A 52,984-nucleotide genomic window follows, 5' to 3' on the forward strand; every position below is an offset into this window, starting at 1 on the left:
AACTCATGGTAACAATTTTTTTTTTTTTTTAATGAATACAGCATCAGTGAATGATAGCACAAGTTTAAGACATCTAATAGACAGGTTAAAGGAGTCCTCCAGGCAGAAGGAAACTGACACCGGATGACAATCTGGATGTACACAAAAAAAAGAACACTAGAAGTGACATCTACATAGGCAAATATATAATTTTAACATCTGACTCTTTAGCCGGGTGTGGTGGCTCACACCTGTAATCCTAGCACTTTGGGAGGCCGAGGCGGGCAGATCACTTGAGGTCAGGAGTTCAAGACCAGCCTGGCCAATATGGTGACCGCCCCCACCTTCCGCCCCTCTACTAAAAATACAAAAATTAGTCCCGCGTGTTGGCCCATGCCTGTAATCCCTGCTACTCAGGAGTCTGAGTCAGAAGAATCGCTTGAACCGGGGAAGCAGAGGTTGCAGTGAGCTAAGATTGTGCCACTGCACTCCAGCCTGCCCGATAGAGCGAGACTCATCTTAATAACAACAACAAAAACAAACAAAAACACATCTGACTCCTTAAACAAAAGTAATAAAGATGGATTGTAACGTTTATAACACGTGTAAAGTAAAATGCATGACAATAGCATAAAGGCAGGGAGAGGAGTAATGTGAAGAGGTACGATACCACTTGAAGGCAGACTGTGATGGGTTAATTTTTGTGGAACGCAAGGCAGAATTTTTGAAGTTTCTTTCTTCATATACTTTCAGGTTCCCATACAAACAACCTAGTTTATTCTTGAAGGGATCTTATTTTCTAGGAGGCTCGGAGAGGGACCTTCTGCTTTGTGTCCTCGTGGGATGCACAAGACACAAGGATAAGGGAAGAGCCTTTCACTTTTAAATATAGTGATAGGCCTGAGGAGAAACAACTGCAATTTGGTTTTGTTTTGTTTTTTAATGAGACGGGATTCTCACTGGTCTTGAACTTCTGAGCTCAAGCGAGGCTTCCCCTACGTTGGCCACTTTTAATAGGCGTGAGCCACCGCGCCTGGCCACAACTACCAACGTTTAAAATCACGTCCCTGGGTGGGCTCGAACCACCAACTTTCCAGTTAACAGCCGAACGCGCTAACCAATTGCGCCACAGAGACAACCTCAGTTGGTCGCTTTCATCTCAACATAGATTAAGCAATCATTAAACTCTAGGGGTTGCCATTCGCTTTCTGCAGGACAAGTGTGCAGACTACAAAGCTTCGGAAAACCGGAGAGGCTGAGTAGACTAATCGTGTTGGTGCACGTTAGAAACGTGTGCATTACCTGACTCTGAAACCAGAAGGGCGGCCGAATGGCCTTCACCCTGCGTTGACCCTCGCCTGTTTCAGAAGTCAGTGCCTCTGGAAATGCCTGGATCTGCGACCCCAGCCTGAGCCTAGTAGGGCCCAAAGGAAGCCGAACGGCCCGACGGCTCTCATGGTAGCTCTTTCTGTTTTTTTGAGCCGCCTTCAGACAATCATCTGCTCCACTTGCTCTCCCCTCACTCAGCTCGGCTTCAGTAGATGGGGTCGGTGGGGCGGGAGCGGGAAAGAGGCAGGGGAGTCAAAAGGGAAAATGTGAAAAGGAGGAAGGAGAAGCAGGGGAGACCAGGACGAGACAATGGGACTGCCCAGGATGCCCGTGCAGAGGGCACCGGCTGGATGCAGAGAAGATGGGATACGTATCAGAATGGAGAGGGGAAACGGGGAGAAGACGTGAGAGAAAATCACAAGAACCTGTAGCTGTCCAAGAATAAAGAAGTAAAAATCGCATAAATGTTTTTACATTAAAAAATAATAATCGGAGGATCGGGCGCGGTGGCTCACGCCTGTAATACCAGCACTTTGGGAGGCCGAGGTGGGTAGATCACTCACCTGAAGTCAGAAGTTCGAGACCAGCTGGGCCAACATGGTGAAAGCTGTCTCTACTAAAAATACAAAAATTAGCTGGGCGTGGAGGCGCAAGCTTGTAGTCCCAGCTACTCAGGAGGCTGAGGCAGGAGAATCGCTTGAGGAGGAGGTAGCAGTAAGCCGAGAAGGCGCCACTGCCCTCCAGCCTGAGCGACATAGCGAAATTCTGTCTCTCAAAAAATATATACAAATAAACAAAAGAGGGGTGGGGAATCAAAACAATGGCAGTAAGTGTGGGGTGCGTTGGGATTCTATAGTGGTTAGTACTCTGTGTTGTGCCTGCAGCAACCTCTGAATGGAAAAGGGGGAGCGTGCCTAAGTGCTTGGTAGAGTGTAGACATTGTGGGATTTGACTGTGGTACCATCGCTTCGACGTCCTAGTGCTGATTTTTACACCTGCCTTTTCTGCTTAGGGCACCGGCCAGTTTTCCATTTGTGCCCACTCCACCTGCTGTCTTTGTTGGGTCAGCGAACATCGCCTCCCTCTACCGCTCAATCAGCAAACCAGATCACCCTCGAGGACCTCACCCGCCGTTCACCCTCCTCCCAACTTCGCGGGCATAGCCTCCGGTCGCCTCTTCCGAAGACCTAACGAGCATATTAGCTGCGAACGAAGGTTAGGAGGCTCCGCTGACTGGCAGGTGCCCGTGTCCAGGGCATGCCCAAATGCCACGACTTGGCTTGGCCTCTCTCTTAGTTATTCGCAGCTCAGCCTGATAGGCGCCTCCGGGGCAGCGACGGCAAAGAGGGTGGGCTTATTAGGTGCTGCTCCACGGGGGCTGGCATCTCTGCACGGCTGTGTACACCTGAGCGAGACGCTCAGTCGCTCTCTAAAGCCGCTTCTGCGGACGACGGACACGGAGATAAATAGGAGCGGTGTCGGCGACTTGCCCTCCTTCGCCCCGGGTTTGCCCCTGTCTGTGGAGACCGTTCTGCATCTGGCCCTTGGAGCAGGCCGGCTGACAGCGTTGTAAAGGGAGATTCCTGTGGGAGGGCGGCCAGTGCAAAACGTTCCCTAACCGGGAATCGAACCCGGGTTACGGTGGTCAAAGCGCCAAATCCTAACCACCAGACCACTGGGAAGATAGAATGAATTACTTTCTCTCCCTTCTTCAGTCTGAATCGACAGTTTCCCTGTGCTCTGGGAGTACTTGGGCCTTGTGAGGGTCGCTCTTTGCTCCTGGAGTCGTCTCACAAGGCCGTTCCCTCCCTGCTTTCTTCAAAAAAAGAGCCTGCAGGCGACACACCGAGGGCTTCGCGAGGGACACCAAGGCCACGAGTCCCGAGTCCTGGAGCGAGTTGCAGCGACCCAGCCGCAGCTCACCACTGGCCTAAAGATGCGCCTATGCGAGGCGGCAGCAACTGACAAGACGGTCGCGGGTCGCCAGGTCGGGAGCCGCGCACCAGGTTGCCAGAAGGAGGCGGGAGCCGGGAGGCGCCCGGGGTGAAATGGAGGCACCCTCTACATCATAAAGGAACCAGACCCTGGCACCCTCAACATCATAAGGAGTCAGACGGATGCGGAATCCGAGAAGGGCTGGATGGGAAACTCTTTCCAGGAAGGCTCCGGGCCGCTCAACTGGTCTCCGACCTTCCCCTGCAACCTGTGACACCTGCCATTTTCCCATCTTAGGCGATGGCAACGCCACCCTTCCGCTTGCTCCGGGCAAAACTTGGAGAGTTCCCTCTGATGCTGGAGTTTTTTCCTCAGATCCAAGATCCAATTGGTCACCAGTTCGTGATTTCCCATCGGCCAAGTGCGTGGGCATTGATCTACACGCGAGTTTCTCTACCTCTGCGGAATGGCTACTTCGGGGTGAGGGAGGAGCCCTCCCGCGGTGGACTGTAAGGTGTTTAGCAGCATCCGTCGCCTCCGCTGACTAAATACATGCCAGGGGTTTAACATTCTCCCTCCCTGCTTCCCCCATTGGTGGCCTAGTGTCCCAGCGAGGATGGGAGAGGCGTGTGAGGGCGAAGTTGCCGCCTGTTGAGAACCATTGCTGCAAGTAGTCCTGCCCTCTGAATTTGTGCTCCAGGTGAAGGCTCAAGGGTGGATCCAGCTCGAGACACCCTCGCTCCCCCTCACAGTCGGACCTTAAGATTTGAGGCTATTAGCATCTCCACATCATGAGATTCGAAACCTTTAGGTCTTTTCTTCCGTTCTGTTCTCCAAATCCGCCTCTTACGAGCCTGTTGACCAGGGCCAGCCAGGCAGAGGGCTGGACTCGCTCAACGAGGCTCCTCTCGCCCCTCCTGGAGCTTCAGGCTTCTTTCGGTTGCAGAAAAGCTTTACGGGCCAATTCGTTCGGCATCCCCGGGGGCAGGTGCGCGGTGCACGGGGAAGAAGAGGGTTTGACTGCGGTTCTCCACCCCCGGCGCCCAACCTCCACCCTGGTGCGCGCGCTCTTCCAGGCTCCTGCTGGTCCCACTCGCCGGGAGTTAGGTCTCGGGTCAGCCTGAGCTGCCGAGACGCCCAGGCCCGGAAGGACACGTAGGGGAAACCAGCTGTTCACTTCTGTCCTGTCCGGAAGGGATCCCTTTCTGACGGGAAAGAAGGGCGGTGAGAACAGACTTCTTACCGTAGTAAGACACTATATTATAAACAAGACCTAAGGCCATGCCAGGCAAGGTTAAGTCATGCACCCCTCAACTTACAAAATAAATTATGTTCTAATTGCCCTTTTTTTTCTTCTTCTTCCTTTTTCTCTCTAGCTAAACAAGCACTGGCCTTGAGATAAGCAATGGTGAAGTACTTGCAGCTCACCCATTTACCATAAACTTACTGAGCCCTCCCTACACAAGCCACAACTACCTCTTTGATTGGACAAGAGACTGATTTCAGTAACTTTCTCTTGATAAGAGACCGCTGGCTCTGGACTGCTTCTGGACAGTTTACAGAGGCTATGCACTTGATTGCCTTTGTGTCCCTGCTTCACCTTTTGAAGCATAGGGCCTAATTATAATGTATTTAAATGTTGTCTCCACCCCAAAGTGAACATGGATTGCATGTAACAGGCATGTTTGCTCAGCATGCATGCAGCAGGATCCCTTCACAAATATTCAGAGCTCCCGTTATTCCCTGTTGAATATGTATATGTGGCCAACCAGATCAACATAAATCCCTGTTCCCCCCACCGCTCCCTGGAAACCTACTTTTCGGGTTTCAGCAGGAGGGTATGCCTCCCAGTCTGTCAGAATGGCCAGCTTGTAGGCTGTAACCCTTTATAAAAAATAAAGTCTCCTTTCTAAATTTACAAATTGTGTGATTTTTCAGTTGACAGCTTTCAGCTGTCAGTCAAGTCACTGACTGGGAAAAGTTATTTGCAATATATTTATTTAAAAAATGACTCAATTCCTGAATATATAAGAGAACTTTCATAAATCAGTAATATAGAACTAAGCCAAATAAAATCAGGCAAAATATTCGAACAGGCCTTTGCAAAGGAGAATTTCTTATATGCTGGAAGCCATAAGAAAATATGCTTCATAGTATTGCTCGTTAGGCAAGTACAAATTAATTCCACACTGAGACACCACTAATCACTCACCAGTGTATGGCTATTTTTTTTTTTTTTTCTGAGACAGGGTCTCATTCTGTCACCGGAGCTGGAGTGCAATGGTGCGATCTTGACTCACTGCAACCTCCCCCTCCTGAGTAGCTGGGACTATAGGTGCATGCCACCATGCCTGGCTAATTTTTGTATTTTCTACAGATGGGGTTTTGCTATGTTGGCCAGACTGGTCTGAGAGCATAGCTACATTTCACAAAGTTAGTACACCAAATGCTAACAAGAATTTGGTGCCACTTCAACTGTCATTGCTGGTGAAAAACATTCTAGATGACTGGCAATTTATACTAATGTTAAACTTATACTCAGGTCATGACCCAGCAATTGAAGTACTTCCATGAATCTCAAGTGCACAAAAAGACTTGTAGAAGAATATTCATCACAAGAATTCAATAACACCAAAATTGAGAAGTGACCTATGAAACTACGTGGATATATCTCATGAGTATAATGAACATAACTGCAGAAAAAAGGCCAGATCCAAAAGATATGTCCATTCACTCATGTGAACTTTAAGAACAGGCAATTGTAACCTATGGGAATAGACATCAGAATAGTGATTAACTAAGAGGACACAGGGTGGGAATTGCCTGGAAAGGGGCTCTAACAGGCCTTTCTCAGATGATGGCAATTTTCTATAACTTGAGCTGGGTGGTGATTATATTTATCAAAATTAAACAAATTGCACTAAAGATTTGTGCACTTTATGTGAACTGTAGTTTATTTACTGTTCTCATTGCTTGAACCTGGGAGACGGAGGTTGCAGTGAGCCTAGACTGAGCCATGGCACTCCAGCCTGGGTGACAGAACAAGACTATATCTCAAAAACAATAATAATAGTAATAATTTACTGTTCTCATAAAAATTAACGGATGGGGAATGGAGGCAAGCTGGTGTAGAGCATGACAACTAGTTTAGATTTTATTATAAACTCATTAAAAGCTCATTCTCCTTTTGTGTTTTTTAAAAATCCAACTGATATAGCCGTTTTCTCTACCAGAAAAGACTATAACCACATTATTTCATCAGTGGAAGCTACAGACAAAGGGCCCTTGAGAGGCGGCATCTTCACCTATGGAAATTTCTTCTGCTCCATTGTGAGACAAAGAGCATGTCCAAGTTTTCCTTTTGGCCAGGCCGCCCCCTAGTTTTTGCACTGTGGGCTGAACTCCAGAAGCTGGCCCCCTTCTGGGCCAGCGGTTTACTCTGCTCTCTGGAGGCTGCTAGGATTAAAGGCAAAGCAAACGACAGGTCTTGTAGCTACAATCGCAGGATAGAAAACACTACTGTGACTCAGATTAGAACCCAGGTTGCGGCAACCACAACTACAAGTATTAACCACTACACGACCACAAAGCCTGCTGACAACCATTGCACTTCTTATTTTTTTTTTTAATGTAAAAACACTCACACTATTTTCTCTGCTTCATCCTTGGATGTCTGCAGATTTTCGTGCTTTTCTCTCTTTCATGTGCTTCTCCTTTTTTCTCTCCTCATTCTGCTACATAATTTTAAAAAATCTCATCTCTCAGGATCCAGCCACTGCCTCTACAACAAGCCTCCTGGGAGGTCTGGTTGTCCCATCAACACTGCCTTCTTTTGCTCCTTTTTTTTTTTTTTTTTTGACTGAGTATCACTCTGTCACCCAGGCTGGAGTGCACTAGCCTGATCTTGGCTCACTGCAACCTCTGCCTCCCGGGTTCAAGCGATTCTCCTGCCTCAGCCTTCCATCAATACTTCTAGTAGCTGGAATAGCAGATGCATGCCACCACATTCGGCTAATTTTTGTATTTTTAGTAGAGACGGGATTTCTCCATGTTAGCCAGGCTGGTCTTGAACTCTTGACCTCAAGCGATCCATCCGCCTCGGCCTCACAAAGTGCTGGGATTACAGGCGTGAGCCACCGTGCCCGGCCAAATTTCAAGCCAACACCTGTTGACACACATTGCCAGACACACGGAATCCCTCGCGGAACACCGATGGGCCCACAAAACACGCAGAGGCTGCGGTGGCTGACGATGCTAGCAAATTCGGTTCACAGTGTTTGGGGTACAGCCCCGAGGGTCCACTGGCCACATCTGCGCAAAGACCAGTCTCCGCCGCTCCCCTCATCTCCACGCAGATTCTTCCCCACACATCTCCCTTTTCTTTGGGCCTCTGAGGCCTCTTGGATCTCTGAGGTGACTGCCCCGTCCCCAGCTTCTCTCCTTCCAGGAGCTTCATTTCTTGATCCTCTCCATAGTTGGTCAGCGGTAAGCTAAAGGTCCAGAACGCAAATCAGAAACCTGACGGTTCTTTGGGTTTGCAGGGACCCGCCCAGAGAATAGATGAGAGTTAGCAGGTACCAATATCAAAACCGCAGTGACTCACCAGAAACACTTCGCGCTTGCCACTTTGCTGAGTCCAACAACTGCACGAGTCCTGGTTTAGTCTCCTGAATGTCTTTTGCTACTACTTTGGTGAGTGTTGTTGTCACTTTACCTTGTGGTAGCCAAGCCCTTAAGTGCACTATTAGCTTACGCAGTATAATTTTGCAGGGAAGACGGGTAAAGAGCCATAGTGAAGTGAAAAAGTCCTATTGTATTGGCTGGGAATTGAACCCAGCTCTCCCGCATGGGAGGTGAGAATTCTACCACTGAACCACCAATGCTTCTCCCTAGCAACTGGCTGGAGGATTACTGAAAAGAGTATCCAGAAAGACTTAGAAAGTTCCAAGCGGGATTTTCAAGTGTCGACTAAAGGCTAACAAAGACATCCAAGCCAAATGCTTTTATAGGAAACTTTTACTAAACAAAGTTATAAATATCAAAATAGCTCATTTGTCGGATCAAACTCTTAACTCTGAAAAAGGTCTTTCTACCTGCATTGCAAACCCCTATAATAAAGCATCAGAAATTCATTCATTTTTTTTTTTTTCTAATTCTAAATCTTCAATTGTCAACCTCAAACTGCTGCCTTAGTTGTTCTGAGAAGGTAACCTAACTGGTAGTTTAGGTAAGTAAAGTTCAAATCCAGGGAGGAAATAAGCAGAAGCAGAATTAGAAGAAAGAGGAAATAAAAGGACAGAATCAAGGTAGAGATAATGAAGAAACAAAAGTTGGTCCACTGAGTTAGTCTTTTGTCGCTGGTTTTTTTGGCAAAAGAGTAATGATCGGTCTTGTAATCATTATAATACTATTATTTGTCTGCTTGAAGATATATAAAGCATTTGAAGGAAATGTGATATAAAAAGATTAATAATGCCTGCAGTCAATATTTCATTGTTAGGGAGAATCCAATTTCCTAAGTTAATATGCTTTGATGTATTAGCTATGTAAGGAGTAGACTAATTTAAGGAAGTATTGATGGTCAAAATATTAACATATTAGTCTTTTGATGAAGTTCAAATAGTAGAGAGATTTCCTTCCTCAGTTCCCTGGAGAGATTAAACTGAAGAGAAAAATCCAGAGTTTGCCCTACGTGTTGGGACTGGGAGTCATTACGACTTTTTCAAAGACAGGAGCTGTGTGTGACACGGAATCATGCTTTTTCTCTAGCTAAGAAGCCAAGCTAGGTCCAGGCTGAGTCATAAACTTGAGCCCAACAAGGAAATCACCCTTCACACTGACCTTGCAGCACAGCATCTCCCAAAGAGTAGTGCACTGTCCTGGGTGTTTCAACCATCACTAAAACCTGTTTCTAGCCCTGCCTAGCACACTTAGGCTTGAAGACAGCTACCTTCTCCTTCTGTCCTCGCATGGTGGAGAGAGAGAGAGAGCACTTTGGTCTTTCTTCCATTTCTTATAATGATACTGATCTCATCATGGAGATCCCATGGTCATGACCTCATCTAACTGGCGAGGACCACCATCCATCCTATTTGCCAAGGCAGATCCTTCTTTGGATAAACTCTCTCGTTTTCACAATATGACAATTTCAGTTCAATTCAAAAAATAGTGTTTAAGTTTATTGGATACTCCACCAGCTTATTGCCAGTTTATTACCACACTTTTCCATCTATCAGCTCTTGTGTCCACTAACATAAACAGACAAAAAACTGGACTCCCGGCCAGGTGCGGTGGTTCCCGCCTGTAATCCCAGCACTTTGGGAGGCCGAGGCAGGTGGATCACAAGGTCAGGAGATTGAGATCATCCTGACTAACACGGTGAAACCCCATCTCTACTAAGACTACAAAAAAAAAAAAAAATCACCTGTGGAACTTAAGTAAAATATGGATTCATACGCCTTAGCTCTACAGCTTTTTAAACAAGCACCTTATGGGATTCTGCTGTTGGTGTTTCTCAGGTCTGCAGCTAGTACAGCAGGGATTGAATGACTTCCCTGTTAGACCCTGAGCTAACCTTACCATATATGCGATTTCATTTAAGCATCTGCTAACTCCACTAGGTAAATGTTATCATCCTTATTTTATATAAAAGGAAACTGAGGCTCAAAGAAGTTAAGTGAATAGACTTGTTACAGCCATGTTTGCTTCCACTCAACACTGGTATGAGTTTGTTGTTGTGGAAAGAATTTATCTGCAATGTCTTGGTGAAAATTAGTTGTTTGGTCAATTTTATTTCTTCAATAAATATGAATGATTTATGTGGCAGGCACTTGTGTAGGCACTGGGGATATGGGGTGAATAGGATAAACACAGTCCTGCTCTCAAGAAGGTTATCTCTATTATGTGAGCCAGACATAAAGCAAACAATTATCTAAGTACATTTTGATTGTATTAATAGTTCTGATTAGTGTTATTTATTTATTCTGTGTTCCTAAGTCCCAATGGTTTGAAACGACTTATGATAAATAATAGAACTGCAAAATTTATAACAATAAATTTGTTATAGAAAAGATCTTATTTTTTAACAGTGTAAGTACTCTTGTTTATTCCAGAGGCCACTAAAAATTAGAACATATGAGGCTGTGTGGCACAAGTAAAGAAAATTAGCCTGCATGTCTTGAGACCAAGGTTTCTAGTGATGGTGCTGCCACCAAGAAGCTGTGGAAGTTTCGGCAAGTCTCTTACTCTTCCTGAGCCTTGGCTTTCTTGTATATAAAATTAGGGAGCTGTTGTAGGCCTCAGGTTGCTTCATGCTCTGGGGTATGTCTGAGTTTATCATGGGCTGAGATGTGGGTAAGAGGTACTATTAGGAACTGTTGTCAGGACCAGACCTAGCCCTCAATTATGTGTTTCCTGCAGGAACACCACGCTGAGCCTTTGCCTTGAGAATGCAGAGCTGAAAGAGCAGATGGGAGAAGCAATGTCTGATGGATGGGAGATCGAGGAAGACAAGGAGAAGGGCGAGGAGATGGTTGATACTGTGGTAGCCAAAGATGGTCTGAGTGAGAGTAGCCTTCAGGCTGAGTTCAGAAAGCACCAGGGAAAACTGAAGAATGCCCACAATATCATCAAGCTCCTCCAAGAACAACTTGTGCTGAGTAGCAAGGAAGGGAATAGTAAACTTACTCCAGAGCTCCTTGTGCATCTGACCAGCACCATCGACAGAATAAACACAGAACTGGTTGGTTCTCCTGGGAAGCACCAACACCAAGAGGAGGGGAATGTGACTGTGAGGGCTTGCCCCAGACCCCAGAGCCATGACCTTGGGGCTACCTTCACAGTGGTTGCCCACCAAGTAAGTGTGGGCTTAGATGGAATGAAAAACAACTGGAGAAGGGCTCAATATGACAGTGTTTACCATAAAAGGTTCTCCCATGTGAATCAGGAGGTACCAAGAGAAAGGTCTCTTTGTACCACAAACAATAGTAATAATATTCTGCCTACATTCAGCTTTTAGAAAGGCTTTTATAACATAAATATTTCTTGAGTACTGAATTTTTCAGATAACACACTAGGCATTGGCATGGGGCAATAAAACCAATGGCTGCCCTTGAGATACTTAATATGGTAAGGAAAGATGGCACACAAACAGGTAATTTTAACAGGATGTTGTAACTGCTGTAACATAGGGATGCATCAGTTTATGAGGCAGCCCAGACAAATGGCATGTAATAACATCCCTTCCTTATCACTGCCATTTTCTTGTCAAAGCTCATCACAAGTGTCTGTTCCTGGGCCTCAGATGGATTATTGGGATCCTCTTTAGGGAAGGAGCCATGCTGAAGATTCAGTAAAATGGAGAATACAGGGATTCTGAGAGAATCAATGGGACACAATGCGAGGGGAGATGAGTGGAGGGTTCCACCCCTTCTCTTTTTGACCACTGAGAAAACATTTCCTGAGAGTTCCTCTGTAGACTTGATTGGCGCTGTGCCGTGTGCTGTGGATACAGATATGAAGAAACATTATCCCAGCGCTCCAGGAGCTCCATCTGGAAAGCAAGTCACTGCCAAATGGCATGAGAAGTGTTGTGACAGACTTGAGCAAAGTACACAGGGTTCAGAAGGGGCAGTGGTCTTCACTGCATGGGGGTGACCTCAGACTGTCCTGATCGCTTTCACAGTTGGATAACCGGTCCCAGCCTCATGACCCTGGGTCTCAGTCAGCGTTTAGCCTACCAGGGTCTACCCAGCACCTGCGCTCCCAGCTGTCACAATGCAAACAATGCTATCAAGATCTCCAGAAGAAGCTGTTGCTATCAGAAGCCACTGTCTTTGCTCAGGCTAACGAGCTGGAGAAATACAGAGTTATATTTAGTAAGTAACTATGACTTACTAGTAAAGAACTAGCCTGTGTGTCTTATAAGTTCTGTATGTTCTATACCGACATAACGTGGTTATTGAGCACAGGAAGTGTGGCTAGTGCAACTTGGACATTTGGTTTTATTTAATTTTAGTTAATTTAATATAAAGTGGCCATATGTGGCTACTAAGTACCTTATTGGACAGTACAGGTCTAGGGTCTTGGGACTCTAAATTAGTTCAGCTCCATTCAACATTTATTGAACCCCTGTGGATAAAGCACTTGCCAGCTTCAATGGAGCTGCTAGAGATGATAGTACACAATCCCTGACTTACAGATACCTGGTCCCAACTAAAGCCTGGGTTATCAGAAGGGGAGATTATCAAGGACAAATGGAGGCTCCTCCTGTGGAAAGAAATTCTGCTTCCTGGAGCTGGTGGTCTCTTCTCCCACCAGTTCAGAGAAGCTTCTCTCCCACTGTGGATCTGCCATCCCTTCCCCAAAAGGTTAGGGTATGTGCCATTGAGGCTGAGGGCATACGTGGGAAATTCAGACATTCTCTAACACCTGCTCTCTCTTCCCAAGCAGGTAAATCCTTGGTGAAGCAGGACAGCAAGCAGGTCCAGGTGGACCTCCAGGACCTGGGCTATGAGACTTGTGGCTGAAGCAAGAATGAGGCTGAACAGGAGGAAACCACCAGTCCCAGTAAGAGCACAGGATGTGGGGTTCACCCCTCCCTGGAGTCAGCTGTCACATTTGGGTGCTGTTGGCCAATTCCACGCCTGACAAATAGCGGGGAAGAGGAGGACAGGAGGTTAATAGGAGAACTCTTACCCAAAATGAGGCTGAGTATAAGCTTGAATTTCTACAATTAGTTTTTGGCATACTGCTAATAACAATAATAATAATAATAATATAAAGTTCTATCCAACTGATTATTATAGAAATACTAAGGCCTACTTAGAGACCAGATGAGGTTTTGGAAACATGCAAACCCTAAGTAAAAAATAATTTTGTTTTGCATTATAAAAAGACTACAACTATAGGGCCACCCACCACATTGAAAACCAGAAGAGAAGAAAAACACAATCTCTCTCATTCTTGAGGCAGTGTAGTGTGGCATTTAAGAGAAAAGATCCCGGGGCCAGACTAGTTGGTTCAAATCCCAATTTGTAAACTTTCCTATGCCCCAGTTTCTTCATATGTTAAAATAGTAATAAAGGAACTACCTACCCCATCAGGTACTAATGTCAATTAAATGAGTAAATTCATATAAAATGCTTTAGAACAGTGCCTGGCATCTGGTAAAATGCCATGGATTAGTTCTCATTCTGACTACCACTGCCCTAATACACTGATGTTAACATGCTGATATATTTATTCAAAGTCTTATTTTCCTATGCCTATTTTTCACACAGTTGTAACCCAATACACTTTTAAATTATAGTAAAATTTAGAGAGCATTTAACTTTCAGCATGCAGGAATAGCTTTTCCTACATACTTGTGGCATGACTGTCTTAAGAAACATCAGTGTGTGTGGAAGGAACACAGGACCTTGGAGGATTTGAATTCTGGCTTTGCCATGTGCTAGTTTGAGTGATCTAGAACAAGCTAGTTTACCACCTCCCTTTAAGTTTTGATTTCCCCAGTCAGTAAAATACAAAGTGATGAAACCTAACTTGTAGGTATAAGGAGGATAAGAAAATTTGTATTTGAATGCCTAGTACAGTGTCAGGGTTGAATAAAGTACTACTTCAACTTTTCCCTAGTGATTATTGTCCGCATGACCAAACCTGCCTCTTCTCAAAGGCAGTGGCCACAACAGCACATCCAACTTTTATTTAGGAAGACATCTGTGTCTCTTTTCGGAGTGTGAGGAGCACTCTGAAATGGAAATGGTCCTGATGGAGGGGCTGTGCTCTGAGCAGGGGCGCCAGGGCTTAACGCTGGCTAATTCCTCTGAGAGGAAGCCCTTGGAGAACCAGCTAAGGAAGCAGGAAGACTTCTGGGTATATGGAAAGTCAGAAAACATCTCGGTCCTATGAAAGGACATCAAAGGTCTGAAGGTCCAGCTACAGAATGCCAACAAGGTCATTCAAAACCTCAAGGGCCGGGTCCGGTGCCTCTCGGTTACAAGTGATTATTCATCTAGTCTGGAAAGACCTCAGAAGCTGAGAGCTGTTGGCACCCTGGAGGGGTCTTCACTTCATAGTGTCCCTGATGAAGATGAGGTGTGGCTGTCTGATGGCACTGGGGCTTTCTACTCACCAGGGCTTCAGGCCAAAAAGGACCTGGAGAATCTCATCCAGAGAGTATCCCAGCTGTAGGCCCAGCTCCCAAAAAATGGACTAGAAGGGAAGCTGGCTGAGAAGCTGAGATCAGCCTCATGGCCTGGGTAAGGATGGCACTGTTTGGGCACTTTCTTGATTGAAAATGTGTAAGTTCGTGCTTGGCGTAGGGTAGCTCAGGCAGTTGGAAGAAAGAACATGTCTGGGTATTCACAAGAACACTGATTTAAATGGTAGATATAGGTCTGCAGAAAAGACAGTTAGGCAACCAGGAGGGCATATGATGATGTCCCAGTATCTGGGAGATACCGGGTCTCAGGGATTTCCTCTTAGGGATATATTAGTAAAGTAATAGTATATATGGTATAGTATAGTAGTGATACTGGAATCAGACTGCCTAGCTCTCTTGCTTACTATCCAGGCAAACTTCTTAACCTTTCTGAGCCTTTGTCCTTACCTATTAAATGAGGATGATAAGAGAACCCATCTCAAAGGGTGGATATTAGGTTTACATGAATTAATACAAGTGCTGGCCAGGCGTGGTGGCTCATGCCTGTAATCCCAGCACTTTGGGAGGCCGAGGCCAGAAGAATGCCTGAGGTCAGGAGTTTAAGACCAGCATACCCAACACGGTGAAACACTGTCTCTACTAAAAACACAAAAATTAGCTGGGAATGGAGGTGCATGCCTGTAATCCCAGCCACTCAGGAGGCTGAGGTAGGAGAATCTCTTGAACCTGGGAGGTGAAAGTTGCAGTGAGCTGAGATGGCACCACTGCATTTCAGCCTGGGTGACAGAGCAAGACTCTGTCTCAAAAAAAAAAAAAATACTTAATACAAGTGCTTAGAATAGTGCCTAGCATATATTAAGCTCTCAATGCTATTTGCCATAGTTACAAGTGTTATTGATAATTTGTGTTGAAAACAGACATTCATCTTGGTGTGTCCTGGTTATCTATTGCTATGTAATAACCACTCTAAAACTTAGTGACTTCAAACAACAGTTTATTATGCTTCATGGTTCTGTGGTTTGACTGGGCTCAGCTGGGTGGTTCTCACTTAGGGTCTCTTGTTTCGGGTTCCATCAGTTGATGGTATGAGAGTTTATGTGATGGCCATTATTGCAAAATACAGTCAACCACAGTATCATAACATAGAAGAAATCCAGGCATCAGGTGGTGGTTAAAACAGAAGACATGAAAGGTTCTATCTCGACTTAGAATGAAATGATTCTAATTATTCATTGAGTAACAGCTGTGAATCTATGTGATACGGGTGCTGCAAGGGATGTAAAATGAAGAACTATCTTTAGTCTCGCAGAATTTATGATTTATCTAGGGACACATAATTAATATATATTATTAATATATATAATATATGTTATAATTAATTAACATATATATAAAGTATGTCCCTAGATAAATCATAACAGTTGAAGAACAGTGGCATGGTAAATTTTTTTGTTGTTGTTTTGTTTTGTTTTGATACAGAGTCTCACTCTGTCACCCGGGCTGGAGTGCAGTGGCGCCATCTCAGCTTACTACAAATTCTACCTCCCAGGTTCAAGCAATTCTCCTGCCTCAGCCTCCCCAGTAGCCGGAATTACAGGCATGCTCCACCATGCCCAGCTAATTTTTTGTGTGTTTTCAGTAGAGCAGGGGTTTCACCATATTGGCCAGTCTGGTCTCGAACTTCTGACCTTGAGATCTGCCTGCCTCAGCCTCTCAAAGTGCTGGGATTACAGGCATGAGCCACCCATACTAAGTATGAGCCACCTGGCCCATACTAAGTTTTTTAATGCAATACTTTATCAAGGTAGAATTTACTCTTAAATATCTCCTATGGCTTATGTGCCAGAATTCAGCTTGGGGGAGTTCCTTAGAGAGGTTCTCATAGAAATCTCTGCAGAAGCCCCCATAACTCCATAACTTAGCATCCACTCTTTCCATACTTACTCTTTCCTCTTCTGTCCTGCATTAGGAAATATGATTCCGTGATTCAGGATCAGGCCTGGGAACTGTCTCACCTATGGCAAAAAATACAAGAAGGGAGAGGTATTTGTTATCAGCTGGCATGCAAAAGATGCAGTAAAATCTTCTGAGGATCTCCTAAGGAGCAATGACATTGACTACTACTTGGGACAGAGCTTCCGGGAGCAACTCGCCCAGGGAAGCCAGCTGACAGAGAGGCTCACCAGCAAACTCGGCACTGGTAAGTTGGCCATAGGGCTTTGGAATACTCTCAGTCACCCCCACAGTTCCAGCCCCTGGTGGCCACCACATCTCCACTGCAACTTTTTAACCTAGGGTCCTGTTTCTATTTCATTTCCTGGGGCTAATACAGGATCAAGACAGCTCAGTGGGGAGCATAGAGAGGAACACACAGGGCTGGAGATGCCGTGGTTACAACTGTAGAAACTTCACCACTCATGGAATGTGACCTGTGGGGCAGGGGCAGCATCTATCTGATGCTAAGAGGGAGTAGGGCACATGAGATGGAAGGGCCTTGTTATCGGAGGAAGAGCCCTGAACTAAGAATTGCAAGACCCAAGCTCTAGCCTGGATGCTGCCACCAACTCGCTAAATGCCTTATCCTTGTGGTGTCTCCATTTATGGCATGGCAATGTACGTGAAGGTACTCCACATATGGATAAAGCACCATGCTCTTTTATACATGGTTTAGGCACTGGCTGCAGTAGTTCAAGGGCTACATTGGTTATTATTGGGGTCCTCTACTCAGAATTTCCAGAGAATATCCAAGGGAGTAAAGTAGGATCACACTTGGGATCCACCTAGCCCACCTCCTGGTGGCAGATGCAGAGGTGGGGCAGGGCTTCTTGTCATCTCCTCAGAGACCAGTGCAGGTTCTGCATGAAAGCTGTGGTGGGGCATATGCACTGGGGAGCTAGTCTGCACCAGGACATGGAGGCTGGAGTGTCCCACAGGGCAGCTGGGCAAGGGCCTCATGATGAATGGAACAAAAGATGTTTTAAATGTTTTACCCTGATTTAGGGCAGAGGAAGTCATGATGGTGACCAGCAGGTCAGGGACAGTGGGGTCACTTCTCTAGAGACACAAGCTGAGGTCTCCCAGAATAACTGTTCTGGATGCACACATGAAATGCTCACTACTCTGTCTCCAGATAGGCTCCTGCATTTGTAATGTGGGAAGTGGGACCAGCCTAATTTCTTATTGTTTCTTTCTAAATTTGGTTTGCAGAGGATCATAAAAGTGAGAAAGATCAAGCTGGACTTGAGCCACTGGCCCTCAGGTAATTCAGAGGGGAATCTGGTAAAGAGATTGGGACTGAGGCCCAAAGGGTCAAGGGTGGCAGCAACTCTACAAATCGAGGGGAATAAAGGAAAGTGTTGAATGTATTGAATTCATGCATTCAGTGAACACCTCACTGTTGTTTTTAACGAAATTCTTTCTTCCCTTTTGGTTTAATCACACTGGCACGTTAATTCTCCAGGCTTAGTAACCTAGAAACAGTCTGAGCTAAAAGTGAACTAACTAGGTTTCAAGAGTCTTCTGCCCCACTAAGGGTCCCGCTTTCCTGCTGTATGTTTAATAAGTAGGATGAGCTTTTTGCAAAGTTGGCCTGCCCCAAGTTGGGTTGACAGCTAGTTTAATAGTCACTCAATTGCCCTGGGGGAAAAAAGGAATCATATAACAGGACCTGGTGAAAGAGGCCTAGATGGTGTCGATCACCAGGATGCTGCAGTGCCTCAGGACCCAGTTCTCAGTGAGTTGCTTCATATAATGATCAATGAAATACGGGCTCAGAGTCCGTTGTAGCCACTAGTTGGGGTTCTTTGTGTCATGCTTGTGTCTCAGACTACATAAATGCTTCTGAAAATATCTGTAGTGAAGGACACAGTGTTGTGTTTCGTTTTGTTTTGTTTTTATTTCTAATCCATCATAGAAACATACATGGTCTGAATTCAGTTAACTACATGATTCCATTTATCATGCTCTTGGATGTTGGAACAATGGTTTGCTCTGCGTTTCTCAATGCTTGCTTTCAATTTTTATAATTGTGTTGTTGGAGATGGTAACAAACAGCTCACAGGCTGCAATTGTTCCAGGGATCATACTTTAAGCAGCAGTGCCTTAAAAGGAGGGCTAGCTATGTCTTTGCTTGTCTTCAGCATATTATGTGGCCAGAGCACTGGGTAGCTATTCTTTCTCCATCTACACCCCACCTATGCTCCATCACTAAGCAGAGGTGGGTTATTTCCATTATTCTCTGCAGGCATGGTCCCCTTGGCTTACTTGGCTTTTCCTATGAGCCACAGTCAGGACAGGTTGGTTTGGGTGAACTTGGTTTTACCTGTTGTCCCTCTTCTCCCCACCAGGCTCAGCAGGGAGCTGCAGGAGAAGGAGAAAGTGATTGAAGTCCTTCAGGCCAAGGTGGATGCTCGGTCCCTCACATCCTCCAGCAGCCATGCTTTATCTGACTCTCACTGCTCTCCCAGCAGCACCTTTTTCCTGTCTGATGAGCTGGAAGCCTGCTATGACATGGACATAGCCAGTGAGTACACACACTATGAAGAGAAGAAAGCTTCTCCCAGTCACTCAGGTAGCCTCCACTTTCTGGGTGGTACCCTCTTTGTCTAGACTGAGTGGAGACCTCAGAAAACAGGGCTTATAGCTCCACCATGGTGTGTATCAGGCTGAACATGGCTGTGGGGCCAAGTGCCATGCACAAGCACCAGTGGATCAGGATCTTTGCTCTGCTCCTGACTCTACAAGTTACCTCTGTCACCCTGGCCTCCATGGGCATGTACATGCTGTTGGGCACAAGGTGAGCCATTGTGGGGAGAGTGAGAAGATCACAGCCGACTCTTCTTCCTCAGTGACTCTGTCAGATAGATCTTCTTTAAGATGGAAAACCTCCTTCATCTCTCCTACAATGATCTTGCTACTTATTCCTGAGCAGTGTTCCCTAAATATATGTGGGTGTCCACAGATGCTGCTAGTCTTGCCTGATAATTTTGGAGTTGCCATTTTCATGTTCCAGAGCTCAGAGTACCACTATCATCCCTAAGGTGGTTTACCTCACTATAGGATCTGTCTGCAGCAAGAAAATGAACACTGCTAACAGTGCTTGTGCTTGGTTCTTTCCCTGGAAGCAAGACTCTAGCCCTGGTACTCCTGGCTAAATATAAGGCCAGGATTCCAGTTCTCTGTAGAACATCAAATGTCTTCTTCCGTTCATGGGTTTTATAGATTCCATCCATCATTCGAGTCATTCTGCTATATTGTCTTCTAAACCATCATCAACCATTGCATCTCTGGGGTTAAGCCCGAATCCAGCAGCAACCCCATCAGCTTGCCAACTCCCCAGAATCCCCCCAAGGAGGTCAACCAGGCCCATTCAGGTATGCAACAGCCAATGGGGCAGAAGCTTCATCTCCTCTTTCTCTGCCGCCTGTTTGATTTTTCTTCAAGGACAGAGGTTTGGACTGTTAGTGGCCTCAATGCATCAAAACCTAGACAGAATCAAGAAACCACCCTCATTCACCAATTGTGTCTGATTTAAGAAAATATTTTAGAAAATAAGTAATCCACATAAGGTTTTGATCCGCACACCAGCTTTGACCAGTAGTTGGCTAACCATTTAAAAAGAAACATTTTTATTGGTTTTCTCTCATTTTATCCTGGGAGCAAAGAGGAAAAATGTTTCTCCCAGGATTACGACAGCCATAGGATAAAAAGAAATTCACATCTACTGATCCACTGTGTGTTACCCATTAAATCTGCATGGAGATCCTCTCCAAGAGATAGTGCTACTTATTTCATAGCCAAGGATGCTGAGAACAGCCTCAGACAAGGTTCTGTTCATAGTATGTTACCATTAATGGATGTATGAATGGATTGGCAGTCCTTGATATGTACATAGTGCATATCTTGGGGGCAGTTAAAGGGTTGCATTTCATTTACAAGTCCAGCTTAGTTGCCAGAGGGTACACTGCTCATTCACAGCCCTGTACCAGGGATGGCAAGGAAAAGGCAAACCTTGTCTTCACCTCCTACCTCCCACCATGCTGGCTGGCTGCCTTCAGTGTGGTTTCTTGTGAGGTTTGACTTGAATAGAGGTGCTCCCAGAAAGCACAGTGCTTTCTTCTGCTGCCCTCATTTCCCTGAAGGCAATTCAACCAAAATCTTAAGGAAGAGGAACTGTTCCAATGCTTCCTGAGACTGGTTTCAAAGTTTCTAGGCCAGAGTGGGCAGCAGCTGGACCAGAAACATGAAGAAAAGCTGTGCTTCCAGAACTGTAGACATCTGCTTAAATGTTTTGGGTTTGAACAGAGCAGAAGATGAAGAACAGAGGGTTTAAAAATCAGAATGCCTCCTCAAAGAATGCCTGGGCTGTGTTACCTGGCAATTTGAGTGTATTTGCAGTTTTGATCTGAAATGGTGCCAGCACCATTGGGATGTGTTTTAGGATGTAATCATTGTCTTCTACATTAGACATTCTGTACTAGTCAGCCTTGGTTTCTGCTCCATCTCCATTGGCTACCTGCCCTTTAATTGCTTTTAGGGAAGAGGAAACAATTTTAAACATTGAAACTTGACAGGGTTTCTAAAGATCTATCCGACAGAGTCACCAAGGAAGAAAAGTCTGCCATAATCTTCTCACTCTCCCCACAATGGATCACCTTGTGCCCCACAGCATGTACATGCCCATGGAAGCCAGGGTGACAGAGGTAACTTGTAGAGTAAGGAGCAGATCAAAGATCCTGATCCACTGGTGCTTGTGCATGGCACTTGGCCCTGCAAGTTTTCTAAAAACCTGTCTGTAGATAGGCTGCCTAAAGATCACCAGGGAAGATTTTTTTTTTAATACAAATTTCCTGTTCCAAGAATTTATAATTCTGTAAGTCTACATTAAGGCCTAGACAGAATCAAGAAGGCCTAAAGAATCTACATATATTAAGAGTTTTTGCTATGTGATTTAAATGCCCAGAAGGGTTTGCAAGCCACTTTGTCTAAGCCACTCTACCAAGGCATCTATTTTTAATTTGGTGAATGAATATGTTGATTTGGAATTCTGAAGTTTGTTTCCATTAGAGTCCTGAACTGCATGCACTAGTAATGAAAATTTCCCCACAGCCTTTGTTCATCTCTCTCCTACTCAGGATGGGACCTGATGCCATCAGAGAGGAGTTCTAGGTGGAGAAAGAGTCTTGTCCCAAGGCCAAGGACTGATACATGCTGGGAGCAGAGGCCCAGGGGCCCTTGAGAGCATTCAGGCTCTCTGACTTGTCCATGCCCAGGATTGCTGGCATAGGGCTCAATAATGCCACCTTACCTTCTTTAGCCAGTTGCTTTCAAGATGAACCCAGAGGACGTATGCAGGATAGCCATGGCAGGGAAGAAGAGGGAAGGTCAGCCAGGCCAGCCTCTCTGGTAGCAATGGTCACTCTTGGCTGTCTCATCCTGTACCACACTAGGTAATAGCCACTCCTCAGGGTGATGTTTGGTTCTCAATCTTTTGCTCATTCTTTTCTCTCATTTTGATGATGTGTCTCTTTTCTCCCTAACTTTCTGTTTCTAGGCATTTTCACTCCATACCCAAGCTGACTAGGCTTCCTCAGGCACCATTGCCCTCAGCTCCATCCAGCTTCCTGCCTTTCAGCCCCACTGGCCCTCCCCTCCTTGGCTGCTGTGAGACACTGGTGGTCTCCTTGGCTGAGGCTCATCAGGAGCTGCAGAAGCTGCAGAAGCAGTTGGGAGAAAGTAAGCACTTCTGCATTTGTGTGCTTGTGAATGGCAGCCCCACACTCTGTTGCTCTGCATGGCTCGGGCTGGATGGCAGAGTTTAAAAAAACAATATGGGTACGTGTTACAAATGGAAGACTGAGGGAAAGCTCTGCTTGCTTATTTTTTGGAAATGTATTTCTTGTTATTTCTCTGATGTGTGTGTCTCATCAGTTAACAGGTAGATATGTTCACGAGGCTCTAGACCTGGTGCTCTCACACTGTAGACAGTGTTGGATACCATCAAGTATGCTGAATCCCTGACAGACTGGTGGACTGCTCATTGGTAGGGGATGGGAAAGAGATGTTATGCTTTGCCTATGCAGGATGAAGTGGCCAAGAAAAAGATAGCCACATTCAGTGGGTTCCTTTGTGTGGCTATTACACTTTTCTGCTGTGAAATGCTGTTAATCAAGTTCGGTTCCTGACATCATTGGGTTGGAGCAAAAAGGGTAATGGTAGAGGGATTCAGAAGAGGAAGTGATGAGCCCCTTTTTCTACCACACAGGGTTCATCCCTGCCCTGGGACAGGTGACACGTAGGCAGCTTAGAACCACAGCACCAGCTATGGCGTCTGACTGTGAATCCTATCTTCTGACTCCCAAATATAATTGACCTTATGTAGTTATGTAGACTGTGGACAGTCACCTTTTAGAAAATGCTTTGATATATTTGTAGGCTGGATGCTCATCATAAATTTAGTGTGCTGGTGGTCACTGATAGCTTAGAAAAAAATGACAAACCTTCACATGAATTTGCTCTCTTATAGCACCGTAAGCACAACAGTTAGAAAGCAGTTTGAATGAAATTAAACTCATTTGTCAGGCACTTTCTGTGCCTGTAAAGAAGCTTAGGTGAGCCAGAGACTGATAGGGTCATCATGCCAGCAGTTTCTAGTGATGCAAGACAACAGCCAAGAATTTGCATCCCCCTCCCTGTAGCCCCAAATGTCATGTGGACCAGCCTATTTTTCCTTCTTCCTTTTTTTTTTTTTTTTTGAGACAGGATCTCATTTTGTCACCCAGACTGAAGTGCAGTGGCATGATCTTGGCCCATTGCAGCCTCTACCTCCTGGACTCAAGCGACTCTCCCACCTCTGCCCACCAAGTAGCTGGGATTACAGGTGTGTGTCACCACACCTGGCTAATTTTTTGTATTTTTTGTAGACACGGGGTTTCGCCATGTTGCCAAGACTGGTCGAGAGCTCCTGAGCTCAAGTGATCGGCCCACCTCAGTTTCCAAAAGTGCTGAGATTACAGGCATGAGCCACTGCACCCAGCCTAGCCTATTTATTTTGTCAACCCAGCAAATGGATACTTTCTCTAGTGCAGGGAACTCTAAAGCTCAGGGAAGTGAAGTTACTTGTTCAAGGTCACTAGTAAGTGGGAGAGATGGGCTTGAATCTGGTCTTCTGCTCCAGGTTTTATGTTTCTGTTATACCTTTTCTACTTAGAATGGCTTTGTCACCATCCTGCTTAGAGTATGGGGCCGAGCTCAGCTGATCAAACTCTGGGGAATCCTTGCAACAATATTTTCCCTCTCTTTAGAGACCAGTAGGAGGTGCTGGTGTTTCTGACCTAAAACTTGTTACTTTAGCAGTTGTGGCACCAGCAATGGATGGGCAACAAATGTGCCCCAAGACAAATGGCAAGAGTATTTTCTAGCTTCCATGTCTTCCCCTTACCTCCTTTTCCTTTATCTATCCACGTTTGTCCATTTGTCTTTGCCCAAAGGGAAGGATGGAAGGAGAGCACTGTCCACGAACAAGGGTCTATTGTTTTGGGTTAAAATTGGAATTACATCAAATCTGAGGCCATTGACTGGAGTTTGAATGGTCCCAGCCTAGATGAGGAAGATTGCAGCCCTTTCCTTCTCCACCTGAAGTCAGGGTCCTCCCCAAGGGACCATTGCTTATCCAAGCTGACTGTTTGCTTTGAGCCAATTTTCCATGTGGACAGTGGTGCATGGCGGCCTCTCAGGTCCCTGTGTTAAAATCTTGTGCAAGAGTCTGTATGGTATCTTTGCATGGTTTAGAGCATGTACTGTGTACTTTGTGGCCAATGGACTAGAACATGAGAACACTGATCATTGTTACTGATAGACTTAAAACCTCACATGGCGTTGATTAAAAAGTAAGCTGACTATCTACAACCACTGATTTCTCCCTTTGCCTTGTGTTTGGATGGGGTTGAAGGCAGTTTGAAAGAGGCAGGAAATCAGATATTTGTTGTATCCCTTCAAAAATTAGGGGCTTAAATTTTTAATCTTCTTCCTTAACTAAGTGATCCTGATGAACATCTAGTATTTTGCAAATTGGAGGAGAGACTCATCATAAGAATTCTCAAACTTCTTGTGGGGAAAAGAAAGAGAGATCAGATTGTTACCGTGTCTGTGTAGAAAGAAGTAGACATAGGAGACTCCATTTTGTTCTGTACTAAGATAAATTCTTCTGCCTTGAGATGCTGTTAATCTATAACCTTACCCCCAACCCCATGCCCTCTGAAACACGTGCTGTGTCAACTCAGGGTTAAATGGATTAAGGGCTGTGCAAGATGTGCTTTGTTAAACAGATGCTTGAAGGCAGCATGCTCCCGCTCCCTCATCTCAAGTACCCAGGGACACAAAAACTGCAGAAGGCCGCAGGGACCTCTGCCTAGGAAAGCCAGGTATTGTCCAAGGTTTCTCCCCATGTGATAGTCTGAAATATGGCCTGGTGGGAAGGGAAAGTCCTCACCGTCCCCCAGCCCGAGACCCGTAAAAGGTCTGTGTTGAGGAGGATTAGTACAAGAGGAAGGAATGCCTCTTTGCAGTTGAGACAAGAGGAAGGCATCTGTCTCCTGCCCGTCCCTGGGCAATGGAATGTCTCGGTATAAAACCAGATTGTATGTTCCATCTACTGAGATAGGGGAAAACCGCCTTAGGGCTGGAGGTGGGTCATGCGGGCAACAATACTGCTCTGTAAGGCACTGAGATGTTTATGTGTATGCATGTCTAAAGCACAGCACTTAATTCTTTACCTTGTCTATGATGCAGAGACCTTTGTTCACGTGTTTATCTGCTGACCTTCTCCCCACGATTATCCTATGACCCTGACACATCCCCCTCTATGGGAAACACCCAAGAATGATCAATAAATACTAAGGGAACTCAGAGGCCGGCGAGATCCTCCATATGCTGAATGCTGGTCCCCTGGGCCCCCTTATTTCTTTCTCTATACTTTGTCTCTGTGTCTTTTTCTTTTCCAAGTCTCTCCACCTAACGAGAAACACCCACAGGTGTGGAGGGGCAACCAACCCCTTCACTTCTGACTATTAGAATCACCTAGAATAAATTTAAAACATCCATTGTTCAAGATGTATCCCATATTGATTAAGGCAAAATCTCTGGAATCCAGGAATCAGTGTATGGTTCCATACTTTCTCAGGTGATTCCAATAAGTACCAAAATTTGAGAACCAGCTACAAATGGGGCTAAAACTGGCAACTGGCAATTATACTAACCCCTCTGAGGAGTTTGGCTTGGTTGGGAGAAACAATGACCTCACTCCTGTTGCTTAGGAGGAGCTACCTGTCTATTCTGCTGCCCATGTACCTGAAAGAAAGCAGGCTTCTGAATTTTCTCCTAAATTGCATCTCTGCCCACCTCTTTCCCTATCTCTTCTATGCTGGGCTTCTTTTTACAGAGAAGTGGAAATGACAGGGCTCAAGGGAAAGGCCTATGATTTCAAAGGGTCTATGAAAGTATCAGCCTATGGAATGAAAGTCCTACCTGCCTCTGTGGAATAGTATTCAATGATTCTTTAGACAGGAGTGATGACATTTTGCAGCTCTTTGAGTTGGATGGGATTCAAATAAATACTTGCCTTACATAGGCCCTTCCCCAGCCTCAGCAAAGAGTTCTTCAGTCTGGAAGAATTAGGGCCACCATATCCAGCTTGACTTCATGTCCCCTTTCTCTTCTGAAAAACTCCAAGGTGGAACTGACATATTGACTGGTTAGTTTCAGGGGAAGGCAAGTACATGTAGACAAAAACATTCATGTTCACAGGTAAGCTCAATCCTGTATGCCATTGCACTCACAACTTGTAACTGTTGGAGTGAATCCTACTTTGAGAACTTTCCTTGGAGTCTGTCATGAAGGATTGTAATAGGAGCCAGGAGCGGGGCCACTGTGCTTTTCCATTGTGTATACTGATAACTTTAAGATACTTTATTCTCTACCTCTTGTGTCTCCTGCTAGGAAATACAAAGGGTGAGAATTACAACCTCTAGGTTACAAGCCTTAGTCTAATTGGTATACCACAGTGAACTGGGATCTCTGACATTCCACAGGTCTCCTTTTAGTCCTATTCTTAGTAATCACACACTTCCTTGCGAATCCTTCCCTTCTGACACCCCATTTGCTTCTTACTCATGTTTCTTTCTGCCCAGGTGCCAGCACTATTCCTCCTGCTTCCACAGCTACATTGCTGAGCAATGACTTAGAAGCTGGCTCTTTCCACTACCTCAACTCTGCCCAGTGTGACTCTCCTCCAAGAGGCACCATAGAACTGGGAAGAATCCTGGAGCCTGGGTACCAGGGCAGCAGTGGCCAGTGGGACATGATGAGGCCTCAGAAAGGGGGTGTATCTGGGGACCTATCCTCAGGCTCCTCTGTGTACCAGCTTAACTCCAAACCCACAGGTAAAGCACAAAGTGGAGACGGCAGCCTTTGAAAAGAAGTCTCATTCAGAGTCTACTCTTTTCCTACCCGGGCAGGACTGTTGCATTCCTCCTCCATCCCTGGCTCACAGAGTGGGGGGTATAAAATGCAAGAGCTGTATCAGGGCTCAATCCTTTCCAAGTACATTTCTTCATTCTCCTGCCCAGGGCCTCAGAGCTCTGTAGGGATATGGGAAAGTCCGGGACCCACCTCTTGTGCTCTCACACTCATGTCCTTCCATCTCTCTGCAGCCTGGCCTCTTTGCAGCCCACTCTCTTAGACCCCTCTAGAATGCCAGGCATAGATGGGACTTTCTTCCATCAGTCAGTTGTCACAGGAAAGGGTGCAAGGGTGCAGCTCCCTAACCCTGCAAATATATCCTGTGAACAAAATTCAGTCACAGCAAGTGGAGAGGTATAGCTAAGCTCATAAATGCTGGGATGCCGCTCAGTTCCAACAGTAAGACAATCATAATTTTCAGGAAAAGACTGAGCCCAAAGCAAAATGGTGCAGTTAATATCCGATGTAAGAATCCCTCTGACTTTTCTGCATCATTTTCCTTTGTTTGGCAGGGGGAGGGGGGTGGTGTCATCCCCTCTCTAATCTGCCTTCAGATCTCTAGATCCTTCCAGGCTATTCTTTCATCTTCCATGTTAAAAGTGATTTCAGGGAAGCATTCAGTGTCAGTCATTAACCGCATAGGGTGAGTGTAAGATCACATACTTTTACTTTAGGCCTTCTTTCTAAGGGTGGGAGGAAGGGCTTTGTCCCTTGCTAAAGAATACTCACTCATGTGTCAGTAAGAAGAAAGGTAGAGTGAGGTCTCACCTATCATCCGCATAGCCACACCCAGGAGGTGGCCATACCTTTCCAGATGCTAGGCAGGCCTTGTCCAGAGCCCTCAGTTATTTTTCTAAAACATGTGGAACTCTCACAAGACCGCTGTGTGGGAGGAGGCCCATGGAGATTTTTTAGCAAGTGACTGTTATGTGTTTGAAAGCACATTGACTGTTTAAACAAAACTACCATTCCTTTGGGTGTCCGTGTGAGAGCACACAGTTGGCAGAAGACTAGTGATATTTACAGGTCTTGCTGCAAGGCCCCTGGCTGAGCCCCACACCCATCAGTAACCAGGATTCTCCATCTCCCACCTCTCTCCACGTCCTGTTGGTTTGGCTACAGGGGCTGACCTGCTGGAAGAGCATCTTGGTGAAATCCAGAACTTGTGCCAGCACCTGGAGGAATCCATCTGCATCAAAGACCACCTATGGGAGCAACTGGAACACCAGCTGAGCTCTACTGCTTGTGGAAGTGGTAGGAGAGGCCCAGACCTTCCTGTTTCTGGCTCTATTCAGGGACCTTTAGGCAGACCTTCACAGATATTCTTTACTTCACTTGCTCCTTATAAATAGTCCAGCAAGGGAGGTGGGCAAGTACTGTTATCACTACTTTCTGAATATATCTGAGTTTAGAGAATAACTCTCTTTAAGTCAGAACTAGGTCTGGTCCCCAGAGTCACCTGACTTCTCACCCCATACTTAATCCGCTTATATACTGCCTGCTGATGTCTGTGCCTTTGTTGTGTGATTGATAAGCGGTGGAGCCAGGTCTGTAAGGGTCCTCCCAACTCCACCTCTGGCCACTTTACCAAGGTGGCCTTTCTCCTTACACTCTCCTTCCAAGCTACTGTCACATGGAGGCCAGTCTTTCCAGATGTTTTTATCCTGCCTATACCATAACAGCAGCTGTTTAGGGAGATTGAGACTCCTGCACCACTGCAGTTATGGCATGTGATGATGCACACAAAGAATCCACTGAGAAGAGGCATACAGAAAACATGTACCCAGCCCCCCATGCTTCATTCAGGGCCAGGCCTTGAGTCCTTGGGGTTTTCTGCTGGGTTGGGGCAGTATCTTTGAGAGATAAAGAATGGGAAACTTTTGGAAGCTTCTATTACCCAAATGTGTACTTTCTGGGATAGGACCCACTTCTAACTTATACAGTCAAGGCCTGGAGTCCATACCTCAGCTCTGCAATGAGAACAGAGTCCTCAGGGAAGAAAATTGAAGACTTCAGGCTCAACTGTGTCATATTTCCAAAGGTACGTTGTCAAAACCCACAAACTGTGGTCACTCTTAAGTTTCCTTCTTCCTTGGCCACACTAATCACCAACTGGAGAAGCAAATAGAAGAAGGTAGAGATAACAGAGCTACTCAGATCCACCAACCCAAATTCACAGCTATTCTCAGTCTAGAGAAAGCTGCTTTCTAAGACGTTCCAACTATGGGCCCCACAGACTCCTAGTCCCCGGGAGTGAAGAGCTCTAGGAAATTCATCATTTCTGTACAACCCACCTGCATATATCCAGAGTCACCAGCTATAAATCTGGATACCAGTCTGGTATCTGTTCTACCTCCCTTCACTTACAGCTTATTTGGAACCGATAAAGGAGGGAGTGCAAATGCCTATCTTCCCTCTCAAGTTTCTCCAGACTTAACTGCAGCAGCGTGTGTTGCTCTTGGCCCTGCTCTGCCATCCCTCTGCCTCCTCACCACATCCCTCACTCATAAACTCAGGGCTCCTCTCTGGTCAGTACTCCTATGACTCCATGCCAAGTGGCACCAGCAAATGCCCCCCCAGCACTTTCCCAGCCCTAGCCAGGGGGCACTCACAGGTGGGCATCATTTCTCGTGTGGCTGGGAGACAGCTGACCTTGGTGTTCTTCTACTTGATCAGATCAATGTATTATCAATAACAAAGTATTTTTATTCACAAATATTTATCGAACCACCATAAAAAGACTGAGAGTAGTATCCAAAAGGATTAAGCCCAGAATGAAGGAATGCTTGTGGAAAAGGAAAAAGCCACCAAGAGATATTTCTAAATTAGCCACCTAAATTAATTAATTAACTTAATTAATTGACTTCTATATTAGCAAGAAAATTTGAGAGGAAAGGTCACTGCTGGGGGATGATAACAAAAGTTAACAGATAAGAAAGAAGGCAGAACTACTAAGCTACCATTGCATGCTTGGAGAGAATAGAACAGACCTCACAGGTGAGAAGACGGTAAGAGATTTAAATGAGTACAATTTGTCAGGCTCAGGTGAATCTTTCCCCAGAGGACTTACTGAGCCTGCAGCTGTATTTTTAGAGTCTCTTCAATAATCTTTGACAACTTGTGAAGATCAGAGAAGTAGTGCAAGTTCAAAAAAGAACAAATATCTCAGTTTTCAAAATAATGAAAATGATACATTCCAAAAAGAAATCTTGATGTTGATCTTTGTCAAAATTGAAGAATGGATTATTGAACAGATGGTATGTGAGCACTTGGAAAATGGTGAGCATTAGAAACTAGAATTTCTCTAAGAGCAAGGTAGGACAGATTAAGTGGGATGAAAGGTTTTGCAAGGAGAGAGATGCACCATTCTCCAGGCTGCAGGGGATGTTGAGCCAGCATGCTCTTCCCCACCAACATAGGGCCTTCCTTCCCTGCTCCTTAGCTGTTTGTCAGGGTGGATATGCTTGGGGTCATCTTCCTGCTGAGCTCTGACCCCATGATAAAAAATCAATCATCCGTGTTCCTTTCACTAGAGCACTCCCAGGAAACAGAAAGCCTGAGGGAGGCTCTGCTGTCCTCTCGATCCCACCTTCAAGAGCTGGAAAAGGAGCTGGAGCACCAGAAGGCGGAAAGGCAGCAGCTTTTGGAAGACTTGAGGGAGAAGCAGCAAGAGTTCTTGCATTTCAGGGAGGATCGTCTTTCCCTCCAGGAAAATGACTCCAGGTAAGAGGGGACCCATTGAGAGAGAAGGTAGCATTCTTCATTCTTACATTCATTCTTACATTAGAAGAAGGGATATTGGCAAGACAATTGGTGTCCTCTTTTGGAAACCTTAATATTCCCTCTGCTATTCCTGATTTTTGTGTGTCAGTTGTTGGATGGGAGGGCGCTTTGAGCAGAAGAAAGTACTTCTCTGGGAATGCCTTGTCACTCCCAAGTTAAGAGAGTAAAACTCTGTTATAGAAATCTTCAGTGTATCAGAGACATGACAAAGAAGGGTTCCTATGCTTCCAATTAGGTATAGGACATTAGTCTCACTATCGCCTAGGAAGCTTCTATACTGGCTGTGATGCTTGGTCCCAGCATAAGACCTGTAACTGCTTGTCAGAATGCAAAGAGCACTGTAGGAGCAGTAAGGAGACTGTGCTGGTGTATCTGTTCTGCTCTGAACTAATGTAGGTAATGGTGTGTTTTCAAGCAAAGTTACTCCCTCAGCCACCATTTCCACATCTGCAAAATAAAAGTGATGGTCTTCATGACCCCCTGAGTTGACATCTGGGGCTCAGATGTAACCCTACCCATAACCCTTTATGACCCCCTGGGTTGACATCTGGCTCTCAGCTTATTGCCCTGGCGTGACTGAGTGGCCCTGCCATTTCAGTGGGCCTTACAGCTCCCTGGTCAGACTGCAGCACAAGCTGGTCCTCCTGCAGCAACAGTGTGAAGAGAAACAGCAGCTCTTTGAGTCCCTCCAGTCAGAGCTACAAATCCATGAGGCACTTTATGGCAATTCCAAGAAGGGGCTGAAAGGTATGTGTTCTTCTCCCCTTACCCCATGAACTTTTTGCCCTTGCATAGGATGCTAGTAAGGTCTTTCCTTTGGGAGTTGTGGAGATCATGGGAAGCTAGAGTTCTGTCTCAGAAACCCCCACCCAAGCCTGGGGCTCCCAATAGGAACTCTCATGCACAAAGCCCAAGGTGACAGGTTGGTAGCACGAGCAAGATCCAGCCTGATCATTCCTAATTACTTTAAGAAAATCTAGACATTCTTATTCTAGACATTTCTATCAATGTCTAGATTATAACTTTTTTTTTTTTTTTGAGATGGAGTTTCACTCTGTCACCCAGGCTGGTGTGCAGTGGCTGATCTCGGCTCACTGCAAGCTCTGCCTCCCAGGTTCTGGCCATTCTCCTGCCTCAGCCTCCCGAGTAGCTGGGACTACAGGCGCCCACCACCACGCCCAGCTAATTTTTTGTATTTTTAGTAGAGATGGGGTTTCACCATGTTAGCCAGGATGGTCTTGATCTCCTGATGTCATGATCTGCCCACCTCAGCCTCCCAAAGTGCTCGCATTACAGGCGTGAGCCACCGCGCCTGGCGATTATAACTTTTTAAAGCAAGAGAACTGTCCTAATGATATCATTTGAAAAGGCCTTTAATATTGTCAGTAATACATACTTACAACCCATTCAGCCCTATGTAGCAGGCAGTCTGCTCCCACCCTGACCCTTTCCCTAGTGACATCTGGCTCTCAGCTTATTGCCCTTTCATTTAATTTTCATAAATCCTGATTTAGTTTCCTGATTTTCTAAAAAGAAGGTGAACTGGAATTTGGAGAAATACAGGGACTTGCCAGCCTTGGTGAATAGCTTAAGTACAAAGTCATGGTGAGTGTTGAGTCAGTGGGGACCAGCCTGCCCACAGGAGAAAATTAAAAGACACAAAAACAAAAAAACCTTATAGAAATACTACTAATAGGACCTAAATTTCAATCCTGGATTTAAATATTAAGGACATTTATTGAAGACTTTGCTGCCTGCTGAAATAATAATCTAATATTTGAGAATTTTGATATATTTCTTCATTCTTCTTTAAATGGAGAAGAGTACTCAAAACATAGTGTTAATAAGTCACAGCAGGGAGGGACAGAGGACTGACATCAATGTCATGAAATTTAGCAAAGATAAAAAGCAAAATCCTGAGCTCGATTAAAAATATCAGTGGTAGAAATATAGGATGAGCATAGAAATATAGGACAGGCAGCCATTCATGGACTTCAGGGTTTGGGGTTTGGCAGAAACACGTTCACAGAAGTACGGCATAGGCAAAAGGATGCTAGAAATACCAGCTCAAAATAACACTACAGTAGTGTAAGTGTGATGTTCGCCTGTGAAGACCATGTCTAAAATATTGTTAGATTATGGGGCACCATCTTTGAAAAGGGCATTGACACACTAGGGAACATAACGAAGACAGGGCGCACAATGGTGTGGACCAGAAATCTTGAACTGGTCAAAGAAACTAAAGAAATTTAGGCTTTCAAAATATCTTGAGGACCTGAGAACTGGCTTCAGATATTTGAAGAACTGTCAGGTGAAAAAGAATTCATGTATTTTATGTCCCTCCAGAGGGCTAAACAAAGAGTGAAGGGCAGTGGAATTTAGATTGGAATTATCATAAATCCTGATTCTGTTTCCTGATTTTCTAAAGAGAAGGTGAACTGGAACTTGAAGAAATACAGAGGGGCTCACCAGGCTGGGAGAATAGCTTAAGTACAAAGTCATGGTGAGTGTTGGGTCAGTGGGACCAGCCTGCCCACAGGAGAAGCTTGGGGGCAGGGGAATGAGAAGTCAGGATGGTGGAGCAGAGTCATCAAATCTTGAAAGCCCACAGGTCAGGGGGAAAGTTGATATTCTGTATGGTAGATAATGAAACTAAGTCTGTCCTTTTTCAAAGAAGATAAGCATATGATGAAAACAGAGCTTTAAGATGCTAAGTCTCGGGGGATGTCCTGGAGTTGGGAGACATTAGAATCTGGGAAACCTATTGGATGGGTCTAGTGATATGCTGGTACATTAAGAGATGACAGTCTAATATAAGGTGCTCTTGGGAAGATGAAAGGGTATAGATAGATTTTAAAACATCTCTTTAAAAAATAAGCAAAATTTAATGAGAACTTGGATTGAGAAAGAGAGAGAGCAATATCATAAAACTTTGGGCAAAATTCAAGAGTAGATTATTTACCAAAGTCTCTAAAACTACTTCATCCTGAGCTACCTTTCCTTTCATGCTTTTCTCCCTGCCTTTTAGGACTCATTTCAAAGCTACAACCACTAAAGCTCCATAATCTTTTATCTGTAATTTCAAAATCCAGTAAGATCTCCAAATTAAATTTTTCAAATACTCATTTAGTGACAAAATCTAGATGATCTGACAAGAGGATATTCATAAGTTTTTATTTATCTACTTAGAATATTCACATAGCTCATTGCAGAAATAGTTACATGTTTGATTAAGAATTGTGGCTCGCCTGCAACTGGGTACATGTTATATACGATATATGGACCCTGTTGCCTTGCTAAAAACTAAAACAAAATTTATCTTTAGACGTACATTTGGCCTTAAGGTTTTCAGATAAGGGATTGTGGCCTTGTAGAATATTTCTTAGATCTCTTCATCCCCAGTACAAAGAAATAAACTACATGTGGTGAATGGAGGTAAATATGTATACACATATATATTTATATATTCATATGTGTATGTGTGTGTGTACATATATATGTACATGTAGATATACATATATACACATATAGTATGTATATGCACACAACATATATATACACACTATATATAGGTGTATATATGTACACACACATATATATATTTGTACACATATATGCATCTATACATACACATATACATATATACATACATATATATATATACACACACACACAGAGAGAGAGAGAGAGAGAGAGAGAGAAGTTGCAAAACTCACTTAGTTATAATCCCTGGTCTAAGGTGCCCAACTCATATCCTCACATGCTACCAAAAGGCCTCCTCCTTCTCCTCTTTAATTTTTGAGAGTGAAGATTGTTAAATCTCTTTCCCTTTCATCCCCCTACCCTTCTCTAGCTCAGTGCTGACCTTCTACCTTGGAGGATCCTATACTTTAGCCTACAGGACTAAGGTTACTATGGAGATGAAATATGGACTCATCTGCCAATCAAATGCTCTATAGGTGCATGTGTGTAACAACCCACAGGGAAGTTTTAGACTGGATGTGTGCCAGCTCAGTGCCATCCCCAGACCACACACAGAAATGGTGACATCTCCATCATAGATGGGTTACATGAGACTCAGATGATAGTGGGGTCCTTGGCAGAAAAGAATGTCACAGAGGAGGGTTCTGAGAAGTGCTTGGAAATACTTGGGTCAATGTTACCAGACTCCTCTTCTCTCTTAGCTTACAGCCTGGATGCCTGTCACCAAATCCCTTTGAGCAGTGACCTGAGCCACCTGGTGACAGAGGTATGAGCTCTGAGAGGGCAGCTGGAGCAGAGCATTCAGGGGAACAATTGTCTGTGACTGTGGCTGTGACAGCAGCTGGATAGCGGTGCTGGCAAAGCCAGCCTCAGCTCCTCCTCTGTTAACCAGAACTTCCCAGCCAGCGCTGACCCTGGAAACAAACAGCTGCTCCTCCAAGGTAGGAAGGAAAAGGGACTTAGAAAGCCCTCAACCAGTGGGGAGATCACCAGGATGTCTGCAGCAGAAGGTGCAATCTGCCTGGTCTATGCTCCTTAGGGTGAGGTTGAAATCAGAGATGCTCTAGTCTAGCAGCCTGAGTGAAAGCATGGGATTTAGGCAAGACCAGGCTCCAGATTCTGAGTTTACCGCTTAAAGGTCATTTGATTTGGGCAAGGTGTTTAAAGTCTCAGAGGTTTAAGCCTTAGTTTCCTTATATTTAAGATGAGGATAATAATAATATATACCTTATATGATTTTGAGCATTAAATGAGATCATTTACAAGTGCTTGGCACACTAAGAATTGCTCAATAATTAGCAGCTGTATATGTTCATATCTTTTTCTTGGATTTGCTTAGTGCTTTAGTATTAGCCAAGTGTTTTCACATATAGAATTTCATCTGAAGTAAAGCAGGTTTTGCTGTCTCTATTTCACATAAGAAAACAGGTCTTGAGATATTAACAGACAAGCAAGAGTTTAGAGAAGTTATAGACAAAGCCAGGATCAGAACCAGATGTTGTGATTTTCAGTCTGTGTTCCTTCCAGCTCATTGTGCCCTGTCTCAGTATTGCCGACCTTCCCAGATTCTCTAGTCCCCCTTTCCCTCACAGGTGGGGAACTCAGTGTGTGGCAAAATGTTCCTGCCCTTAAGGAAACAGGGCTCTGGGGAAGTCCTGGATTGTGGGCAATTTATTTCAGGTGGCCATCATTCACTTTCTCTACCCCACACATTGCCTGCCTTTTCAGATAGGTGTGTTTGACCAGGTCCCCCTTCTCTTCTCAATATCCCCCATCAATCTCACTTCTCCCAGTTTTAATTGAAATGTCAATGGTGTTCCCCTAGTCTTAAATCATTCAATTTCTACTTCCTCTGTCTTGTTTTCCTTTCGATACACCATTTAGTACACCATCTCCACTCACCTCCTTGGCCATACCTTCAATTTTATTCAAATCAGGAACCACTTCTGTTCGGTTTCTCTAAAGCTGAGCTTTCAAACTCTCCTACCAGCTATTTCTGGGTCATGTTAATCTTTATTTTTCTCTGGTTCTTGTAGATGCTCATTTATCTGACAGTAACCTTATGGTGACAATAACATGATTATGCTGTTTTGTCAATTCAATGAAAAAACACACGTGGGCCACCACGCAAACTGCCTGGCTGCCAGGAACTTCTCAGCTTACATTAGGTGGATGCCTTGCCCTCCTCAGGGCTGTGCTGATGGTTGTGGTGTTCAGTTATGTCTCCAACTCTTCCTTCTAACCAGGCCTTCCCCTCTCACTGGCTTCCCATACAGCAGCCAAGACTCAGCCCCACTGGCGCAGTCCCTGCCTCTCTTTCTCTAGCACCCCCGAGGCCTGAGCCAGAAAGCAGACACTGAGCAACACTTGCCTGAGCAGGACCTTTTCTACCTTCTTTGTGGTACTTTCCAATTCCTCCACCATAGGGTTGCTTTTTAGTCTCCAGCAAGACAACGTTAACCCACCAAGCCTTGTGTCTCCATTCTTCTCATACAAGTACATTTTTTTCAGTATGACCTCATCAGAATGATGGCTAGAATGTTGAGTTTAGTCCCCCATGAATCCATTCATTATTTGATTCTACATTTTAATATGTACTATGTATATTTATACATATTACGTTTAGTTACAGGGCATCATATTAGATACCACACACAAATTATACTCAAGACTTGGTTTATAAAAATACACCTAATAATTTTTCAAACTAGAGGTTACTTTCTCACGGAACATCCCTCAATTAAAGGAATATCTTTTTGTTCTGAAGAATGGAAATATTCTGAACTCAGTGACTCATGGGCTTTTGCTTTTGCTTGTAGCGTATGCATAATTCTGTAAGAGGAGAGTCCTGCACCTTAGGCCTCAGTGGGGATGGCTAGGTGTGCACATGTGCTTCATGTGCAGTGTGTTCCAGGGCTCCTGAAAACTGTGGTTGCCTTTACTCCCTAGATTCAGCTGTGTCCCCTCCAGTCTGGGATGTTGGTATGAATTCCCCAGCTCTGGTCCTCCCCAGCTCTGCTTCCTCTACTCCTGGCTCAGAAACAGCCATGATCAGAACAAATGCTAAATATGGCAACTAAAGGGCCCAGGGACTGATGATGGAAAGTGATTAATGCAAACAACATTCTGTTGTCTCTAAACATATTATCTGTATTTAGAGAGTTTTCTCTGCATGCCCCAAGGCCTTTAGCCCTACTCACTGCATCTTCTGGGGCTGCCTTTCTTGCCATTGTTCATCCTCCAATAGTTTTCCTATTGCTGTTTTTGCTTCATTGCACCGTAATCTCTCCATTCTTGAAAATGCTCTCTGTATCCAGCTTGATTTCCTTGTCTGTGTCTTCTCTACCCAGAAACTTATTATTTATTATGATTTGTCCTATTTCATTTGCGAATAAGGAAAAAAATGTCTCCTGGCAAATTTATCATTAAAAGGTAATGTAAGAAAGATTATAAAAATATAGAAGCCAGAAGATCTCTATGGACTTTGCCCCACCCTTGCACATTCCAAGGCTTCCTTTCTTGCTCCCAGCCTCTTCCTTTCCTTGTTCCCTACCTCTTTTGAGTTGGAGCAAACTGAGGATATCATTATGAATAACAGAAGATTCCATTGTGTTGTCATTTTCTTTTTCAGAGTTGGATTTGGATACTTCTCCAGTAATGAAGACCGCTGCCAAGCTGGAGGGTGATGCTACTGATGGCTCCTTTGCCAATAAGCATGGCCGCCATGTCATTGACCACATTGATGACTACAGTGCCCTAAGACAGCTGGTTGCAGAGGGCAAGCTGCTGGTCAAAAAGATAGTGTCTCTTGTGAGATCAGCATGCAGCTTCCCTGGCCTTGAAGCCCAAGGCTCAGAGGTAATCACACCTGTAGCTTTAGGTGCACTCCTTCTTTGTGCCCTTTATTCCTTTGATGTTAACTCCTTCTCCCACCATTTTTGTTTTTTTTTCATGCTTTGCATCTCTCAACAGCTGGAGCTTCCTCTTCCATGTATAGCAGCCAGGCCCCTTCTTCTCTATCTCCTATTTTCACTGTGAGTTCTGCTCTGTTCCAGATGTAGCTGACTAGATATTTCCCCTCAGCTCCACAGAAACACGTGGCATTGCCTAGCAGCCTTTGGTAGCTTATTAGCTACCACAGTCATGCAGGCACATGACCATCTGTGGGCAGAGTTGACTCAATGGGATGGACAGAAACTGAAGGATTTGCAGGTGTATGGCCCGCACAGGTGGAAGCGGTGAGAAGTCTGGCAGCCATGGCATTTCCTTGTGCAGACTGCATAGGGGGAGGGAAGGCAGACAGCAAAGCTTGTCAGAACACCTTGCCAGTGAGAGAGACCAGGCACCAGTGGCTGTGCTGTCTGAGCTGCTGGAGACCCATGGATGCATAGGAGCAGCCCTGCCTCCACGGAACCCCCACACTAGAGGGCAAGACACACACCCAAGTAGATAAGCACAGTAAGGGGCTACAGGCACAGTATGAGAAGTCACCCTCTGTGCTGTGAGAGCACCGATGCAAATGTGGTCATTTATCTCAAGCAAGGAAGGTAGCAGGTTCATAGAGGACATAGCAAGTGGGATGAGTTTTGAAAGCCTTGTGGTTTCTGCAGGTGGAGAAAGGCACACCTGGTAAAGTGAGCAGCACCTTAGTTCTGAGAGCTGCAAACGGTTGTGTGAGGGCTTCACAGGTTCAAGCAGGCCCATGTTCTGTGCCTTACTCACAAAGGAAGCTTGAGCCCATGGAGGGGGAAGAAAGTAATCTCTCTGCTCCTGTGGTGTTACCTTTCCCCAGGTGCTTGGCAGCAAAGGCATTCATGAGCTTCAGAGCAGCACCAGTGCCCTGCACCATGCCCTAGAGGAGTCAGCTTCCCTCCTTACCACGTTCTGGAGAGCGGCCCTGCCAAGCACCCACATCCCTATGCTGCCTGGCAAAGTGGAAAGATGCCAGTGTCCTTTCTTGGTTCAAACCCAGTTCTCCTGCCCTCTAATACTGTTCTGTCTCCTAAATGTCACAGCTTTTCCAGAAAATCAGGAGCCACATAGTTAGTTGGGATAGACAGGAACTTAGAGGAGTGTCCCTGGAGGGACATCTCTGGCCCATGGTGGCTGCTTTCATTGCAGCTCTAAATACATCCCATTCCCCACCAGCCCACTGGCCCCTGGATAAGAAATCAAAGAAGAATAGGAAGGGGTGTGGAGAAGGCAGAGACATCATAACCCTGGCAATCCATAAATGTTCAGTTTCTTTACCTTTCTGAAATTTGGCTGAGCTGAAATTCAGTGAAAGCTTCAGCACCCATCTCCCACCCCTCAGGTCCCATGGTCAAATGATCACAGAATGCTCCCATGAGACTGAACCTTTTCAGACACTGCCTGGAATCCCTGCATATCACTTAAGCTGGCATCTCTGGACCCAGCCTGGGGAAAGTCAGCCACCTCTCAGGATCTGCTCAGAGCTCAGGCTAACTCTGATTGGCAGACCCTCATGTAGGCAGGTTTCGGGATCCCCTCCCCAGGGATTCTAACCCCAGATCAATGTCACCAATACCTTTTGGATCCAACTATGCTAATTCCAGGGAGAGGGTGTTTTACCATCTTCATGTTGGCACAAATATTTACAAACTTGCAAACTTGCCTGAGCCCAGATCTCTCTCCCCAGCATAACATTTCTGAACTCTCAATCTTACCTGTGAAGGGAGAGTGACAGAACTGATATCAGGACTAAAGCAATGTCCTCTTCAGATTTGGGAGTTTTATACCAGCCTGAAGCAAGGTTCTCTTAAGCTACAGGTGTGTAGGCCTGTGCTAGTCTGCGTGGGGAATTCCAGAGTCTCAATACTCCTGCCTAATGGCCTCATCCTAAACTGTGCTCAGCTGGAGGTATTCGAGGCTGTGAAGGAGGAAATCCATTTCAGGAGAGTGGAGAAGATTGTAGAATCCTCTTTGAATTGGAAAGAGCCACAAAGCACAGGGTGCTTTAGGCCTTCTGCCTGTTCAGTAAGAGTCTGTTCCTCTTATCCAGGGAGAATCGACAGAAAGAGAACTTCTGGAACTGAGAACCAAAGTATCCAAACAGGAGTGGCTCCTTCAAAACGTAGCAGAGCGTCTGAAGACCACCAACCAGCAGAAGGAGAGCATGGAGCAGTTCATCCTCAGCCAGCGTAGGTTCCCTGAGAGGGAATAGGGGAAGAAACAGGCAGTCTTCCCGATGCCCCACTTGTGCTGCAGATGAGCAGTGACCAGGCGGGCTTAGAAATGTTGGGAGTGGAGACTGATTTGATGTCCCCAGACCTGTGCCACGAGCAATTGTGGATGCAGAGGAGGGGAGAATGGGGTGGATAGCGGGAGACGCCAAGCTGAATGACCAGAAAGAAATAAATGCTTTAGAATTCTCATGCTAAGCAAGTAGGGTTAATTTCTGCTGGTGATTTCTACTCCGTGGTGCTCTTTTGTTGTTTCAGTAACCAGAACACATGATGTTTTAAAGAAGGCAAGCACTAACTTAGAGGTAAGGAAACTACTGCACCAGTCAGAGGCACCAACCCATCACCATCCATTAGCATATCTTGTAGGTGACCCTTGGCCTGCTTTGGCCTTCCAGGAGAAGATTTTGGGTCCACTTGCAAGATCACAGGTCCTCAGTGAGCATCCTGCTAGTTTCTATTCCCATCACTCTCCCACCCCGTCAGCTCCTGCCCCAGTATCTTGGTTCACTCTCACATTGTCATCATTTCTTCTTTTTACTCCAATTTTTCTTCTTTGATGCCAAGTCAGGAGACTGGAGAAATGCAATTCAGCTCACTCTCAAAGTCATTAGACATTCGGAAGTCTCCTCTGAATGAGCTTTTTGTAGAGGGATCTTGAGGCCAGTTATGTGGTCTACTCTTCATGAAAAAGTAAAAGCAATTTGCAACCTAATAAACTGATTTCACTGCACACTCCTGTGTTAAGAACAGCAATTTGATTTTGATATATCTTTAAGTAACATGACAAAAGAGATCTGTTGGGTCTCATTGGTCTAAAAGAGAATTTGTTAATAAATAGCAACTGAATCTTAAGGGGAAAAATGTTATATATGTACCAGATATTATCTACATTTACTTAAAACACTAAGTGTTAATCATTTCCTAGGAAGTGCTTTGAAGAAAAACTTGAGGTATATGAATGATTTAAAAATCAGAAACTAAACCTTCTAACGTGGACTTCAAAGCTTTGCCATAAGCAATTGGGCATATTCCTAGAAATGTTTCTAAACCGTAACCTGAGAGAATGTTGATCTCCATAGTATGAAAATGACTTGGGCCAGTTTAACTTGCTCTTTTTTTTTTTCCACTAACTTGCTTTTGTTTTTCTCTGATAATTCTTCTCTTTCCTGGGCCTCTTTAGAGCAACACTTACAGGATTGCCTCTGTAAAGCCTTATTCCTGTCCCAGGAAAGGTAACCCAAAAAGTCTCTCATATCCACTAAAAGGTAACCCAAAAATCTCTAGTATCCACTGGCTTTCTCCAGTGTGGAAGGTTTCCCCTCCGTCTCCCATAGATCACTGGAAAGGACCCGAGGCCTCGGTTCTAATCCCTGGCTTATCACTAACTGCTGTGTGGCTTTGGCTTGTCCTTTAATCTCTGAGAGACTGCTGCACCCTCATCTGTCAAAGATGGAACTGGACTTAGTTGAGCTCTGAGGTCCCTGTGGACTTGGCCCCTCCACACCCTCATTATGGCAACTGGACATAAACTTAACAGAGGACTTCCCTGCAAAATGAGCCCTCTTCTTCCTACAACAGGCTGTTTCTATATGTGCATGTTTCACACTAAGCACTTCTTTCTTGGGTGGAGATGGCAAAGGCCTGTTTCTGCTGAAACAAAGTGACTTGGAGAGTCACCTGGCCCCTGAAGAGGGAGTGGTAGGATCCAGCCACCCAGTGTGCAGTGAATTAGAGCAGCGATCTCAGCACACAGGGAGGTGGGGAGGCTCCCCCTAACCTCGGGCACCTGTTGCTCTTCCAAACTGCAGCGCATACTCTTAGCTCATCCTCTTAACTGGCTCTCACCGTGCTCCTGGCTTTGGTCACCCCGTAGCTCTCACTCCAGCTTCAGGTAGCCATCAGTAGGGCCTGGCAATATACATTGATTTGGCTTATTTTTGTCTGCAGGTGAAATCCCTAAGGGCTCTGCCGTGTACTCCTTGTGACCCTTGCCTTCCAGGAACCACGCAAGAAGCGCAGCCACCAGAAGTCCTTAAAACAGCAGGAAAGGTGGGACTGTCCCCCTTTTGTGCAGCTACCTATCTGCTGAGGAGCTTCTGGGCCTCATTCCTCCAAGTCCACTGGAGGGTCCAGAAGAGGGGGTCAGAGATGTATAATGGTGGGGCTGGGAGAAAGCCAGAAAGCCTTTCTGACAGCTATGGAATACCGTTAGCCAAGATCCACTTGGCCCAGCACTAAGCAAAAGATGCGTAGTTTGCATAGAAGGTTTTGTGATACTGCTTCTCAACAGCCCCAGCAGCTTGGGAACTAGCAACAGCACATTTCTTGCCTCATCAGCTGTCCTGAGATGGAAAACTCAGCGGATATAGGACCCTGATTCCAATGAATGAGGCACGTGGTCCCAATGCTGGAGCTCCTCTGGCAGGTTCTAAAAGCACACTACTGAGCAGCAGTGCCCTGCTGGACACTGCTGGCGGGGGCTCAGTGAACACTACTCACAGATCCACACCTGACCCTGTTGGGTCGGGTCAGGCTGGGCCTTGGTCTGCACTGTAGCACCTGTGTTCTTTGAGTTCACACCATGAATGTGGTGACTTCCCAGATACCATCTCAGGCTTAACCTAGCACATCCTATTTCTTTTCTTCCATGATATCCAAATTGGACTGACCTCACTTCAAATACGCTGTCCATTTTGTCACCTTGTCTTACCTCAGGGAAACTGGGGACTGATGGCCAGACCAATTCTGTTGAAATTCTTGCATAGAGCAAACGTGTGCTCATTTTTAAGTGGCATGGGAGAGGCCCCCAGCCACAGTAAAGCCTAGTCTGTGTCTTCACAGTGCTGATAGAATGTGCTTGTGTGTATAAATGTATGATATAGATTTATATATGTTGCTATCACCATATATTGAAGGCCAACATAACTGGTGGACAGGGTAGGTGAGAGAAAATGAATGTCTTTTTGGTGATTATTAAAGCAAAATGTGTATAAAGAAATAGATAGTTTTTATTTCACTGCTTTGTTTCCCATTTCTGCACCAATCCCTTGACAGTATAAAGAACTGAAAAGAGAAAATGGGAAAGACAAACTGTGTTTAAGAAGTGCATAGTCTAATGCTTGAACTCTGACTTTAAAAGATTAAGGTTTTCCTTCTTTGTCATTTTGTAAGAACCCCCAGTCTGAAAATATGAAAGAATGGTTCTTAAACTTGGTGTACCTTGGAAGCAGCTGTGAAGATTACAGGAACTGCCTCCTGGTCTCCAATCCCAGGAGATTTAGTTGGTGTGAGCCCTAGAATCTGCATTTTTTTAATATAAGCACCCCAGGTGATTCCATTACATGTGGGCTGCAGATCACAGTTTAAAAAAACAGTGTTCTATAACACTGAATCAAAACTAAAACTACATTTAAGAACCTTGAATCAAAAATTATGTCATTCCATTAACATTTGTATAAAAATTTTAATATATTCCTTGGGTAAAGTTCCTAGCTACATGCTTTTTATCGCCAGGCTTAAAATAAAGCTATCACTTCACAATTATTTACTAGAAGCATTTAAAAAATAAACAGGTATAAGGTGGAGTAAGATGGTAGAATAGAATTCTCCAGCAATGGTCTCTCTGAAGGAACATCAAATTGAACAACTATCTGTGTAAGAAAACACTTTCACAAGGGCTAATCAGGTGAGAGATCATAGCACCTGGTTTTAACATGATAACAAGAAAAGATGCATTGAAGAAGGGAGGAAGGACAGTTTTGCATTTCCTATGGCACCTCTCCCCCAACCACAGGAAATGCATCTCCGAGAGAGAATCTAATGGCTTGGGGACAAGGAGGAAATTGTGGGACTTTATATTGAAACTTAGTACCAATCTTGCCATAGTGACACAAGGCACTGGACAGAACCCCACAGCACTTGATTCCAGGCTGGTGCCCAAAAAAGAAGCATTTAGACCCACTCTGGGCCACAAGGGAATCAGATGCCCCAGCAGGAAGAACCCACCAAAGTTCTGGCCGGCTTTATCTCTGGAAATTTATTGGGCTACAAATAAATTTCAGTGGCAGCCAGGCTGTAGTTCAGAGGTGACAGTGTGCTGGCAGCCCTCACAGCCCTCGCTCACTCTCGGTGCCTCCTTGGCCTCGGCGCCCATTCTGGCCATGCTTGAGGAGCCCTTCGGCCTGCCGCTGCACCATGGGAGCCCTTCTCTGGGCTGGCCGAGGCAGGAGCCAGCTCCCTTGGCTTGCAGGGAGGTGTGGAGGGAGAAGCATGGGTGGAAACCGGGGCTGCACGAGGCGCTTGTGGGCCAGCTGGAGTTCCCGGTGGACATGGGCTTGGCAGCCCCACACTCAGAGCGGGGCTTAGGACCCTGGGCAGCAGCTGCAGAGGGTGTGCCAGGTGCCCCAGCAGTGCTGGCCCACCAGCACTGTGCTCGATTTCTCCCCAGGCCTTAGCTGCCTCCCCGTGGGGCAGGGCTCAGGACCTGCAGCCCGCCATGCCTGAGTCCCCCCAAATGGGCTCCTGCATGGCCTGAGCCTCCCCGATGAGCACTGCCTCCTGCTCCATGGTGCCTGGTCCCATCAAGTGCCAAGGCCTGAAGAGTGCGGGTGCATGGCGTGGGACTGGCAGGCAGCTCCACCTGCGGCCCTGGTGCGAGATCCACTGGGTGAAGCCAGCTGGGCTCCTGAGTCTAGTGGGGACTTGGAAGAACTTTTATGTCTAGCTAAGGGATTGTGAATACACCAATCAGCACTCTGTATCTAGCTCAAGGTTTGTAAATGCACCAATCAGCATCCTGTGTCTAGCTCAGGGTTTGTGGATGCACTCTGTTTCTAGCTAATCTGGTGGGGACTTGGAGAAACTTCATGTCTAGCTAAGGGATTGTGAATGCACCAATTGGCACTCAGTGTCTAGCTCAAGGTTTGTAAATGCACCAATCAGCACTCTGTGTCTAGCTCAGGGATTTTAAATACACCAATGGACACTCTGCATCTAGCTTATCTAGTGGTGACACGGAGAACTTTTGTGTCTATTTCAGGGATTGTAAATGCACCAGTCAGCACCCTGTCAAAATGAACCAATCAGCTCTCTGTAAAACAGACCAATCGGCTCTCTGTAAAATGGACCAATCAGCAGGTTGTGGGTGGGGCCAGATAGGAGACTAAAAGCAGGCTGCCCAGCCAGCAGCAGCAACCAACTCAGGTCCCCTTCCACAATGTGGAAGGTTTGTTCTTTTGCTCTTTGCAATAAATCTAGCAGCTGCTCAATCTTTGGGTCCACACTGCCTTTATGAGCTGTAACACTCACTGCGAAGGTCTGCAGCTTCACTCCTGAGCCAGTGAGACCATGAACCTACCAGAAGGAAGAAACTCTGAACACATCCAAACATCAGAAGGAAAAAACTCTGGACACGCCACCTTTAAGAACTGTAATACCCACTATGAGGGTCTGCAGCTTCATTCTTGAAGTCAGTGAGACCAAGAACCCACCAATTCCGGACACATAGTCACTGCAGTCTTTGGGCAAGCCCTGATGCTGCGTAGGTCTTGAAGACCATGGACTTGAGGTGTAAGCCAGTATGACGGCAGCAGGGCAGCAGCTATGGGAATGCCTGTATCACCCCTCCCTACACTCCAGGCAGTGCAGCCTGAAGAGAGATTCCTTTTGCTTGGGGAAAAGCTAGAGGCTTTACCTGGGAATGTAGAGAACAATCCCTGATCTTCCCCAAGTCCACAGGGCTGGGGACCTAGGAATCTGTAAGAATTGCAGTGTACCTGGGCCTAGGGTGCCCTGTAGTACAAAAATAGCTGCAGTGATCACTGGCTTAGGGAACTCGTCAGTCCATTTTGAATTCCTGGAAGGCCCTCTGAAGGACAGGTACAAACAAGACGTGACTGCAAAGGCTGGAATAAATACCATATTCTTCAGTGCCCAGATATTGACCAACATCTACAGTATCAATAACATTTAAGTCAATATGACCTCAACAAATGGAAGAAGTAAGCCACCCAGTGACCAACCCTGGAGAGATGGAGATGTGTAACCTCTCAGGGAATTCAGAATAGCTATTTTGAGAAAGCTCAATGAACTTCAAGAAAACACAGAGAAACAATTCAGAAATATATCAGAAATTTAACAAGGATACTGAAGTAATAGAAAAAAATCAAACAAATCCTGGAGCTGGAAAATGCATTAGTGGGTCTCAGTAGAATTGATCAAGCAGAAGAAAGAATTAGTGAGCATGAAAACAAGCTATTTGAAAATACAGTCAGAGGAGAAAAAAGAAAAGAAGAATGAGAAGGAACACAGAATGCTTAAGAGATCTAGAAGAGGGCCTCAAAAGAGAAAATCAAAGATTCGTTGGCCTTAAAGAGATGGTTGAGAAGGAGCAAAGAGTAGAACACTTATTCAAAGAAATAATCTTTTTAAAAAAATACTTTAAGTTCTAGGGTACATGTGCACAATGTACAGGTTTGTTACATAGGTATACATGTGCCATGTTGGTTTGCTGCATGCATCAACTCATCATTTACATTAGGTATTTCTGCTAACGCTATCCCTCCCCCAGCCCCCCACCCCACAACAGACCCCAGTGTGTGATGTTCCCCTCCCTGTCTCCATGTGTTCTCATTGGTCAACTCCCACTTAAGAGTGAGAACATGCAGAGTTTGGTTTTCTGCCCTTGTGATATTTTGCTGAGAGTGATGGTTTCCAGCTTCATCCATGTCCCTGCGAAGGACACAAACTCATCCTTTTTATGGCTGCATAGTATTCCTTGATGTATATGTGCCACATTTTCTTTATCTAGTCTATTATTGATGGACATTTGGGTTGGTTCCAAGTCTTTGCTATTGTGAATAGTGCCACAATGAACATAGGTGTGCATGTGTCTTTATGGTAGCATGATTTATAATCTTTTGGGTATATACCCAGTAATGGGATTGCTGGGTCAAATGGTATTTCTAGTTCTAGGCCCTTGAGGAATCACCACACTGTCTTCCACAATGGTTGAACCAATTTATACTCCCACCAACAGTGTAAAAGCGTTCCTATTTCTCCACATCCTCTCCAGCATCTGTTGTTTCCTGACTTTTTAATGATCATCATTCTAACTGGCATGAGTGGTATCTCATTGTGGTTTTGATTTGCATTTCTCAGATGACCAGTGATGATGAGCATTTTTTCATATGTCTGTTGGCTGCATAAATATCTTCTTTTGAGAAGTGTCTATTCATATCCTCTGCCCACTTTTTGATGGGGTTGTTTTTTTCTTGTAAATTTGTTTAAGTTCTTTCTAGATTCTGGATATTAGCCCTTTGTCAGATGGATAGATTGCAAAAATTTTCTCCCATTCTGTAGGTTGCCTGTTCTCTCTGATGATAGTTTCTTTTGCTGTGCAGAATCTCTTTAGTTTAATTGGATCCCATTTGTCTATGTTGACTTTTGTTGCCATTGCTTTTGGTGTTTTAATCATGAAATCTTTGCCCATGCCTGTGTCCTGGATGGTATTGCCTAGGTTTTCTTCTAGGGCTTTTATGGTGTTACATCTTACATTTAAGTCTTTAATCCATCTTCAGTTAATTTTTGTGTAAGGTGTAAGGAAGGTATCCAGTTTCAGCTTTCTACGTATGGCTAGCCAGTTTCCCCAGCACCATTCATTAAATAGGGAATCCTTTCCCAATTGCTTGTTTTTGTCAGGTTTGTCAAAGATCAGATGGTTGTAGATGTGTGGTGTTATTTCTGAGGGCTCTGTTCTGTTCCATTGGTCTATATCTCTGTTTTGGTACCAGTACCATGCTGTTTTGGTTACTGTAGCATTGTAGTACAGTTTGAAGTCAGGTAGCATGATGCCTCCAGCTTTGTTCTATTGGCTTAGGATTGTCTTGGCTATGGGGGCTCTTTTTTGGCTCCATATGAAGTTTAAAGTAGTTTTTTTCTAATTCTGTGAAGAAAGTCAGTGGTAGCTTGATGGGGATAGCATTTAATCTATAAATCACCTTGGGCAGTATGGCCGTTTTCACAATATTGATTCTTCCTATCCATGAGCATGGAATGTTCTTCCATTTGTTTGTGTCCTCTTTTATTTCCTTGAGCAGTGGTTTGTAGTTCTCCTTGAAGAGGTCTTTCACATCCTTTGTAAGTTGGATTCCTAGATATTTTATTCTCTTTGAAGCAATTGTGAATGGGAGTTCACTCATGATTTGGCTCTCTGTTTGTCTGTTCTTGGTGTATAGGAATGCTTGTAATTTTTGCACGTTGATTTTGTATCCTGAGATTTTGCTGAAGTTGCTTATCAGCTTAAGGAGATTTTGGGCTGAGATGATGGGGTTTTCTAAATACACAATCATGTCATGTGCAAACAGAGACAATTTGACTTCCTCTTTTCCTAATTGAATACCTTTATTTCTTTCTCTTGCCTGATTGGCCTTGCCGGAACTTCCAGTACTACATTGAATAGGAGTGGTGAGAAAGGGCATTGTTGTCTTGTGCTGGTTTTCAAAGGGAATACATCCAGTTTTTTCCCATTCATTATGATATTGGCTGTGGGTTTGTCATAAATGGCTCTCATTATTTTGAGATATATTCAATCAATACCTAGTTTATTGAGAGTTTTTAGCATGAAAGGCTGATGAATTTTGTTGAAGGCCTTTTCTGTATCATTTGAGATAATCACGTGGTTTTTGTGATTGGTTCTGTTTATTTGATGGATTACATTTATTGATTTGTGTATGTTGAACCAGCCTTGCATCCCAGGGATGAAGCTGACTTGATCATGGTGGATAAGCTTTTTGATGTGCTGCTGGGTTCAGTTTGCCAGTATTTTGTTGAGGATTTTCACATCAATGTTCATTAGAGATATTGGCCTAAAATTATCTTTTTTTGTTTTGTCTCTGCCAGGCTTTGGTATCAGGATGATGCTAGCCTCATAAAATGAGTTAGGGAGGATTCCTCCTTTTTCTATTGATTGGAATAGTTTCAGAAGGAATGGTTCCAGCTACTCTTTGTACCTCTGGTAGAATTTGGCTGTGAATCTATCTGGTCCTGGAACGTTTTTGGTTGTTAGGCTATTAATTATTGCCTCAATTTCAGAGCCTGTTATTGGTCTATTCCAGGATTTGAGTTCTTCCTGATTTAGTCTTGGGAGGGTGTATGAGTCCAGGAATTTATCCATTTCTTCTAAGTTTTCTAGTTTATTTGCGTAGAGGTGTTTATAGTATTCTCTGATGGTAGTTTGTATTTCTGTGGATCAGTGGTGATATCCCCTTTTTCATTTTTTATTGTGTCTATTTGATTCTTGTCTCTTTTCTCCTTTATGGATCTTGCTAGGGGTCTACTTTGTTGATCTTTTCAAAAAACCAGCTCCTAGATTCATTGATTTTTTGAAGGGTTTTTTGTGTCTCTATCTCCTTCAGTTCTGCTCTGATCTTAGTTACTTCTTGTTTTCTGCTAGCTTTTGAATGTGTTTGCTATTGCCTCTGTAGTTCTTTTAATTGTGATGTTAGTGTGCTGATTTTAGATCTTTCCTGCTTTCTCTTGGGGGCATTTAGTGCTATAAATTTCCCTCTACACACTGCTTCAAATGTGTCCCAGAGATTCTGTATGTTTTGTCTTTGTTCTCATTGGTTCCAAAGAACATCTTTATTTCTCCCTTCATTTCACTATTTACCCAATAGTCATTCAGGAGCAGATTGTTCAGTTTCCATGTAGCTGTGCAGTTTTGAGTGAGTGTCTTAATCCTGAGTTCTAATTTGATTCTGCTGTCGTCTGAGAGACAGATTGTTGTGATTTCTATTCTTTTACATTCACTGAGGAGTGTTTTACTTTCAATTATGTGGTCAATTTTAGAATAAGTGTGATGTGGTGCTGAGAAGAATTTATATTCTGCTGATTTGGGGTGGAGAGTTCTGTAGATGTCTATTAGGTCCACTTGGTCCAGAGCTGAGTTCAAGTCCTGGATATCCTTGTTAAGCTTCTGTCTCATTGATCTGTCTAATATTGACAGTGGGGTGTTAAAATCTCGCATTATGATTGTTTGGGAGTCTGTGTCTCTTTTTAGGCCTCTAAGAATTTGCTTTATGAATCTGGGTGCTCCTGTATTGGGTGCATATATATTTAAGATAGTTAGCTCTTCTTGTTGAATTGATCCCTTTACCATTATGTAATGGCCTTCTTTGTCTCTTTTGATCTTTGTTTTTTAAAGTCTATTTTATCAGAGACCAGGATTGCAACCCCTGCTTCTTTTTGCTTTCCATTTGCTTGGTAGATCTTCCTCCATCCCTTTATTTTGAGCCTATGTGTGTCTTTGCACGTGAGATGGGTCTCCTGAATACAGCACACTGATGGGTCTTGACTCTTTATCCAATTTGCCAGTCTGTGTTTTTTAATTAGGGCATTTTGCCCATTTACGTTTCCAGTTAATATTGTTATGAGTGAATTTGATCCTGCCATTATGATGCTAGCTGGTTATTTTGCCCATTGATTGACGCAGTTTCTTCATAGCATAGATGGTCTTTACAATTTGGCATGTTTTTGCAGTGGCTGGTACTGGTCGTTCCTTTCCATGTTTAGTGCTTCCTTCAGGAGCTCTTGTAAGGCAGGCCTGGTGGTGACAAAATCTCTCAGCATTTGCTCGTCTGTAAAGTATTTTATTTCTCCTTCACTTATGAAGCTTCGTTTGGCTGGATATGAAATTCTGGGTTGAAAATCTTTTCTTTAAAAATGTTGAATATTGGCCCCCACTGTCTTCTGGCTTGTACGGTTTCTGCTGAGAGATCCGCTGGTAGTCTGATGAGCTTCCCTTTGTGGGTAACCCAACATTTCTCTCTGACTTCCCTTAACATTCTTTTTTTTTTTTTTTTTCATTTCAACCTTGGTGAGTCTGACAATTATACGTCTTGGGATTGCTCTTCTCAGTGAGTATCTTTGTGGTGTTCTCTGTATTTTCTGAATTTGAATGTTGGCCTGCCTTGCTAGGTTTGGGAATTTCTCCTGAATAATATCCTAAAGAGTGTTTCCTAACTTGGTTCCATTCTCCCCATCACTTTCAGATACACCAAACAAATGTAGATTTGGTCTTTTCACATAGTCCCATATTTCTTGGAAGCTTTGTTCATTTCTTTGTACTCTTTTTTCTCAAATCTTGTCTTCTTGCTTTATTTCATTAATTTGATCTTCAATCACTGATATCCTTTATTCTGCTTGATCAAATCGGCTATTGAAACTTGTGTATGTTTCACGAGGTTCTTGTACTGTGGTTTTCAGCTCCTTCGGGTCATTTAAGCTCTTCTCTACACTGTTTATTCTAGTTAGCCATTCATCTAACCTTTCTTCAATGTTTTCAGCTTCCTTGCAATGGATTAGAACATGCTCCTTTAGCCCAGAGAAGTTTGTTATTACCGACCTTCTGAAGCCTGCTTCTGTCATCTTGTCAAACTCATTCTCCATCTAGTTTTGTTCCCTTGCTGGTGAGGATTTGTGTTCCTTTGGAGGAGAAGAGGCATTCTGATTTTTGGAATTTTCAGCCTTTCTGCTCTGGTTTCTCCCCATCTTTGTGGTTTTATCTTCTACTTTGGTCTTTGATGTTGGTGACCTATGGATGGGGTTTTGGTGTGGATGTCCTTTTTGTTGATGTTGATGCTATTCCTTTCTATTGGTTAATTTTCTTTCTAACAGGCAGGCCCCTCAGCTGCAGGTCTGTTGGAGTTTACTGGAGGTCCACTCCAGACCCTGTTTGCCTGGGCGTCACCAGCAGAGGCTGCAGAATAGCAAATATTGCTGCCTGATCCTTCATCTGGAAGCTTCATCTCAGAGGGACACCCGCCTGTGTGAGGTGTCTGTTGGCCCCTACTGGAGGTGTCTCCCAGTCAGGCTATACGGTGGTCAGGGACCCACTTGAGGAGGCTGTCTGTCTATTACTGGAGCTCAAACACCATGAAGGGATAACCACTGCTCTCTTCAGAGCTGTCAGGCATGGACCTTTAAGTCTGTAGAAGCTGTCTGCTGCCTTTTATTCAGATATGCTTTGCCCTCAGAGATGGAATCCAGAGAGGCAGTATGCCTTGCTGAGCTGTGGTGGGTGCCACCCAGTTCAAGCTTCCGTACCACTTTGTTTACACTGTGACCATACAACCACCTACTCAAGCCTCAGCAGTGGCAGAACCCCCTCCCCCTGCCATGCTTCAGTGTATCAGGTTGATCCCGGACTTCTGCACTAGCAGTAGGCAAGGCTCCATGGGTTTGGGACCCACTGAGCCACACATGGGAGGGAATCTCCTGGTCTGTCAGTTGTGAAGACAGTGGAAAATGCACAGTATTTGGGCAGAAATGTACTGCTTTTCCATGTACGGTCACTCACCATTTCCTTTGGCTAGGAAAAAGAAATCCCCCAACCCCTTGTGCTTCCCAGGTGAGGCAATGCCCCACCCTGCTTTGGCTTGTCCTCCATGGGCTGCACCCACTGTCCAACCAGTCCTGATGAGATGAACCAGGTACCTCAGTTGGAAATGCAGAAATCACCCGTCTTCTATGTCACTCTCACTGGAAGCCATAGACTGGAGCTGTTCCTATTCGGCCATCTTGGAAGCAACACTCT

The 52,984-nt window shown here is 44.8% G+C and overlaps 1 protein-coding gene and 2 non-coding genes across 3 annotated transcripts; 1 reads left to right on the forward strand and 2 right to left on the reverse strand.

Moving 5' to 3' along the window:
* Nucleotides 1–1,041: 1,041 nt before the first annotated feature.
* TRNAN-GUU (transfer RNA asparagine (anticodon GUU)) lies at nucleotides 1,042–1,115 on the reverse strand. Its single transcript has one exon. It is a non-coding gene; the product is annotated as a tRNA-Asn (tRNA).
* Nucleotides 1,116–8,055: 6,940 nt separating this feature from the next.
* TRNAG-CCC (transfer RNA glycine (anticodon CCC)) lies at nucleotides 8,056–8,126 on the reverse strand. Its single transcript has one exon. It is a non-coding gene; the product is annotated as a tRNA-Gly (tRNA).
* Nucleotides 8,127–9,687: 1,561 nt separating this feature from the next.
* Nucleotides 9,688–42,481, forward strand: PDE4DIP (phosphodiesterase 4D interacting protein). Its single transcript, XM_063628223.1, is given in 24 exon segments — nucleotides 9,688–9,761; nucleotides 10,663–11,098; nucleotides 11,927–12,119; nucleotides 12,691–12,810; nucleotides 13,952–14,501; nucleotides 16,374–16,463; nucleotides 16,465–16,604; nucleotides 17,612–17,663; nucleotides 18,751–18,974; nucleotides 19,625–19,687; nucleotides 19,690–19,780; nucleotides 21,957–22,138; nucleotides 26,590–26,841; nucleotides 28,043–28,174; nucleotides 28,842–28,961; nucleotides 30,454–30,643; nucleotides 31,326–31,450; nucleotides 37,818–38,044; nucleotides 38,979–39,119; nucleotides 40,209–40,347; nucleotides 40,648–40,694; nucleotides 41,573–41,624; nucleotides 42,340–42,366; nucleotides 42,369–42,481. Coding segments are annotated over 24 exon segments (3,780 nt in total).
* The last annotated feature ends 10,503 nt before the right edge of the window (nucleotides 42,482–52,984 follow it).

The sequence above is a fragment of the Symphalangus syndactylus genome, chromosome 12 (assembly GCF_028878055.3).
Source record: "Symphalangus syndactylus isolate Jambi chromosome 12, NHGRI_mSymSyn1-v2.1_pri, whole genome shotgun sequence".
NCBI classification, from domain to species: Eukaryota; Metazoa; Chordata; class Mammalia; order Primates; family Hylobatidae; genus Symphalangus; species Symphalangus syndactylus.